This window comes from Lupinus angustifolius, chromosome LG17 (assembly GCF_001865875.1).
Source record: "Lupinus angustifolius cultivar Tanjil chromosome LG17, LupAngTanjil_v1.0, whole genome shotgun sequence".
NCBI lineage: Eukaryota > Viridiplantae > Streptophyta > Magnoliopsida > Fabales > Fabaceae > Lupinus > Lupinus angustifolius.
The window spans coordinates 4832826-4903881 of NC_032025.1; the positions used below are offsets into that span (position 1 = coordinate 4832826).

Below are 71056 nucleotides of genomic sequence, written 5' to 3' on the forward strand. Positions count from 1 at the left end.
AACTAAATGATATAATTATCAATCATTTTTTGGGAGAAGATCATAATTTGTTATCTTTTGATGAGGTTGAAGGAGGCACAAACAACTTATACCAACAAGAGTATTTAAACTCCATTACTTCTGGTGTTTACCACTGCATGTTCTAAAAGTAAAAAAATGTGCACCATTGATGTTGTTGCGAAACATAGACCCGAAAAGTGGCTTATGCAATGGGACCAGATTACTATGTCGTGAGACTTACATGAATTTGTTAGATGTGGAAGTCCTAAGTGGCCAACATGCTGGACATAGAGCTTTTCTGCCTAGGATTAAACTTAAAACGTCAGACAATGTAGGACTCCCTTTTGTTCTTATCAGAAAGCAATTTCCTGTGCGATTAAGTTTTGCACTCACCATAAATAAGGCGCACAAGGACAAAACATTCCCAATATATGCATTTATCTTCCTAAACATGTCTTTGGACACGGACAACTATATGTTGCTCTATCAAGAGGGGTTTCAAAAGCTACCACGAAAATTCTTATTAAAGAAGGAAAAATTCAAGGGGAAGAGAGTGATTTCACAAAGAATATTGTTTTTAAAGATATTTTATTGCATTGACTTAATGTTAATGATGTTACTACATACATCTACATTTATGTGACCGTTATACTTCAGTAACAACCAATTATTATAAGAAATAACTCAACGGTTCTCAACAGTCACACATCTAATGAGATTCACAAGCTCACAATGTCGTCTTTTCTACTCTACATAATAGTCCATATTTCTTCCCTGTTTGTTTCTTAGTTTCAAAGTTATTTCTTCATAAGGTGTACTATTGAGAATGCTGTCATTATTACTTTCATCACACATTATTATTTTCTTCTTTACTTAATCTTACTGCTTTTTTGTAATTCAATTACAAATTATGTAAACATTTCATATTTCTATAAAAATTTGCATTATATCAACCAAATTACCTCTTATTTTTCCTATAAAAAATATATAAATTTTGACTTCTCCAATATAATTCGACATTGTGGCTTCAATATTTCAATAACAATACTCTAAACATAAAAATATTTCTCAATTTCCTCATATCAAAGAAAATTCATTACTCGATTTATCATGTATATTACTTTGTGCAATCATTATTACAAAAATAAGAATGCAATTGACAAACATTTCATGAATACCTTATATATTAGGATTTATTTCAATGATTATGTCTTAATCATACAATTTACCTATAAAAATAAACGTGGTTACTAAACTATTTGAATGTTCAATTTTAAAAAAATGTATTCAATTACAACACTCGAATAAACACAATTGTGAAATACTCTTATTTAATACAAACGTACTATATTTGATAAATATAATATACAGACTACACATTACAAACAATAGTAAAGCGGGTTGACAGACACAAGAGTGTCTGTCAACACGCTAGTTCTAATAAAGACAAAAGAATATAATATAAAGTAAATACAATACAAAAAACATTTTAATTCTACAAAATTAAATGTATAAAAATTATTTACTTCATACTTTAAAATAAGAATGTGACTGACAAACACATCGCACACTAGTAAACATATTACAAAATATAGCAGGGTTTTGAATTTAGACATTCACATCAATTTAACCATCTGAACTGATTTTCCAACATACAAAAATTCCTAAAAGTCTTGTAATATTTTATTACTACTTTATATGATTTATATTATAATTAAATAATCTTACTTATTTATGTTCTCTATGAGTAAGTTGAACTCACCCTATAAGAAACAAAAATGATATTTATTTGACTAAAATATTATTTTATAAAGCCAACAATTATTGTCTAGAATTGTGCAATGACAGGATTCAAAGTTCAAACCCTCAAGAAACTGTCTGTACAGAAGGTAGCCTTAATATTTTAAGTGAAACTTGGTCTTGTATCTGTAAAGAGTGAAGGGAAAACTCATGAGAAGACAGATTAACATAAGAATATTCAAATTGTTACAGGTTTTACTTATTCAGATTTTAGTGCTTACAGTTTTTTGTTTGTATGTAAAAAAAACCAGTCACTTTATTTTGACTAATTTGGTATTGATTTTTATTGTTAAGTTACCGTTGTCTATATTTTTTCATTCGAGTTTTAGGTAGAGGTGTATGTTGACCTAGTCTAATTTTATGCAGGATGTGGATTTGACAAGTGCTGTGTCATGAATTGTTTTTTTCTAATATTTTCGTGTGTTCTTATAACTTAAAAAAATAAAATATATTCTAAAGATTCAGCATAAACTTTCTTTTCAGGGTTGAAGTTTTATTAAAGATTAAATAAAAGAGTTTTCGTAAATATATTTTACGAAAAATTATTTGATATTAATAAAAGGGTTAAGATGCTATATCCCATGTTACCTCAGCTAAGTAGGTAAATTTGCACTTAATCGAGTCAGCTTAAATCAGCTTGAGACCAAAATTTAAATGAATGAATATAAAGTAGGGATAGATATCAAATAAAATATAACATAAGATTCCTCTAAAATAAATCAAATTTATCTATAGTCCTAAACCAAATAAAAAAAGCTGACTAAATACATGAATGAAATGCCTCGTGACATTTGTGAGTGAGAGAGTTTGAGATGATAAATATACGGCATTAAATGTGGAAGAAAGTGATATTGAATATTTGAATATTGTGTGTTTATAAGAGTATATGGTATAAAGAAATCGGAGAGAGAGGAACCCCTAGGAAGCTCGTGACATAAGCAAAGACCATTAAATAACAACATTTGAGAGGGAGGGAAAGAGAGAAGTGTGGGTGCCCGTGACAATAGCTGACCGTCGGGCAGGTTATTGAACCATTTGAGAACTTAAGACAAAAAAGATGCATTCAGTTTTGGCGCCAAGTTTTCAGGGTATTGGGATCACCAATGTTAATGCAGTCTTAAGTTATTTATGCATTCATATTATACAACTCTTATGGAACACAAAATACCTTTACTTTTTTCCTTTTAATACCCCTTGAATAATGTATAGCTTTGAGAATCAAATCAATCATTTTTCAATGAACTTTCCACTATCAAAATGTACTGTAACTTTTGTCTTTTTTCTTTTTTCCCCATATTCACTCACTAGTGATGGATGTTTACATCGTTTATGATTTGTCGCTCATCCTTGGATACCCTCTAAGCATTTCAAACTTTAAAATTAAAGACTCTAGTGTAAGTTTTAGGACAAAACTAAAGATATGTGTTTAGTAATAGTAAGTAGGAGCTTATAAATTAGTTATTTAACTTATATTATAAAAAAATAATTCGCATGTTAGTATTTGGAAAATGTGTTTATTTTAGTGAGTTATGAACTCATAAGCTCGTATTTGAATATAACTTATGAGTTTATAAAGTAGAACATAATTTCATTTTACAAATGATTATTCTATCAATAATCTTATTAAACAGTTATCATTCAATCAACTAATTTATGAAATAGGGAAAGAAAAGTGGATAGATATAGGTAATCAGGTTAAGAGTTTAGACATTAAAAAAAGTTTGGAGAGGTTGACTCCGCCTCATCCAATGTTTTTTTAACTTTCTTTTCTTTTCTCATAATGATAAAAATATATTATATCAATTAAAAAATTAAATATTAATTATATGTTTATTTTTGCTTCAAAGTTATTAGTATAAAACATAGTTTGGGGTGATAATCTCATATTCATAGTTTGGGGGATCCCGTAACATTTATCCATATTTAAGAGAAATTAAAGTATCATATTTAAGAACAGTGTTTGCTCATGCCACAATATGATAAATGTGCAAGGGATAAAGTATGCATGAAAGAGGTGATATATAGAAGAAAATTATCTCCAATGGAGAAGTAGAAACCCTGCATAGAGGAGGTTATGTTTCTTAATGATCTGCTAACAAAGCAGATTAGTACAATGTAACTTTTAAGATGATTTTATTACATCCTTGAATAACCTCTTTGGTCTTCATATTGCTCCATGAACTCATCATTAAACTTTTTGAAACTATCCATGATAGCAGGTATGTCTTCCTCAGCTGGTAAAATAGTTGTCCTCAAATGAAAGACCCTATATGCAAAAGGTTGACATAAAGAAGCATTAGAAAGTAGAAACAGAAAACCAGTGGAATATTTGTTTTCTTCATCATATGTTTTCTTGATCATATATTACAGAAATATATCAAGTACTACCTCCATAGAGTTCTGATGCATAAAGGTTAGTGCCAAAATAACATTGCTGATTATTAATATTCTAATCACATAAATAAAATAAAATAAAATAACTCATGTTATCACTTCGGACTAGATATACATTATGCCGCCCATGACGGAGTTGTTGCATGAATTCTATTTTCTTATTAGTACAAGTTAAATCTTAATCTCATTGTATTACGCGACCACTGGAGTAGGCATGTGGAGGATCACTCAAAAGGAATTGCAGAGAAGAAGGTATAAAAATTCTAAATCAAGTGTAAACAACAGAAAATAAATGAACAATTATGTACCCTTCTTTCTGTCCAAATCCTGAACCAGGAACAGTGGATATGCCAGTGGCTTCCAAAAGTTTGAGACAGTAGAGAACATCTGGAACCTTTCCAGCCTGTTTAGCAGCCTCTATAGCTCTTGGTGGCAATCTTATTTGAGGGAATGAATACATGGCACCTGAACAAAAACTCGAGGAATCACTAATGATTTATGAGACACGAGACATTCGAAGATTGACAAATCAAATTCTTGTGGAATAACTATTGTTTATACCTTCTGTAAAATTACAAACAACATTTCTGCAACTGTTGAATCCATCAGTCATTATCCTTGCTCTCCTCCTTAGTGATTGGAGTATTCCTTGGCTGCATATATAGATAGTTTTCAATTCACTACATAGATAGGCCATCTTTTCTTATGACTTCAGATGATTTGTAAGGTATGGAAGAAATTCTGATTTCTCATTTTCAAATATGACCTGTTTAGACAATCAAAGTTAACGGGAAGAAAATTTTGACATCTAGCAAATTAGTCTTGGCTTGATTACCTTTCCCTAAAATATTGGTCAAAAGAAATATCTCCAGGTTTGGGTGGATTGACCATAAGTCCCATCTGTAGAACAAGATAAGAGATAGCGGGAAAGGATGAGGAAGAGGGGGGATTAGAATGCGAGCAACACCCCATGAAATTATACTTCGAAGAAATATCGAGTCCAAATTAAAATATGTAAAAGAATGATAGGCAGCTCCAACTCACAAATATTTGTGCTGAAACATTTGGACTGAGTGCTATTGATGCAACCTTATAGATCTCATCAACTGTCTGCAAAAGAAAGTAAGAATCAAAGAAAAACATAAGCAGCGTAGCTACATGTACCAACAATAATGGTTAACATATAATAATGTAAAATTTCGGAGCATTACAATAATTGACATCTACACATTGATGTATGTATTTTGTATTCCTGGTTTATGTTCAACAATGTTCTACCACTCTACATTTTAACATGAGTTCCTCAGTGGTTCGAAGAAATCAACAGGAATTAGGTATTATAATGTACTCCAATTTTTACGCATTCTAAACATTGCAAGAAATCTCAGTTTGAAACTCAGTAAGTGCAAATAAAAATCAGTAACACAAGTATAGCAAGACAAACCTCTGGAGGAATGTTTGTCATTTCAAAATATCCACCGCGCTGTCCACATTCACCCCAATACCCTTTGGAGACTGTGTGAAATGAAATAAGTTGGACTTCTTTGCTCAAAGGTGACCCCAAGTCCATCAAAACCTTTGTGTGTAGAAATATATAGTATCAGATGAAGTTAACAACTGAGGCAAAAAATCAAATTAGCAGCACAAGGTATACCTTTTTAGCACTAACAAAGGGTCGTTCATCCTGATATATATTCTGCTGATAAACCTCATCTCCAAGCAAGACCAAATTTTCTTCATAACAAAATCGCAGAACGTCTCTCAGATTAGCTTCACTAAGGCATTGACCAGTAGGGTTTCCAGGATTGATGATCACCATTGCTTTAACCTGACCAAATTTCAGTTTTTAATCAAATTAGTTGTTTCCAGCAACTAAGACATCATATGAATCAATAACAGAAGACTCTGACAAGAAAAGGGATATTAAGTTTTGAAAATCAAATTTTAGTATAATAAAAGCTAACTCATCATTTGATGATTTCTTCATTGGCAGATAAACTGTTCCAAGATACTTCATAATTACATTCGGGAAGATTATTCATCAATCAAACACTATTACTTTGTTTCTTTTCCCTTTGATGCATGAAACAACCAGCCATTTCGGGTTGTCCACTTAAGAAGGAAAAGGAAGAAAAGTATCAATAACAGTTGTATTCAATATGAGAAGGTTCATGTCTTCGCATGGATTCAGTTTTTACAAAACACTTAAGCATTTAGTTGGATAAGTTTAATCTAGAAAAAATTGAAGACAAAACATACATTTATTCCATTATTGCGAGCATGTGAAACTGATCGACGAAGTTCATTAGCATCAAGACCCCAATTTGCTGTTTCTTCGAGGTAATATGGAACAAGAGAACCACCAAGGAGAGCAATTGTTGCTGAGTAGAGTGGGTATTGTGGTACTGGAACCAAAATCTGGCAATAACAGTTGGCAATTCTTTGAAACGACACTGCGAATATAGAGAAATAAAGTACTAATAAGAAAGAGACTTTATTACCCCATCCCGAAGACCTCCTATGATAGTATTTAAGATCTGCATTACACCCTTGCTGGCACCATCAGTCAGATATATGAGCTCTGGATCACTGTAAAAGGAGCAAGAAGCAATTAACCTCTTCACCTAAACACTAAGAAACTGAGCTTTTGAGCCCCTGTAAGAAAATGTGTTTACGATATCGAGGAGGAAAAGGAATGGGACAATAGGTAACCTTGGATAAGCATCACGCCTGTTTATGAACTCTGCTACTTCTTTCCTTATTCCTGGAATGCCTCGAGAGTCACTATAAGCACCTATAATATACCATTAGTTGCAGTTCATTAGTACACTAGAAAGTTATAGTAAGATGTATGTAAAATTTAGATGTTAACAAGAAATATTTCCAACCAAAGAATAGTGCTGCTAGGCCTAAAATCTTTCTAAGCTCTTATTTCTAAGAAATTAATATGGTTTAGACTTTAGACTTTGATGCGAAAGAAACCCCAGAGCTATTAGGTCCTTGACAAGCACTGGGAGAGCTTTTGTTTGTTTTGCTGAAGGTGGTGTTGAATCAGCATTCAGCAATGAAATCTTCAATCCCAGTTTTGTTTCCATGTGATAGATTCAGTGTGGATGACCACTAAATATGTAAAAACTTGCTAAACTAAACTATTCACTCATTTTCTGTTGGTGCAACCATCTATTTGGAGCAATTTTTATTTCGCTTGGTGAAAAAATTATATGAGATCCTTATGCAAGAAAATAAAGGATATAATGGAAAGCTCAGCAAAGAGATAAAGTCTGCCTTAAATTTTACGGTCATATTCTGGTATTGCCTCAAGAACAATAAAATAAAAGTGATAGTCAATCCATGAGGCTCCCAGCCTCAAACCACCTTGAGATTTTCTGAGGTCAGATGTACACATCCTTATCCTAGAATGTGGAAACTGTTACCAGGATTAGGTATTTTGACAGGCTTACAAAACCAACCTTACCATAATGACTCACCCTCTAAGCAACTGATAAATGTGATCTATTATGTACAACGTATAAGTAGAAAATAGATTTTAGCAAATAATGCAGCCTTTTGTTGCCAGATATTGCTTCAATTATCAGTATCAGACCCAATACTTAATATGTAAAACACTACCATGTTAAAAAAACAACGGGGATAGTTGACATATGAATACCTAAACCACCCGAGGTCAATGAGAGATAGTGTTTAGCTCTTGCAATTGCATCAGCAGGGAATAGCACTCCAACATTAGGATCATCAAGTAGGAATGGAGCTTGACACAAAGCAACAACCTGCAACAGAATTTTTTTTGTAGCTTAGTATAATCAGCACAAAATATTGCAACACTCGACAACTTAATTAAATAAAGAGTATGTTTAGCTTTTAACATTATGGAAATTACAAAGGGCATCGAGTATAAGTAGAAATATGATAGTTATGACGAACCTGGCGAGGGAAGCTCAATGGTTTCTGTCCCAAAGCATGTGGATTGCCAACATTAGTGAATATAATCTGCCAACAATTGAAAATGAGTTAGTGTAATACGGCCGGAAGCAGGAGCTCAAATATAGAGCCGTTACCATGAATACAAAAAAAATCTTTTGAGCAACTCAGCTATACGGAAATGTAAGCAGGCTCTCAGGATATGAAAGTTGGCAATAATTCAGATAAAAAAGTTCAATTTCAAGCAACTAAGGAGTTTGACACTGAGAACTCATTTGCCTTATTGAAGATGCTTTCCAACAAAAACAAAACAAAAAACTACTTCCTTCGTCCCATAAAGATAGTAAAACTTTGATAAGTCAAGGGACTAGGGGAACATGCTTTTAATGTGTTGTCTAACAAATCAACCAATCATGTAGAAGTAATTTAATGAATGTCGCATTGATTATCCAATCACAAACCATACGGCAAATCAACCAATCAAAGGAGTTTTAATGATCAGTTCCAATTTAGTCTCCAACTAAGGGTACAAGTACAACTCAAACAAATATAAGTTTCTGCATATAACCTGGAAAGTAAATGACATCTACCTTTTTGCCTTCCTTCTGAAGCTCAGAAGCTCGAAGATATAATTCACCTCGGACAGCATATTGAGCCTTCTTCACATTTTCATTTATTGACTCATAGTCTAAGGGCTTCGGTGGCATGGTGAAGCAAAAGACTTCTTGCAGATGTTACTGAGTAAGAAAAAACCAAAACTATCAAAGGATCAAACCAGTTGCCAATCAGAATAGTTCAACGAGTGAAAAGAAAAAATAGAACTGTCCAGTCCTGACACATGAAATAAAGCAGCATAAAACTTCTGTATTCTACTACAAGTGAAATGTTATGGTTCAGGAACACAGGGATGCCATTGCAGTTTTATTGATTCTTGAATAACAAGATTCAAGCTAACTATTGAAGTAAAGATTGAAATGTGTTAGGCAAGCATGTCTCCATAATTAGACTTCTCTTTCTGAATCATGTCTTTATCAAAGATCCTATGTCCAAGACTAGTAGTATTTTAAGGAACATAGCATACTGCATATGGTGGAACTAGAACAAATGTAACATAAAAACACATTTACAAGACAATAGGTAAAATAGAATTAAATCAGACCAGAGCACAAAATGCAAAAGCATGTGCTATATATTAGAATGACTATACCAAATCCAACCCCAAAAGTTAGCTCATAGGCTGAGGGTTGTCTAAGCCTTATATAAGCATTGATCAGTGATTTAAATGTCGGCCGCAATATTGCGATGCGGTGGCGGTGACTGCCGCAATCGCATCACACCGCAATTGTGGTATAATTCCGAATCACAATGAAGCCGCCGCATCGGGCTGCAACGCAACCGCATCGCGCATTAGACTGCATTAGGACATATCGAATTCAAAAATAGTTTTTTAATCACAAAATAACTCGCACTACAACGGCCGCAATCGCAATAAGTGCAACCGTTACCGCAATTTAAAACATTGGCATTGATTATGGCATATTCTCATCTGATGTAGTAAAACTTATCTTAAGATACACCCCTCCCGTAGGAATGGACACATCTGCAGGTGACCTATGAGGATTAGACTTTGATACCATATTAGAATGATTAAACCAAAGTCAACCCAAAATATAGCTCATAGAATGACGGTTGTCTAACCTTATAAGCAGTGGTTCTGCTTGTTCCCATCCGATGTGGGACTTACCTAAACATGTGCGCCAAATAATCTAGGCTGCCAAGTCAAAAAAATTAAAATGGCTATACAAAGGATAGCCTACAGAAAAATTGCGGGATTGCAAAGAAACTAGAAAGACCAGTGAACAATGATACATATTATACAACCGAGAAAATCACAGTCAAACGGGTAACAGAATTCCCAATCCATTTCATATTCGTGAAAAAACCCTTTAAGCTTGTTACAGAAAGATCATAAACAGAAAAGAAAAAATGGGAAACAAGTAACCCTCAAAGTAACACAAACCCACTTGACAGAAAAGGCAAAAGATTCGATTTTTATCTTTAAATTGCAACTGGGTGATGTGGATCGAGTGGAATTGAGAAATGATTACCTGTGGAATTGGTTTGAAGTTTGAAGCTTTTGGGGAGTGAGCAATGTGTTGTGGACTCTCACTTCACTAGCAATTGAGTCAAGCGACCATGAATGCAGTGATCAATAAGAAAGAATTAGTTCACAATGGTTTACGTGCATGAGATTGAGTTATATATAATGTTTTATTTGTCTCTTTAAGGAAAATAAGTAAATAACTTTATTTATGTGGCAGTCGCAGTTTACTAAACATAAATGGCATCACCAGAGCCACTGAAAAAAAAGGTACAAACGGATTATTGAATATTGGAGTCGTTATATTAAAACCAAAGGGATAAGATAATGCTTGCGCATGAAATTGTGGAGTAGCTTTGGGCTAAAGGGTCTCTAAAGATAACAGGTCTATGGACTATGGCCTTTTCATGAAGCATATGCTTGTGCTTAAAAAATGCCCATGTGTCATTTTGAGTCTTGGTGGCGTGCTTCATGTTTGTTTGTGTTAGATTTTGACCATTCACAACTTTATTTCTCTTTCTCTTGTTTTTACTTGTTACCTATATTCATAGATACTTTGCAGTATGAAGATATTTTACTCTTAAAAGTATATTACAAATGCAAGCATAACTATATAATTGCCTTTATATTTTGCTTTCTTTTTATATTACTTTCCTCTCCATTAGAGCGGAGTTTAACTTATATTAAGAAGGGATCCTTAAATTGAATATATAATATAAAATTGATTGATTTTTAATGATATATGTTTTTTTCCTAATAAGGTAGGAAAGTGGAATTTCTCAAATCATATGTAGAAGGGAATTATGAATTTCTCAAATTTATTCCAAAAGTAAACATCTATTATGAGATCAAATTCCTCAAAGAATAATTACTGTTCGAGAGCAATTTGACATTTTCATTGGTAGTCATTTGTGAAGATAAAAATTAGTAGAGGATGGGTCAAGATGTTGTTGCTCATGGAGATGGACAACCACAACAGGTTTGGAAGAAAAGAGAGGCCTTTAAGTTACCAATCCATGGAGAGTTTGTGGTTTTTTGGTGATATACTCATCCAAAGTTTTTGATAATATTACTCTCAGAAAACAAGAGTTGTCCAATCTAGTTATAAAAATACTATATCTGCATCTATACGGGTGCCTCCTGACATAAGAAAGGTGATTATAGTATCGTTAAACTACTCTTCACCCGCTTCTAGTTTCTTACACTGGACATTAATCATGTAATTGTTTCTAGTTAGACAAATAGGAACAAACATGTGAATCCTTAGCTGAAGAATTTTAGGTCTTTTATCTCATGGTTTTTTATATACAATGGTACACATGATTTTTTATATACACACGCATAAATGGATATTCCAAGTGAGTTGGAGAAATAATAAGCAGAAATTCAAATGAATAATTAACGACTTACTAAATTTAAGGTTTTGATGTGAAAATCTGTTGGTCTTACTAGTACAAGGAGGCTCTCCAAGTTTTTTAAAATGATCAAAAAAAATATTAATTCATTGGAATGACTGAAATTAAGGTTTTGGATAAGTCTTAATAGATGGCAAAATGGGCATTATCTGCATAACCCGTATTTTTTTGCGGGCAGGACATACAAATTTTGCTCATTTATCCGTTTTGCTTAACTCGTTTTGCTCGCCAAGTTTACGGGCATTTCTATTGGGCATGCGGGCGGCTCATAAACATAATTTAAGATAAAAGTAAGAAAATTTTAAATAAGTTACAAAATAATGTGATTTTTAATCCTTAAAAAATTGTAATATAATATGATTTGCTAAATTTTATATAAGATATCAAAAAATTTGTCAATTTTTTATCTTTAATTACTTTACTTAATTTAATTTCATTTATTATATAAATTTTTTATTTTTTTAATTATTCACCAATATCCACGAGCGACCCATGCCAACTTAATTTTTTGCGAGAATTTACGGGCATAGGGTAAACAGGCGGCCCGTTTTTGCCATCTCTAAGCCTTAACAACTCTAGCCCGAAAGACAAAGCCATGTACCATATTGACATAGTTATTCACCAAAAAAACCAGACACTGTTGTACTAAATCCCCCATCTAACTCCAACCAACTATCCCAACGTAACAGATATTTCACTGTCACCACCACGTGACCGCCGTCAATGGCGGCAACGCCACCCGCTCCTTCTTTCTCGCCCCCTTCAAACAAATTTCTTAAACCCAATTCCTCTCACTCTCTCTTTCTTCCCAAACCTGTCAAACCCAAGAACCGCTACTGTTTCAATTTGAATTGCGAGGTCAAAAGCTTCAACAACCATAATATTCGTACCTTTACGATTGAGCACATCTCCAACATGAACAAAGATAATTCCACTCACAACAACAACACCTCTTCTTCGTTGGTATCAGTTTCTGCTGCTACATCTGCTTCTCAATTCCACACCAAAAATGCTAAGAAAGTTGTTCTCTTTTACTGCACTGAGACTAAGTCCCTTGCCGAGAAGATTGCGGCTGAGACCGATGCCATTGAACTTCGCACTATCTCGTGGGGGTGAGGTTCATTTTCATTCACATTACATTTCTAAGTATGCACTTATTGTCCCCTTTTTGTTATGTTGGCTTTTGACCAATGTGATTATCCGTTCTCGTTTTCCATCACAATTCCCCATCAAGGGTGCATTTTTATGCTAGAATTTGTATCATCTTGATTACAACTTGTAAACTTGGGAATACCCATTAATCTAAATTACACTTTAATGCTTGAATTGGTATCATTGTGCTTAAAATTTGCAACTTGGAAATGCCCATTAAGCTAAATTACACTTTTATGCAGGAATTGATATCATTGGGCTTAAAAGTTTGCGTCTTGGAAATATCCATTATGAGAAAATTATCAATTGGATGCTCGTTATTCAAAATGGAGAAATTTCCATGTTCAATACTTTCCTGTGATTTGCAGAGCTGTTTTATTCCCTTAGATTTCTTCTATTGGCTGTTCCTCGGGTTGAGCCAAGCCAAAATTTAAGTTTAGGCTTGACTTGTGGAAAAAAGATAAGATAGTTCAAGTTCCACTTATTTGTTCAAAGGAACCAAGTTTCGAGTTTGACTTGTTTAAAATCACTAATTACTTGTTTAGTTCATTTCCAGCTAATTCTCCTTGAATTGTTTGAAGTTTATTGATTTAATATTTAACAAACATCAAGCCTTGTCTGTTTAGCTAGAAAAACAAGACTGGTCTAGTATTTGAATAGTCGAGCTCAAATTATTCATAAATAGTTCAACTCATTTACACCATTACTGTTGGACTCTTTGTTATGGATAGAATATATGTCAGGCTGCCCCATGATTAATCATGATGTCTGAGGTTAAAACTGTTGCTATTGTGCCTTGTACTAGCTGTTATTTTTCTGGCTTGTTTGCATTTTTAGTGTATTTTATTTTTGACTGAAATGCTGTATTAAACTGAAAACTTCAGGAAGTTTCCTGACGGCTTCCCCAACATTTTCATTCCCAATGCTCAAGGCATTCGTGGGCAGCATGTAGCTTTTCTGGCCTCATTCAGTTCCCCAGCTGTAATTTTTGAGCAAATCCCTGTCATTTATGCATTGCCAAAACTGTTTGTTGCCTCATTTAGCCTTGTCCTTCCATTTTTTCCTACCGGCACCTCAGAGCGTATGGAGGATGAAGGAGATGTTGCCACAGCTTTTACTTTGGCTAGGCTTTTGTCGAACATACCAATTTCAAGGGGAGGACCTACTAGTTTGGTGATATTTGACATCCATGCCTTGCAGGTTCATGTCTCATATTGATAGAATTGCTTTTTACTATTATTGTTGGTTGGTCCATATCATGTCATCCTTGTCTTTCTTTCTCATCTAAAATTACCTGCCGTAATCATTTGATTATTTGTTACAATCCAGGAGAGGTTCTACTTTGGTGACAACATTTTACCATGCTTTGAGAGTGGCATACCATTGCTTAAAAGAAGACTCCAGGATCTCCCTGACTCTGACAATGTGAGGCTTTCACATATTTTTATTTCTGTTTCTTCTGGCTCAATTTATTTTCTTTTTGTTTTTTACATGTTCTGGCTTTTCCCTTTGTGTGTGTGATGGAAATGATTGTTTTTTTGAACTTAACAAGTACCTGTCATTTTAAAGCTTGTTTATCATATTTTACCACCTACTACTACTCTATGACTCTATTCCAAATTAGCTTTCTGTAGTTTTGGTCAAAACTGAAAGAAGTTTATATTCTATAGATCTTGACTGAAAAAGTAATGAGTAATTGCTTTCACAACTCACACCATTTCACATTCAATAACAACTCTAGTTTTCTTCTTTTTTCCAGATATCAATTGCTTTTCCAGATGATGGTGCTTGGAAACGATTTCATATGCAACTTCAGCATTTTCCAACGGTATTGCATATAGTTCATCTAAAAATGTTTATCATACTTAGCAAAAGTCATAAATATCACACTGCTACTAGTGTGAACATATCGATACCTGGCGATGATGCTTCTATTTGTTAGAACTTACACAATAGCACATGCAGATTGTTTGTGCAAAAGTACGGGAAGGAGATCAACGCATAGTTCGCATTAAGGAGGGAGAACCTAAGGGTCGGCATGTTGTGATTGTTGATGATTTGGTTCAGTCCGGTGGAACTCTTATAGAATGCCAGGTATAGACATGTATATATGTGGATTCTTACATGCCCTGCACTGTTTTATTTATTACGATGAAGGTGCTTTTTGTTTTATTTTGTTAACTCATAAATTTGTCTTTTTACAGAAAGTCTTGGCATCTCATGGAGCAGCAAAGATCAGTGCTTACGTGACTCATGGCATTTTTCCAAATAAATCATGGACACGCTTTGGGCATGATAATGGGGGTAATCTTTGCTTTACTTTACTTATCCATGTACTTTGCCTCTCCTTGTTTGTCCTGAAGGAAAATAAATTCATCTGAAACATTTGTAGAATTTTCATACTAATTCATGAACTTATGCTGATCCCTAATATATTGTTCAGCACAAATAGGCTAAACCCGATCACTTTTCTTTTTCATTGACCATATTTCCCCCATTTTTTTGTTACACTACCTTTTAATATCTAGTTTTTGCCATGGTCTAACTCATGTTAGTACCTTCAGATGGCTTATCATTGGTTTTTGACTTTTTGCTTTATTTGGAAGAGATCCAACATTTTGTGAGCAAATCTTCTCACTGCTTTTCTGTAACCATTGTGTTATTGATTCTTTCCTCACGAAATCTATTGTTGCATGCAGTAATTTCTGTTGTAATGTTAGTTCTGCACTCAGTTAAAAAGAATGGAGATAAAGTTTACTTTTTTCATTTTAACAAATAGCATTTGTCTCTTGCATCACAATCCAATATTAATTGAATGGCCTACAATTTAGACTTTCCTTTCTCACCTTCTCCGATTTCTGATTTTTCTACTCCATTCATAGGGCACCCAGAGACTGCATTCACTTACTTCTGGATCACAGATTCATGTCCTTTGACGGTGAAGGAGGTGATGAATAAGCCCCCCTTTGAGGTTCTCAGTCTTGCTAGCTCCATATCAACCAGTCTACAAATTTGAAAGGAACATAGTGTTATTTTCATCTTACCCTCAAAATAAAATGGACAAAAGAACAAACTTGCTGCTTAATATTGATAGTCAAAGTTGAGCTATTTAATGCACGGCTTATAGTAACAGATTACTCGCAAGGGAGTAGAAGATGGGGAAAATGGTTTCTTGTTAATCCTAGTGTTTGATCCTTTGTGTATGAGGTGCAAGTTTATGAACCTTAATCTATCTTTTCATATTAGAATAATGATAATTGCAAATGTGGATCCTTGGTTGCTGAAAAAAGATGACAGTTGAATCATGCTTAAGCGCCGAAACATTTTCCAAGAGCAACCAGCGTGACTTTTCTAAGAGCATGATAGGCATTCAACTATGTAAGCAAATGGTATTCTGTTTCTGACCAGAAAATATAACACTTTTTAAGTAGAGTGTGCAAAACTGGAGCAGATTTCTAGTGTTTGTGCTTGAAATTTTCGAGTTTGTTATGTTGTTCTGATGTAATCCAGGACAAACTGTGTTGATTTGTTATTGGAACTTTAGGAACTCTCAAACTATCGACGGTTGTTGCTTCATGTCAGTTTCTAGAAATAAAATGTTGATTTAGATAACTTGGAATGATCGGTTTTGCTTCCTAGACCAGCTTGGTATCTGGATAGTGGTGATGATGGTGATCCGTATGGAAACCTTTATCTAGTAAACAATCATGTTGAACATGTGAATTTAGGGCGAACTTTTATATAAAAAAAAACCTAATGAAGTGAAAGATAAATAACAAAATTTAAAGAGAGAAAAAATAATCACAAAAGCAATAACAATGATTGATAAGATTGTAGTTAAATATGATACAAACTCGTTATATTTTATTCAGATTCTGAAATGTTACAATACTTTTTTTTATCAGCGAAATGTTACGATACTTGATTCTAAAAAAAAATGAAGTTTGCATAATTGATTCTCGAATGAAGAAAAAAGCACATTTAGAAGCATTTCAAGTGGATGTGTTTTATGTTTTAAGCAATTTTCTGAAGAGTGGATACCCCTATATCTATCTTTTCATTGTTATATTTCTAATATTTAACTATAGACAAAAATCTATCCCCTCTTCCATTTCTTTCAATACAATAGAAGTGTAAAATTATCTATTATCCAATTATGTATTCTAATGTTATTAATGAAGTTTTATATTCATAGTAATTATTAACAAACATCATTATATATGTGATAATCTATATTTATTCTAACTATATAACTCAAAATAACTACTTATATTGGAAGTGAACATTATTCCTAAGCAATTTTTATCTATTGGATATGAGGTTCGAAACCTAGAGCCAGTCATTTTAGGGAGAGCTTTATCCTAATAACCATTAAGACTTCAAAGTTAGTCTCATAGTTATGTTGATGTTGGCCTTGCATGAGTTAAAAGTTCAAAGGATTATTGAAACCATAAAACATAAGCCAGGTCTTTAACATGATTGAGTGGAAAATTTGTTTCATTGTGCAGGTTAGCCAATCATTTAACTAGATTTAGCCAAATTAGATTATGCCATGAGAAATATATATATTAAGGAATGGGTAAAACATAATTATAATTATAGCATTAATAATTCATTTCAGTTAGTAAAAATATAGTCTTACCAATTAGTTGCAATTTAGATCATTATGTCCATACCCACACAATATTCACTTAAATTAGGGTGGATAAGTATATGTGCCTTTTTAAATGGAACATAAAATATCATCATGTATATTCTAAATATGGGTAGGGCAAGAATGCAGGTTGTACTAAATAAAACTAAAAAAATATATACAAATTTATATATACTTAATACAAAATAAATAATATATAATTTGCATACAAATATAACAATCATATAAATGATACAATACATACAAAATATAAATGCATATATATGTAAGACTAAGACTACAACTAAAAGGGATGAATTAGTTGACTAGAAATTATGACCACTTTTTCTGCAAAATGAATAGTTAAAGTGCAGCGATAATATTGCAGAAAATAAACAAGAATAAATCAAAGATGTAAGAGAGAAGAGAGTACACAATGATTTTATATTGGTTCACTTTCTTGTCCACCGAAGGCTACATCCAGTATACTTGCATCACAAGAGATTTTTCACTAAATATTATGAGTTGTAATTACAATATCTCACCCCGATATCGTTATGTACTTTACACACTCACTAATACTTATACCCTTGAAAAAACACATTTCCAAGTAACTCTATCCCCTTTCTATTCACACCCCGTGAAAGAAATTGATTACAATGAATGCATAATTTGAATGATGGCTTTGGATAGCTTTTACAAGTATGAAATGTAATAATATTTACAATCCAATCAACTCTTTTGTATACTTAGTAATAATGTTCTTTAAGTTTATAAAACTTTGAAACACTTTACTTCAAGCAACTCAGAAAAATAGCTTTGAAAGTTTGAGTTGCTTAGAAGTGCAGAAAATTATTTCAAATAAGTGTAGGAAAGTTGTGAGAAAAGAATTAAAGAGTTGTTTAAAATGTTGTTTTGATTGTGAGTTCTAATGCCTTTAAATAGGCTTTTGAATCAATCATTGTGCATTTATGAAAGAGTTTCAAATCTGAAAAACTGATGTAATAGCTCTCAGTAACCGATTGCAGCATTGAGCAATCGATTACTCAAATGTTTTTGTCCAACAGTGAATTAAAATTCACTTAGAGTAATCAGTTACTCAAATTTGAGTAATCGGTTACTCCAATTCAAATATTGTTGGATAACTGATTCTCACTCTGTAACATGTTAGTCAAATTTCACAACATGTTACACAATATTTTGTTTCATTTAAAACTTAAAGTATTTCAATTCCTTTTAAAATATTTTGAGCATTACTACTTTAGTATATTAAAGAATATAAGATAGAAGTACTTATTTAGACTTAAACTAATTTTCTTGAAGCTTTAATCTTATTGGTCTTATTAAGTATTTTTCTTTTTTGCGACCTTGGTGTCTTCATCAAAACCTTACCAAGGTTAGGAGCAAAGATATTCTTCACAATATATAATACATATAATATAATACAAAATATGGAGAGTACATAATTTACACACAAAATATAAAAGGAATAATACTTATGCATGTATATAATATACAAAATACAAATATGCATATACATTATAAGAAAATGATTGTACTTTCTTACATTTGATATACAAATGCATATATAACAAATAAAACATATTTTCTCACATTAGACAAAATATATATACATTTACATATTTGATATTCAATACTTTATCCAATAATACAAGACTTGCTAGTTTTGTCCGCTTAAAATGTACAGGACAAATAAGGCATGTTGAACAATATTTGAAGATGGATGAACACATTTTTTATGTTTTATCCGCCCAATAAATACTCTGGCGGGTTGTTACCCAATTTGCCAATGGTAGTTTCTTGTATGAAGGGACATATACTATTGGATTACTTTTTTCATTTTCTTTCCAAAAAATTATGTGATAGTTAGTAGTTTTTTAAACTAAAATTAGATTTAATATTTCTAAAACATACAAATATTATCTAGTCCAGAGAAAAATATAAAACATATGGTCAAAGAATAACAATAAATTGATTTAATAATTCATAACTTACAAAAAAAGTTGAAAAATAAAAACTATAAATTCATTTAATAATTCAAAACTTCCAAAAAAGTAGAAAGTTAAAAACATTATTTTCTGGTGGCGCAACGTCGTCGTTAGGTGATAGTCCTCCTTCTCTTCCTTCTTTCTTCTCTAGTTCTAACTCGCAACGCTAATCTGATTTAGATTTTTTGGGATCCAAATCGAGCGAGCTATGGCAGGAGCAGCTTCTGCTCTTTTCCTTCTCGATATCAAAGGCCGCATCCTCATCTGGCGCGACTACCGCGGCGATGTCTCCGCCGTCGAAGCCGAACGTTTCTTCACCAAACTCATCGAGAAAGAGGTCAATCATCATAAACACCTTTTATTCATGTTTCTTAAATCAAACTTTACTAATTGTTTTGAATTATTACGATTTTGAACGGTGTAGGCTGATGCACAGTCTCAAGATCCCGTTGTGTACGATAACGGTGTTACCTACATGTTCATACAACATAGCAACGTTTACCTCATGATTGCAGCTAGACAAAATTGCAATGCCGCTAGCCTTCTTTTTTTCCTCCACCGTATAGTTGATGTGAGCAAACTAATCTGAATTTGCTTATCTCGCTCTTGATTCCAATCGTTTAAATTGTGAATTCGTGATTTGTTTTCAATTACTTTATTTATTACTGTTATAGTGATTCATCAGTTCGATCGGTGTCCTTGTTGTAGGTGTTTAAGCATTACTTTGAAGAATTGGAAGAAGAATCGCTTAGGGATAACTTCGTCGTAGTGGTAATTGCTTTGCTAAATTCATTTAATAGCACTTTTGGTTTGATTAATTTTGAGAGATAAACCACTTCTCTTATTATTGTAACTGTAAGGAACTTAAATAAGCTGATCCAAAAATAAACTAAATAAGTACACGTTTGGTTAAACGGATTAATTTAACGCTTATTGAATAAAGGCTTATCTCTGACAAGCTTGTTGAAATAAGCTGAAAATAATTTATAAGACGGTCATAAGTTATTCTCATAAGCCCTTCCGGACACCTTTTTAAGTGTCTATATGATATGATAAAAAAAAGCGGCTCAGTACATGAGGCTCCCACTTAGAACCTGTGATCTCATGGTCACTAAACAACAACCTTATTATTGAACCTGTAACAAGGGAGATGTTGTTTCCATGATTTGAACCCGTGATCTCTTGGTCACTAAGCAGCAACAACCTTACTGTTGCGTCAAGCTCACTCTCTTTATATGATATGATACGCTGAAGTAAATTCTTTATAAGCTCTTCCAAACGCCCCCTAAGTGGCTAAGTCTGTCATTTTCATATTCTGGTTTCTTCTGTCATTGGCAGTATGAATTGCTTGATGAAATTATGGACTTTGGATACCCTCAGTATACTGAGGCAAAGATTCTTAGTGAATTTATCAAAACGGATGCTTATAGAATGGAAGTTACACAGAGACCTCCCATGGCTGTGACTAATGCTGTGTCATGGCGCAGTGAAGGGATAAACTACAAGAAAAATGAGGTGATTACTAGAAAAGTAATGGATATATGTCATTTTTAATTATATTTGATGCTCTAACTAAGCTGATAATTTTACTTCTCTGTTATATGTTTAGGTTTTCTTGGATGTGGTGGAGAGTGTTAACATACTTGTTAATAGCAATGGACAAATAATCAGGTCTGATGTTGTTGGGGCACTAAAGATGAGAACATATTTGAGGTTTGCTTTCTACTTTCCTCGAGATCTATTGAAGTTCAGGCTATTGGTTTGAGATTGGCTGTTAACTAACTTGGATTTCTACCATTGATTGCTCGATCTAAATTTTAATATGTTGGTCTATGGGCTACTCCATGCTGATCTTAGTTTCCTGGTTCAGTTTTGTTATTCTTGTGTCTATTTGTGTGTGTGATTATTGATGAGGAATGAAGAGGCATACATTAGGAAACCAAACATGGATTGAGTATTTTATATCAAATATTTCTTAAAACTTGTTGTATAATGTATATGAGGGTAAGCCTCAACATAATGGTAAGGTTGCTTGTCTTGTGACCTGGAGGTCGTGATTTCAAATCCTGGAAACAACTTATTTCCTTGTGAGTGCAAGGTTACGTACATTTTCCTAGATCCCATTAGGTTGGAGCCTCGTACACTAGTCCATCCTTTTTTTGTTGTATAATGTATAGCTAAAATTTGAGGAATGCAAATGACATTATCAATTTGAAATTGGAGTATGTTATGTGCCCACTGCCTGCACATGCTTACTGATTGATTTATTCATTTGGTATTCTTGAAGCCAAGCTTTTTTTAGGATCTTATGCTAAGCGTACATGTCCCTTGTCACCCGTTAGATAAAATGTAGACAGGTCTAATCATAAAATGCATATTGCTCTCTAATTAACTTCCATGCTGCGTATGTATCCAAAAACTGAAATGTGTCATTCTTGATTTATCTAATGCAGTGGTATGCCTGAGTGTAAACTGGGCTTAAATGATAGAGTATTATTAGAGGCCCAAGGTAGAACAACCAAGGGAAAGGCAATAGACTTGGAAGACATCAAATTTCATCAGTAAGTATGCTTGACTCTCTTGTCTTAAAAAATTGATCCTCTTAAGTCAACATTTTACTTTACACAAGTGTGTTTCTTCTTCTTGATACTACTTCTCAAATTATGTCTGGCATTTGATGAAGGTGTGTGCGTTTGGCTCGATTTGAAAATGATCGAACAATTTCCTTCATACCACCCGATGGAGCATTTGATTTGATGACTTACAGGCTCAGCACACAGGTTCATATTTTTCTCTAGTTATGAAATAAGTTTATGTCTTTAGGGGTCACACAACATAATTGTAAAGATAGATGAGGCTAGTTAAAAACAAAAAGGCGAGACCTATTGTACGAGGCTACCATCTGGTGAGGTCTGGGGAGGGTCGTTGTACCCAGCTTTACCTTGCAAGTGGAGAGGTTGCTTCTAAGATTTGAACTTGTGACCTCCGGGTCACAAAGCAACAAGTTTACCTAGATTTTGAAGGAAAGAAGAAAATAAATTTGGAGCCTGTTGATTCTAACATCTATATTTTCAGGTTAAGCCATTAATCTGGGTGGAAGCACAAGTGGAAAAGCATTCAAAGAGTCGGATCGAGATTATGGTAAAAGCTAGGAGCCAATTTAAGGAACGTAGGTACTGAGATTTCTTCTTTTCATATATCTGTTACTTTTGCTTCTAACATGGGAGAACTGTTTCCCTCAAGTTTATGTGCTGCTGGGTTTTCCCCCTAGATTTTAGGCCACCCTAAATATGTTCACTTCATTGACTAATGGAATTTATTTTACAGCACTGCTACAAGCGTTGAGATTGAGTTGCCTGTGCCTGTTGATGCAACTAATCCAAATGTTCGAACTTCAATGGGATCTGCATCATATGCACCTGAAAAGGATGCATTAGTCTGGAAAATAAGATCCTTCCCTGGAGGCAAGGTATGGGTTCACTTGGAAATAGCATTGTATCCTTGAAAAACACCTATCTTCATACCTCAATTTGATTGTGATTTATTGGATTTGTTTCCCCTCTTTGATACTTGCAGGAGTATATGTTACGAGCAGAGTTTCGCCTTCCCAGTATAACAGATGAGGAAGCAACTCCTGAGAGGAAAGCTCCTATACGCGTCAAATTTGAGATACCATATTTTACTGTTTCTGGAATACAGGTATTGCTCCATAAACATTGTTCTTCTTCATGTATTCAGAATACTCTTAGGCTATCTTCTCAGCATTAGAAATTGTGTTCGCTTCCTTGAATGATCTATATCAGTGATGATTAAGTTTAAGTGAATGTCAGCTCTATTATAATCTTATGTTATTCAACCTTTTGCCTGTCGGTAGGTACTGTTTCAAAATTAGATGCACCTGTCATAGTTCAAATTGTTGTCACAGTCCAAGTGATATTAAAAAAATCACAACAAATTTTTATAAATAGTAATACTAAATTAGCAAAATGTTTGATAGTCGAAAAGAACAGAATTTGACATCAGAAAATATCAAAACTAATGCACGATTTTAAATTTATACTGTTTTCTAGACTAATGGTTGAGTAATAGTTGTTTGAACAATATGATATATGTAAGACTATACCATCTGATTAAAAATTGACAGCATATTGGTGAAATTATTTTTTTTACCACATAATGTGTTGTTCAGTCAGTTGAAGCTTTGATTAATTTTATGAAAGATGCCAACCAACATGTAAATGTTTTGGTTTTATAGGTAAGATATTTGAAGATTATTGAAAAAAGTGGGTATCAGGCTCTACCGTGGGTGAGATACATAACAATGGCTGGAGAGTATGAACTAAGGCTTATTTAAGTTCTTGTATATTCGTTTGATGCTTGAAATCCACCGAATAATTGTGTCATCTACAATGATCAATGGCTTCAAACTGGTGGATGGGAGACGGACTTTTAAGAGAAATTAGTTGAAGTTTATTTGGCCAAACCAACTCTATCTGTGATAGTTTATTGGCAACAAATTGTATGTTGGTCACTGTCTATAAAATTCTGCTCATCTGAAAATCAGGAATTGGCTAAGTTTAACAGAACTTCCTATTAAGTCCTTTTGGTCAAATCTGTGTTGATTTGGAAAATGTTTTGTTCTTGGTTTTTTTATTCACTCTTGCTTTTTATTTACAATTTGTCTATCTTTTTCATAATTTTAAAATAGTAATTTGACTTACATATGTAAGAGAATGTCGGCTTTTGTATTACTGAGATTCAATATGGGCCTCGTTATTTGTATTCTTGATCTGTCCATTTTCTTGTATTAATATGGAAGTAGAAACGTGATTTTAACCACTCATCTAAAAAGATGGTTGTAGGTCAATGAGTGAAAATCATAATTTGTCTGTGTTTTTTTTTCCTGATAAGAAAATTGTATTAAAATATAGCACAAGGGGTGTCTGTCCAATATATGGAAGATCAAGAAGTGATCTTTTTACAATCTAATTTAATACAGTACATTGGATCAATATACCAATTTGCAAAAGTAAAAAAGGTAGAGTTACAAAAGAAGATAATCAGATCCAAGATTTAGTTTGAATCTTATCTATTAAATAAACATAACTCACTTCTTTGTCCATAAAGATAACTTTGTTCTTCATAGTCCAGATTGACCATATCACAGCAAACCATAACATCCTCCACACTTTGGCAACTTGAGAGCCAACAAGAGAATTATGGAGATTAAAAAACTCAACCTTAGTCGGGGGAGCCTGAACTTGAATATGTAACCAGGAGTAAAAACCTTTTCAGACATTTGATAAAAATCACAAGAACTGAATAAATGATCAATTGACTCCACATGAAGGTTGCAAAGAATACAAGTCATATCATCTACCCTTACAATTATGTTCCTTTAAATAACTCATACTTAGTCGCAAGTAGTTTTCTAATCAGCTTCCAAACAAGCAAAATATATTTGAAGGCACAAAGTTTATCCAACATTTATATAAAGTGTTACCTAGAGATGAAGAAATTTGATTCACTTGAGCCAAATAGGACGATTTGACAACATAGCCACCTGAGGCGTCTAAGCCCGACCTCCAATTATCCAATGTGTCTTTCTTGCATTTATGATTATGAATCAATTTGTACAGATTCCTAACCAAAGTCACTTCTCTACCAAACAGATTCATTCTCCACTAAATCCCCCAAGACTACACATCATCAGTCCAGAAGCCACAGTCTCCTACAATTGCCTCCTTGTTTGAAGCTAAAGAGAATAACCTGGGGTATACCTCCTTGAGACTCTGTCGACCCACCCAAGTGTCTAGCTAGAAAAGTGTATTAGACCCATCACCAATTTCCTTCAAGATATTTTCATCAAACCAACTATCGCTATCACCCATAGAGGACCCCACTTTTGTAAGATCATTCCACCACAATGAGGCCACATTACCCGAAATCGAGGACCAAATGTTCCCATATCTAGAATTTAAGACCTTCACCCAAAATGCATCCTGATTGTAAATTCTACGCCATCTCCATTTCCCAAGCAAAACATTGTTGAACAAAAGAAGATCTCTCACACCCAAATCATCCAGCTCCTTAGGTTTGCAAACATCATACCAAGGTATCCAAGGAATACCTTTACTACCTCTCTTATTACCCTAGAGGAAAGATCTTTGGACACTTGCAATCTTAGCTAGAACCTTCTTTGGAGCTTTATAAATAGACAACATATAAGTAGGAATATTAGATAGAACAGAATTCAAATGAATTAATCTACCTTCAAAAGAATTAATTTACCTTCAAAAGAATTAATCTACCTTCAAAAGAAATATGCTTGTATTTTCACAATGCAAACCTTTTCGACACCATTTCAACCATTCCCTGCCAAGTGGAAATTCTTCTTGGGTTTGCCCTGACCGGAATTCCCAAGTAAAGAAAAGGAATATTACCAAGTTTACAAGTTAAGAAGTTTGTCGCAACTGACAGGAAGGGCTCCTCCACGTTGATACCAAACAAGAAACTCTTATGCAGATTTACCTTTTAAGCCTCTGTGTTTTTATTAGGTTGTGTGTGTGTAAACTGTAAAGTGAGTAAAAGAGTATTGAAATTTTGAACAGGTGTCTTGCGAGTTGGGATTCACTTGTAAAAGACTACTTGAAATTTGAAAGGTAGAAGATGTAGAATCTGTCAGTTGAAAGCATTGCTATATCCAATGACGCCTAATAGAAAAAATCATTTTAACCCGAACAAGGCTATGCTATTAACATAAAACAAGACTATGTTTGGTAAATTAAGTCTTAAATCAATAACAATAAAAAAAACAGAAAAAATATTAAATATATAATTTTTTAATTAATATTTTCATTAGTATAATACAGATTTTGGGCATACTTTGAGATAACAAGTCCTTATTTATTTACAAATAAGCAACGTTTATCCTCTTAGGGCATCAACAAGCATACAATAGTTAAGACTTACCCAACCACATGACTTTAATAATCAGATTTATATCATTATTTTACTTTTAAAATTAAAATTCATATTCTTATTTTATTACTTGGACCCACTTTCTTTCTTCTTTATAGTTGAGATCAAGAAAATAAATTGAAAATCTCTTTTGGAACAAAATTGTTAATTAATTTTGGGCTACAAGGAAAAGGAAGCAAGCAGGGAGGAACACTTCAAAAATATACCACAGAAATCATATTTCGAATAAATATTTTAAAACATAAATCACTGCTGAAATTTATCTATAACATATCCTATGATATTTTTATATTTTACAAGAGGGGTCTTAAGCCCAAAATATAAAAGTAGAAAAGTACAGACTACAGAGAGAACTCGTTGGTATGGAAATCTCATCATACTCCTCATGGACACCCCATGAAATTCATAGTTTTATTTATATAAAATGTGACACTTAACACCTTAATTGACATACTAATATTTTATCACATCTTATCATATATACTACATATGTATTATGTAATAAGTCGGTGCTAGAACTAACATAATTTACTTCAATACTATATATCTCTCTTAGCATTTGAAAGCCTAACTAAGAATTCATTGAACACTTTATCCGAAGCTAGCATGCTAAGCCTAACATAATTTGGACCAACACCGAATCGTTCCCCTCCTCTTGAAAGGATCTTCAATTTTCTCAGATAACCCTCAGCATCATCTATGCCTTCCTCACACTTTAACCATGCAAAACCTTTTGGGATTAAAAAGCAGACATGCATATTAGTACCCTCTACATAAGTTATATTGCTATAATATAAAAGTAAAAGGGATAAAAGAAAAGGACTAATTTTTTTACCTGGGTATGTTTCAGATGACTCATTAGTGAAGTTACAGTATGCTTTTGGGAACTTGGCCACAGTGAAGATCTTACTTTGTCCAATAGCTGCCCTTAATTTCTCCCACCTTTCCCTCATTTTGCTTTTGCTATATTCAAAGAAGAGCTCAGATTCAACGGATCCATAATTCTGGTAACTATCACAAATCACTTTAATGATCTTAGCAACTCGAGTTTGTGATTCTTTTGCCACCCCAATGGAGCTCATCTGCACAAATCTAGTCATCTTCCTAGCAACTTCAATGTCCTTCACAATAGCCCACCTTCACAACAAAATAAAAAAATTACCATATACATAAATGTTTTACATCGTACAAAATATTTCAAATAAATGATGAATGATTATATAAATTTTGATATTGACAATGCATAAATATTATACTTATATGAATAACAACATATACAAGAAATCTTTTTTGATGAAAGAGGGGTGTCATTGACTGACTCACCCAATACGGGAACCAGCATGTCCAGTGCATTTGGAGAAAGTGAAGAGCATAACATCATGATCAGGTTGGTGAGTAATGGGAGTGTATTGTGGCCAGTAATAGGCTAGATCATGAATCAACTTCCCTTCAGCTTCAGACCTCACCACAGGTATCTGAAGAGTCCCATCAGGGTTGTTTGGGGAGCACACTACCTCTATGTAAGGTTCATTTTTATCATAAACTGCAGCATCACCACCCCACTGATACATCCTTGAACGTACAACCTCAACTTCTTCTTGGTATTCCTGCAAGTAGAGTATTTACATAAACCATTCATTGTTCAATTCCAATCAAAAGAAAACTAAAAAATGTTTTATTTCTTTTTAGTCTTAGTTAGTATATTGGTCATTTATTTGTAAATATAAAAATGCTACTTTTTAAGTTTTGTGAAGCATACGATCAAGACAAATAGACAATAAAGTCTTATTTTCAAGATAAAATTTTAAAATCATATTGTCAACAGTAAAAATAAGATAATATATTTGAATTTAAAAAATAAATCAAACAGCAAATAATTTGGGGAGGTTGACCAAATAGAAATTATAAAAGTATAATAGACACCGGAAAGACATGGCCATGTTACATGTTACATGTTTGCATACAGAATCTAGAACTTCACGTGTCTCTCTGAATATGTCTATTGCATGTTCCATAGGTGCCTAGTGTTTCCAAATGACATGTCTGTCACTCACTTCTTGGTCTCTCAAAAAACGCAAAGATTAGTGATGTTCACATAATATATAAATTTTATATCAATACTTCCTTTTTAGGTAATATAAGATAAGTAAACCATACAAATATGTAAGATGTGAGAAATAATGTAATTAAGCTTTTTTAAAAGAATAAATTAAGGTTTTCTTAAAATAATTACATATTTATTCTAATATAAAGATACCATTATTCAATAATATAACTGTTCACAAGACAAACAATATTCCTATTTCCCATAATGTTAAGGTTTCAAAGCTATTTGAATTAGTATTTAGATAATGAGGCATATGATATGAGATTTATTCATATTATGCACCTCCCTCCATAGAAATCTATTAGATCATATTATAGATTATCTTTGACCCCAATACAAAATAATATATTTTGACTTATAACAATCATTAGACTAAAGATTTGATACATATAAGGTTTTATTTAAAAATTAACTAAAAATAAGATGAGTAGTTCAATATAATCATTCCGGATTCAATGAGACTAATGTACTAACCTATTCTTGACACAGCTCAATTACGTTACTTAGAATAAGCAATAGATGGTAGCCAACTCATTATTAAGTTGGAACTTTGGCAATTAATGAAGACCCGTTATTGTTGGCCCGTAAACAGAGCAAAATGGGCCTTTGTCCATGAGACACGTTTTTCAGTGTGCATACGAAACGCCGACTCATCACACACTGACACACCCCACATGACAACACATACATTAACATTTTAAATTAGTTGACTTAATTGCATCACCACACTCCTAATTTTGACTCAGTAAATAATACATGATATCTACATAAATTTTGTCCACAGCATAACTTAGGTACCATTAAATGAAAAAAAAATTGGGTACAATTTTACTACTAATGTTATTTTTTAAAATATCAATTCGTTTTCAGTAATATATAATGGTTCTGTTAACTACAGTTAAGAAAAATATTCATCACAAAGTAGTATATTTAATATATTGAAAGGTATTAAAAAATTACACTCTTTTACTGAATAGTTAATCATTGAAGAAGACAACAAAATATATTAACCACACTGGTGTCATGAAATCAGACAGTACTAATTGGTTGAACTGAAAAACTGGTTTCTATATCAATAGTTGGTTTCAAATTAAACTTGTGGGGATCATATCGACATGTTTTCTTCTAAAATTAATTTTTTTTAGTGAATCATAATAATCATATTGACTAATATGCAATTTAATTAGTAAATCATAACTAGTAACTTAACACTCTAACGGACTTGATGATGTATTAACAAAATTGAACCAAATTATTCAAAAAAAAAATTAAATTGAAAATTTCAAACCTACAAACAAATAGAGTAAAAGTTAATGCTATGCAAACTATCCTAAAACAAATTTAATTATGAACTTATAATAATAATAATAATAATACATCTTCCTATGCCAAATAAACAAAGTATAAGTGATATATTCTATTTTAATTTTCATATATCACCATATTTTTTTCACAATAGAGTAGTGGGGTAATAATACATAACTAAGTAACTAATGTAAAATGCTAAACATAATTTAATCGAAAGTAACAAATTTATCTATTATGGTTCCTCAGCAAATAGTGGTGATGATAGGAAAGAATAAAACTAGTTACCGAGTAATAAGGAGCAGAAGCCACAACATTGATGGGTTGAGAAGAATGAGAATGAGAGAGAGCAAATAAAGCAGCCTGAAATAGTTGTGTGGATCCATTTCCCACCACAATGTGTTTATCTTCAGTTACTGCGTTTCCTATCACACTGTGTAGCCTTTTAATTGCATCACTCATTTCTGGTAACATGAACCAACATACATTGCTAGTGTCACTAATATAACTCATCAAATCACTTCCTTTAATCACCACTGTACACTCTTCACTCATCTTCTTCCAATATGTTCCCAACACCACTGGGTCACCCCTTTTGGTTATAATCACAATAAGCCATTAAGAGAAGTATTAGTTAATAATAATAAATATATATATGTTTATATATGATGAAAATTTGACAGAAAGTGAAAGAGTGATGTTATTACTGGTCAAGATTGATGATGGAGTTGGTGAGAGGCAATGTGGTTCCATTGGAACAAGGGAAGGAATTCTTGTTGGTAGGAACAGTGGGAGAAGAATTTGCTTTCACGACCACCATAGTTGTAACCTTGTAATGCTGCTTTTTTTTTGTTGGTATTTGTGACAAAATTAACTATCACTATTTGATATCTTTCTTTGGCTGAAGTATTGAGATATGGATATGATATATATAGATATAGGAGGTATGGGGTGTGCATAGAAGATATATACCAGAGTGGATTGAGATGGGTAAGACTTATTAATTGTTCTTTTAATGATCGAATTAATTAGATTAAAAAAATTGGATAAGAATATATTTACTTAAATCTGTTTAATTTTTTTAGTTTTCTTTCTTAATTTATCAGCTTTTCAGTTTTCTATGTTACAATTATTTAATCAACCACTCTTGGTCTCACAATTTTTCTTATTTTTTATTTAAATTATTCTCTTTTAAGTTATGCCATTTGCCATGTTCTTAAAAAATAGACAAAAATGATTAAATTCAGTTGATTGTTAATAATTGCCGTATCTAAATTCAGTTGTTTAGTTCAAAAGTATTAATAATTATCTTATTTCAAATTTAAAAATCAACCACTCTTATGTGAGACTTTCCTTGGTCTCACAAAGTGTCACGTTCTTTTAAAAAGGAGAAGAAAGTGGATAAAAAAGAATCAAATTCAGTTGATTGCTAATAATTGTCATATCTAATTCAGTTCAAAAGTGTTAATGGTCATCTTATTTCAAATTAATTACAATGATATAATCCATAAGCTAAAATAGGTACATTAGGATTATCCGACATTTTAGGATTGTGCGGGATTTAAATTAATACATTCATTTTATTAAATCCATTTAATTTGAATAAAGATAATATTTAAAAAATATATCAAATGTTTGGTTGTTAGTATCGTGTGAAAAAAATTAAACACAAGTTGTTTTCATTATTTGTTCTAACTGAATAAGTTAATAAGATCCACAACGATTTAACACTTTTATTTATTGTGCTTTAATATGATAGATTGTTGTATAGTTTATATAGTTCAATTTTTTTTGAGTTTAAAATCTATATAATATTTTATATTGTTCGATATATAATCTATTACTAATTTGTATTATTTTTGTTTGAAAGTCAATCATAATTAACATATGAATAGTAGATGATTTGCTAATTATGTAAAATATACTTACACTATCAGTGTATACATATTAATGTAAGAAATTTTGGGTCATACATGTGATGTTTAAATGTGCTTAGAGTCATTACTTAAGTAGCCAAATTAAAGTGATTTAATTCAAGTAAGATATATGGTTATAAACATAATTGTTATGAAAATTATTGTATAGATACCTCAAATCTTATTTCTATTTTATGATGAGCAAAATTGGAATAAAAAATCAAGTAGCATCAACCTTCATGAAAGGGTAGTGACGATTCAAAGATCTAGATATAGGGTGTGCAACATAGGTTAAAATTAAAATAATAAATATCATCAATTAAAAAATGAAAATATTGATATCAAAATTACAAAATTTAAATATATTTAATCAAATAAAATATATATTTCATAATTAATCTCTATGTGATTTCACATTTTGAAATTGTTGAAAGATATTTACTTTGTTGTTAATGTTGTTGAACACTTCTCACAAATTATAAGTCACTAGATAGTTATTCATTCATGTATCTTCCATTCAATTACACAATTTATCTTTTACAATTTTCATAGTTGAAAAACTCTTTCTAAAATTGTATTGTAAACTTCAAAAGAAGATAAATTAATAGGAAACATTGTGTCTTTCACCTCCAACCAACTTATCTTAAGATTATTTATTCATTTCAAAGAAGCAAATTCCACAGTATTATGAATGTCAATGATGTAAGTCTCAAGTTGATTATCGAACATCATAAAATCAGTTGAACAAAAAATTACGTGGATAAAATTTTACAAATTCGATCAGTTTTGTCATATTAAATTTAGAGAAGGAACCAGCTAGATTCAAACAAGACATACAAAGAAGCAGCTGAGCATTTATCTTGGATATTCGATTATGAAGTTCCTTGAGTTGCATATCTATAATACTATAAAATAATTCAATATAATAATGATTATTTATTTTTCACGAAGCATGCCATGTCATTTACAAAAGAATAAATTTTGGGCTTGTAGAATTATAAGTAAGAGTGTAATATATATGCAATGCTGAAATATTTATATACAATTAGTAGATAATCTACCATTTATTTTGATTAATTTTATTTTAAGAGTGAATTAAATATAGATAATGGATGATGCGATAACAATGTACAAAACTCTTACACTCTTAATATTTTATTTTTTTAAATATAGATTTTTTCCAAAAAGTTCCAAGGTGTGCATTTGCGCACCCTCAACACCACATAGCATCGTCACTGTGGAAGGGTATGGACTTCTTATAAGTAAGAGGTTACGGTCCCCAAGTCATATGCACCAACTAATCAATCAATGGATTTCCTACTTTAATATCTCATCATTAGAAAGGAGAGATTTAAGTCTTAAAGAAGATTATATATAATGACTTAGAAGGCCAAAGAACCTACATGTTCTATATGAACATGCATTTAGATATAATGATAAAGGAGAACATTTAGATACAAGGACAACAAGCATGAAATTGATAGATGCATAATGAATTATAGTATAAAGTTCATTCACCATATTTGTTATAAATATATTAAGGTAAGCTTCCGCTCTTTATATATGTTCTTCTCGATAATTTGACATGAAAGATCTTGACTATATATGTGATGATAATATTTATCATCTTTAGTATGTATTATGTATATTAAGTATAAAGTCTCCCACCATAATTTATGTTCTACTATTAAAGATTTATTTCAACAATTAAATCATTTTTTATTTGCCATCTTTTAATGCCAAATTGTTTTTAATGTTTATATTAAATGAAAAAATAATTACTATCCATTTAAATTAATGGGATCACTATTTGATGTAAACCAATGGTGCCTATAATTTATGGAGAACAATCTTAAAATTAGGAGAATCACTTGAAGTTCATATTTTTGGAAGTAAATTATGATAGTTATAAGTTTATTTATTTATTTTCTTTAATTCAAATAAATGAGACTGCATTCTCATATAGTCTTAGGTTTAATTTTGTTCAAGTAATTTCAATTCAATAAATTATGGGAGAGTTGAGAAATTTTTTTTCTTTTATATCATGGCCCAATTCTGTTGGGAATGCTTGAAATATGTTATTATGTTAGTCTCACATTATATAGTATTGAAATAGGGTAAAGTAACCAATGTTATATATTGAACTCAAGTTCCTTGTTATAATGTGCACGAGATATAAGTATCAAATAGAAATACCTCATGGGCATGTGGGCCCATGAGTGTGTTAGAGTTTGTAATCTTTATTCTCTAATGATATCTTGGTAGCCGCTCAGTGCTCCCGGGGACGTAGGCATAATTGGCGAACCCCGTTAAAAAATTCTCTTGTTTCTTCTATTCTATTTATTCTATGCCTTAATTTGATTGCTTGTGGCCAACGTTGCGCAACAATCGCTTCCAATGCACCAACAATTGGTATCAAAGCCAATTGGTAGATGACTCTTAATCCAGACAACAGGTAATGGCTAAAGAGGTTTAGTGAAGGCGTGATGACTAGACAAGGTGTGTCAAAGGTAGTGGTGGAGATATGGACTCATGTGTTGAGTTTGACCCAGAGATAGATGCTGACAATATCCCTCTAGATGTTGATAGAATGTTCTCATTTGAGATAAGAAGTGAAATATCCTAATGGTGTGTCTGAGACGTTATAGTGAATGATGTTAATTGTTAGTAGATCCACAAAAACATAGAGGCACTGACTGACTTTGATGTCGGGTGTAACATGGGCATTGGCTTTGATGCAAGTTGTAATACGAGCATTGGTAGAGATGCAATGGTGTGACATGGGCATTGGCTTGGATGCAAGGATGTAACACATACATTAGTTAGCATTAATGCAAGGTGTGTGTTGTGGATATACTCCTTATGGTAGAGTATGATAGTTCTTTTGAACTAGGATTGTCGGAGTAGAGAATGTTGGTAGCGGTTGAGACTTTCCAAGGAAGCTCCAAGGTTCAGTTTGACCGAGTATTGAAGATGACGGTTGTTGGTGAACTTTTGTATAGATGTTCCCATATATCGAAAGACTTCCTAGCAATAGGTGACTAGGCGGCATGTTCCATTTGATGGCGATACGGGAAGCTGCACTATAAGTTTGGAGAACTAAGCTCTTGGTAACATCGTCAAGGATACTCAGAAGGTTTATGTTGTAGGGGCGTAGTTAAAGAGAATTGGACATTGAACAAGGTGGAGTCATATATTCGCTAAGGTGGATATTCTTGTGTAGATTTTCTAATGAGCGAGATATTCGTCTATTTCAATTAAGGTGGAGATTGTTGGGGATGCTTGAAATATGTTATTATGTTAGTCTCACATTGTCTAGTTTGGAATAGATTAGAATAACCAATGTTATATATTGGACTCAAGTCCCTTGTTATTGTGTGCACTAGATATACGTACCAAATAGAAACACCCCATGGGCAGGTGGGACAATGGGTGTGCTAGGGTTTGTAATCCTTATTCACTACTGATATCTTTGTAGCCGTTCAGCGCTCTCGGGAACGTAAGCACAATTAGCCGAACCCCGTTAACAAATTCTCTTGTTTCTCCTCCTCTATTTATTCTTATGTCCTTTATTTGATTATTTGTGGCCAACACTGTGCAATGATCGCTTCCGCTGCACCTACACATTCGTGGCCAAGTAGTTTGATTAGGACAATTGGAATCAAGGCATGATGCAACTCTTGAACAAGGCCAAGGACAAGACATGACACGACTCAAGCTAGGAAGGACAAAAGGGTTCAGCTAGGACTCTATCTCTAAGGATAATCTCAATTCAACAAGGAGATAAGGCAAGAAATAAATTGATTAAATCAAAGGAGATAAAGTTAAGAGGTTGAGCAGCTCCAATCAAGGATTCAAGTAAAGATAGATTTGTTTTGACCAACAACTTGGTCAAACATTATCTTTTCAACAAACCAACTAGGTTGGATTAAATCTTATCTATTTAATAATTTTGGATTTTAAATTTCATTATCTTCACATTATCTTAGGATTTGTTAGGATTTTTTTTGCATTTCAGATTTAATTAAATAGGATATATCTTTTAGTATTCAAAGATAATTAGGATTTTATCTTTACTCTATTTCAGCCAAGGCAAATTGCTTATTTATAACTTTGGCTTACTCATTAATAAAACAAGTTTAATTTTGAGAAAACCTTGTCTATATTTTAGTTGAGAGAATTCTCCTAAAAACCTCCATTGTTGGTTGTGGTCACCATTGATGAATTCTTATCAAGCTTCCTAGCTTGTGGCGAATAACACTAGCTTATCAAGCATTATTAATGAATAAACCAACAATGGAGGTTTTTAGGAGAATTCTCTCAACTAAAATATACACAAGGTTTTCTCAAAATTAAACTTGTTTTATTAATGAATAAGCCAAAGCTATAAATATGCAATCTGCTTTGGCTGAAATAAACTAAAGATAAGTATAAGATAAAATCCTAATTATCTTTGAATACTAAAAGATAATATCTTATTTAATTAAATTTGAAATGCAAACAAAAGTGCTAACTAATCCTAAGATGATGTGAAGATACTGAAATTTAAAATCCAAAAAAAAAAATCAAATAGATAAGATCTAATCCAATCTGGTTGGTTTGTTGAAAAGATAATGCTTGGCTAAGTTGTTGGTCAAAACAAATCTATATTTATTTGAATCTTTGATTGTAGCCGTCCAACATCTTAACTTTATCTCCTTTGATTTAATTAATTTATTCATTGCCTGATCTCCTTGTTGAATTGAGATTATCCTTAGAGATAGAGTCCTAGCCCAACCCTCTTGTCCTTCCTAGCTTGAATCGTGTCATGTCTTGTCCTTGGCCTTGTTCAAGAGTTGCATCATGCCTTGATTCCAATTGTCCTAATCAAACTACTTGGCCACGAATGGCCATGATATAAAAGAATAAATAAATTCCCAACCCTCCCATGATTTATTGAGTTGAAATTACTTGAACAAAATTAAACATAAGCCTATATGATAATGTAGTCTCATTTATTTAAATTAAAGCAAATAAATAAATAAACTAAAAACTATCATAATTTTCTTCCAAGAATATGAACTCTAAGTGACTCTCCTAATTTTAAGATTGTCCTCGATAAATTATGGCTTGCCACCATTGGTTTACATCACTATTAAAACTTATAAGTGAATAGAATAATAATTAAAAGAGTGACCCGAGTCCGAATCAGAATTTGAAATTTTATGTTCATGACACTCAATTGTCATTTGAATGAGAGAGAGAGAGGTGGGTAATAGTACCCAATATCTTAATTCTCCTTACTTTCTTTCTACATGTTGCTTTAATCCTATGTGTATACTTTAAATATTTTCATTCATTTTACTAATCTAATCGTCTCTATTTTGTTTTTTCAACTTTCTAATAAACATTTTTATATTAGATGCTTTAGGGGTTTTCAGAATTAAAGCATTAGTGCAGTGCACTGGCTTACTAGTTTATACTAACATTAACTCAGAAGTTATATTTAAAACAAAATATTATGATCTGTGATTTGGGTTTTGATTGAGGGCAACTCATAAGGATTAAGATAGGTTTTATGAAATTTATATATTACATATCAAAAGAGATTCCCATTCCAAATCAAGATTCAAACCCACATTTTTACAATTTGATGTTAGGAATTTTACATTAACTAGCATAAAAAATTTAATAAGATATTTTAATCATGAAACTCCCTCACCTAATAGAAACTATTGATTCTATTATAATACCATTTTTCATAAGACTAGTTCCCATAGTTATTTTCTTTTAAGTTAAAAGAGAAAATTCTGATTTATTCTTCTCATAATCTTGTTCTATTTTATACTAGTGCTTCTGCAGATGCCCATTTTAAGTGGCACAAAATAGGAAAAATCTATTTTACGCAACATTATTAACTATATTAGGATCATTGATTGCTATTATGAGTTTAAACTCATCACATAGTGTATGTACAGGAATTTGTTTCTAATTTAAAAGTTAAAACTGTCAAAGAGACAAATCAGACAGCTACCACTTCAGGAAAACATTGTCTAGAGAATATTTAGTTCTAATCTCGTTGAATTGGATGATTCAATAGAGTGATTTCTCATATATACTTGATGCTTAAGTAAATTTCTAACTAACTATATGAAATACAAATGTACATGAAACTGAAACTTAAATAAAATGTATCTACATGCCTCAATTAACACTAACACAACGAATCATTTTTTGGGTTTTCATGGGTGTACATCTAGAAACTACAATTTTGATTCTTGGAGATATAAAACATAATAAAAGGTGTCCCTGGTTTTGTAACTTATTTTGTTTTGTTTTGAGAAACAAGTATGGTTCGGAACACATGACTTGTGTTACACCAAGAGGACAAAACAAGCATACGCAATGCTTTGACTCTTCGTTCAACTCAGTCTCATGTGCTAATAATCATGATGCATATGCACTTGATGGAAGAGCATGTGGCATTGATGATTATTTTCCCTTTCAGTTTTAATATATTAAAAGTCAATTTAAATAATTTACGTAGATTCGTATTTAAGGTTTTTTTTGTGTGATTGAAGGTACTGCTAGTTTTATAATGCTTAGAAAGTATTTGATAGAGTAACAAGCTGTAGCATATACATATACAATAATAATGAATAAGGTCCGTGGAATTGAGTTTTTTAATATATAATTTTTTCTTTTGTATAAGGTGATAGACAAGTAGAGGCTATCATGCGCCGAGTTGGATTGGGTAAGATTTAACCAAGGATGGTAATAGGTTTGGATGAGTCTGAGTGATGCATTACTTGGACCCGTCCCGTTACTTCATTTTTAAACGCAAATCCACCCCAAACCTGTGTTGATACTCGTCGGGTTTGCTACCCACGTGTCCTTACGTATTTAGCAGATCTGCGGGTACCCACAAATAAAAAAATATTATAAATAATTGTGTGTAATTTATGTAATTGTTTATTTGCTTCATAAAATATTATATGATATTCAGGTAATCAAGAAGAGAAAAAATATAAAAAATATTTGAAGTTTTAAACACATTTTAAATTTACTATTTCAATATTATGATGTACAATTCATTTAGTAAGGCTCAATCAACAAAATATTGGATTATAGATATAAATTAATAACATAACATCGCATCACTACTTAACAATATAACATCACTAACATCATTGTTTAACATTTTTTAACAACATAACAATCACATTTATAAATTAACAATATAACAATATAATTAACAATATATATGAAGGAATAGCGGGTCTGGATACACACGGGTCTCACTACCTCATTACTCGGACCCAGACCCATCCAACAATGGGTCTTAAAACTCGAGTCTCAATTATCTGTGAGTCCGAAAACATGGACCCAAACCCAACCCGTTGCGGGTATCATTGACATCCCTAGGTTTATCAAATGGGACAACCATTGAATCCAAAATCGACCTTAGACCCGATTAAGTATAATACATACATCTTTTATAAAGTTTTCTCATTATGTTAATACTTTCGACTAAAAAATGGCATTACTCTTTACACAATTGAATAGAGACACATACAAACATGATAAGTGAGTAATCATGTGACGGGTCATGTTCATCTTCTATCCAACCCTAAATATTATTTGGATCTAATTTTTGAACTCTAACATTACCATAAACCCGATGAGACTTAATCCAATTTAGACTCGATCATGATCGAGCAAAACTGTGTGAGCGGATGAGACCGGATCCTGCTCAACCTAAAAAAGAGAGTACACCCTCTTGAATATAAATGGAGATATTTCAACTTTTTGTCCCACACATTTATCAAATGAGCTAATTTTTTGGGATTGTATCTTCATATATAAAAATTATGTGTCATCATGAGCCTACAAAAGTCATAGGAAAACAAAACAAAAATTAATATTTATTTATTCTTAGCGTAAAGTTTTTATTTGATTACTATGTCATCTACTATTTATCATTTTTATTTAAAAAATACAAATAATTAATTCATAAATGGTGAATGATGCTTTAATAATGTAAAAACATTGCACTATTAACGTATATATTTTTTCTCAAACAAAATATGCATCTCAAAAATGATAAATTCATAGTTTTCTACTAAAGGATTGTTTTTCTTCCAACATGTTTCTACAGGCATACATTAAAAAACTATTAGAGAATAATGGGCTTGTGCCAAAATTAGCGTTCAAGAATGAAGTATGGGCCATCCGAAATTGGCACTGCCGAACTGAGTAACACCCAAAGCATCAAGTTTGGTTGGCACTGAGAAGAGGAAATAAATAAATTTGAGCCTCCAGAAATAGAGGCCATAGGAAAACTAAACTAACCAGACATTACAATATGAGTTAATGATTTATGTAAAAACTAAGTTTAACTAACTCTGTGCATTAGTTCAATTATTGTTAGTTGATACTTTCGTATTATTATGCAGCACATAATTATTTAATGATAGGAGAGTTGTGTGTACAAACTATTGTGAAGCCCAATCTACTAAGGCCTCTGATAAAACTGTTCCTAAGGTAGTGATGAATAGGAGTGTTCGCGTTCATTTGAATCGGTTTTTAGGCAAAAAGTGATCTGACAAACATGTAATTAACATACAGCCTAGTCCGATCTGGTCTATTTATATTAAGATGTCCGATCAAATCCGGTCCAAATATTATATGCAGTTCGGTTCGGTTTGGATCGTTTTTTTTATAAAATATTGAAATTGCACTTATATTCAAAACTCATAAAAATGACTAAATATTAAGCATAAAAAACAATAAAAATATTGTTCAACAATATTAAAATAACATTAAAATGTGTGCAGCAATAATATAAGTAAACAACATCATAAAATAATAATAAAGAGTAAGACAATAATAATAAAAGCAAAAATGACAACAACAACAAAACATTAATAATAACAAGATAACAAAACAACAAGATATCAATAACAAAAATATGAGCACTTGTAACATAATTTTAACTGTTAGAGTGTTTCAATGATGATTAATAACAATAATACTTTTACAACAATAAAATTGATAATAAATCACCTAATCATAATCAACACTTGAATCTTTTTCATTTGGTTGTGAGATTGGTTTAAGTTCTAAACAAGTGTATCAATATGATTTAAAACATAGCAATATATATATATATGTTATAGAATATAACAAATAAAATATAGGTATAATTTTGGAGTTGAGACTTAAGATTAATTTGGAAGACACTTAAAAGTATTACACACTTAAACTTTACATACTAATTCGATCCAGTCTGAATCCAAAAGGTGAAACCAAAATACGGACCGGACCAATCAGTCTTTAAAAAATAAGTCCAACACAATCCAAACTTATTCGGTTTTTGCAGTTTCGGTCTATTTTGGATACGTTTTCTGTTTTATTTTTTAACACCCCTAGTGATCAACATTATTAGCCTCTATGGAAAGGACAAGCCCAAATGTAAGTGGAACATGCCAAAACCTGAACGCCCTTATGGAGAATTTAATAATATGGACAGGCATATAATATGTTGCAATTAGCAACCCCAGAATTACATGAATTAGTTGTATAAAAATTGAAGGCAAATGTAAAAAATATACATTTACAAAGTTGAAGATACATATAATGAAAGTAAATGGCCTAATTCTTTTTTATATTTCTATATGAATTGTTTGTATATAAGGGAATAATACATGGTGCTAGTGATGGATTTCATTAGGCAATGTTGGGAGCTTCTTCCTAAATGCATGCTTCCTGCAACGCTGGAAAATACTGTCATAGATTAAATCAAATTCCAATCCTGCTCTTTCCCGATTAATAATGAAGAGTATGTGATCACCTTCCACAATCTTGTAATACCTGTATTTCATCAAATAATTAGTACACCAAATAAATAGTTTGCAGACCATATAATACCAGACATAAGCAAATAATGGTGATAGTGCTGTTTTACACACCAGATTCCAGGTTGTAAGGGTTGACAATCTGCATCCTTTTCAACCAGGTGGCTAGGGTGTTCGATCGGGAGGCGAGGATGAGTCATGGATATCGTGTTCAGCGCTCCATCATTGTCCAACCAGTCCTCATCCCTGCACAGGCAATAACATTATGGTTGATTGATAAAACTTGAAATAGATTATAGTTAAGTTGCGCCTAAGGAAGGCGAAAATAATATCTGATGCAATTAAGCACCAACCTGTAGCCTTTATAAGGGGGAGAAACATCTGGAGGATGATGCCATTGGCTCATCTGCAAGACTCTTATGAAAAGTAGTGGATGGATTTTAAGTATGCTTGAAGGAACCGTGATGCCCATGATCTTCCTAGTACGCTTCGTAGCGTAGCTGAAGTAGTATGTGTTTGGAAATGTATGAAGATGATAGTTAGTTCTTAGAGACCCTTGAATTGTAAGATCAGGGAGGATCCAATCTCCTGATGCAAATGGACCTGCGTTCCCTAAGAGGCACTCAACAAGACCCCATAAACCCATCTTTTTCCAAGACATGTTGTAGTGATCAAAGCCAAAATTGTAGTAGTTCTTCAGCCAGGGAATATCAAGCCAATCATAAATTATCACCCCGATACGGCAAAGTTGTAGCAGACAAATTGGTTTCAACGTTCTCCCATCTTCTGGCCTGAAAGAAAGCTCAAATTGCAGAGACTAGCTTAGCATTCACACTTTGTTAAGTGTAGTCAAATCTTTGATAATTTGCAAATTGTTGACTATGAACAATGGAGACTTTTGGCCTTAACTATCATACATTTTATTGAAAGGCTCATAAAATTCAGTTGCAGAAAACAACTATATAATCTGAAAACAAGAAAGGCCAGATACCCTTACAAATATATCATACAAGTTATTTGTCGCTTTTACATTTCATTTTTTTTCTAAGACCTGTTACATGCTCTCCCAAACATCCCTTCTTAATCTAATGAGGTGAAATTAATAAGACAGCTAACTAAAGTCAATAACTATAACTATGAACCAGTTCTGTAAGTGCAACTACAATCATAAGCATAAGTTAATAAGAACTCACTGCATGCCATCTAAGTAGGCTCTTGTAGTCCCATTAAATGCTCCTGATAAAGCTGTTATGCTTAATACCCAGTTTTCGGAAGTGTTTTCATATCCCTTGAATGCCTGAAGAGTGAAGATAATGATCAATATCAAATTATCGAAAATTTGAAAACAAAAATAAATAAATAAAGTATGTCATGATATGAGGAGATACTTTATTTGACAGGACAGAACAAACCTTATCGGCAAGCATTTGTTGCAAGACACGAACAACCTGTGCTCCTGCTGAGTGTCCAACAAAGTGAATAGGGTGATCCTCATCCCATTCAGTGTAGTGCCCTGCATCCCAATAACACAAACAAAAACATTCTCATTAAATATCGGAAAATCACAAAGGTAAAAGTGAAAGGAATTATAGTTAAAACATGTCAACAACAAACAGAACATGAAGAACTTCAAACCTTGTTCATAGATTCGTCCAAATTGCGAGTGTCCGCAAACCTTACTATGCTCTTCACCATAATCAACTTGGCCACCTTTCAAATAATAGAACAATTCTCGGGCCCTGAAACAAAACAAAAAGCCATTCTCAGAAATATTCAATAAAATAAAATCCAATGACAAACACACAATCAATCAAGAGAAAAAACCCATGATTCCATGAAAAATGACGTGTCATAACACTCTTTCATGAATCATGCCCATTGATAAACCATTGATTCCATGAATGAACTTCAAAACAAAAAAGCAAACGTTTCGACCGAAGAACTCACCTATCATAGATACTGGTTAAAGACCCCAAATCAGGGACTAGAACCCTTTCATCTTTCTTCTCTGCCCCACCAAAGTATGACAAACCACCCAATCTCTAGGAAAACAAATATTAAAAAAATAACAGATGAGAAATGCTGAAATTGAATGATGTTCATTATAGGGTAGAACAAATTTGCAAACTTTAACTCAGAATCAAAAACAGAAAACCATTATGCATTACCCCTTTGCCAAATCCAAAAATCCCATGAACCAACACAATAGGAGGAAGATCATTAGCATTGGTTTCTTTCTCTTCAACACCCTTGACCAATTTCCCATCCTTGACCTCAACATTGTTCAATTTAGGCTTTTGAAAATATTCATTAAGGGCCTGTGATAAATCTCCAGCAACGGCTGAACTGAATATGTAAAACCCATAAAGCAAATGGACCAAGGAATTCACAAATAGTTCCACCAATTGCAAATACGTAATCCAAAACCTTACCATTTTTTCCACAATTCAATAACAACAACAACACCAAAGATGAAAAACCAAAGGAACCTATGCAAGAGCCTTCTTTTTAGCCTCAGAATAATCAAAAGCCACAAAAGAAGGCTCTTTGAAGCGCTTGGTTTAAAGGGTTAAAAAAACTGTCCCAACCCTTGAAGCAGAGAAAGATAACCCAAAATTTTCGATATATGCTTAAACCATATATAAGGTAATGTAATAATGAAGCTTCAGAAAGATTGAAAGCTCTCTTCTTTATATTATTTTGTTTGCTTTAGAATTTGAATATGGTCTCTCTCACACATTTTCTTCGTTTCCTACCACACAAATGCCAATGACCAATCACAATGTACCTCCTATCTTTATTTGCCCAAAAAACCAGAACAGCAATTAATATTTCAAAAACAGTCTCAAAAAACGTTCCTATAGGATTATGACACTTGGCGTTATAAAAGTCTGTTACCAATACCAATTGTGTATTATTAGTGTGGGTACCACTAAAATTGGACAAAATCTATACCAAAAAAATAAAAAACATTCCCTTAATTAGTGGGGAAATACAAATAACAACTAAATATAAATAATATATTACAGTTGGTAAGTTTTACTAAATATAAAAATAGGTTACCTTTCCAAATTTAATAAAAAAATAATATAAAAAATAGATTCTAGGTGTTTCTTTACAGGTCTAGTGTGCTGTAATGGAGCTGGAAGGTTCACAACTTCCTCTGATATTAGAACTGTCACTACTGTGTTGACCCTGGAAAAATATGTTGTTTCTAACGGGATTAATTTAGAGGTATATTTAATTTAAAATTTTAATAATTAAATATTTTTTTAATTAACTATAATAAATAATATATTAAGTGGTAAAATCAATAATGCATTAATTTAATAATGTAAGGTTTCATTTGATCTCTAAAATTAATAGTTTAATTTCTGATAATGACACTTGTTGAAATATATAATCATAAATTCTAAAAAGAATTAATTCATTACTTAAAAATGTGAGAAGATATGTTTAATAGTAAGGAAAGAAATATTGAGTGATTCTATGGACACGACATACACACCCAGGTTGACCTTATCCATTCAATATTTGTAAAGGTTTCTTTAATATTCCACCACCAATAATAAAATTAAATCCAACATTAACGTTCGTTTGTTGTTAGTTGAGATTTAACGCGCTTGGGTGACTGTGGATGACACAGGTTCATGAGAACTACGAGTTTTACTACGGTTTGAACTTGAAGGATACATTGAATGGAGTTTCTTAAGTTAAGAGTCAGGATACATAAATGGTCCAATTTTTGTTTCTGGGTAATAATTTTTGGTGGGTGACTGGTGGCAATATTACGTGTAACTTGATTGATGTTATCTTCTTCTCTTTCGTGTTATATTGTTCATTTATGTATTGTTACCAACAACTCATTAATAAATTTAGACATAACTGTTGTAAATGGGCTGTTTTTTTATTCGCGTCATGGTATGGGGTCCCCAGAACATATAGTTGAAATTTAATACAAACAGATTATCAAAATGAACTTCATAAAAATTGAATTTCTTATTATTATTTTGGCTAGCAATAAATTATCATTGCAGTTTAATTATTTATTATGGGGTTTGATGTTTCTTACATTTTTTGTGAATTTAATTTCCTGAGTGCTATTTTTTATTGTTAAGTAAGTATTTGCGTGAAAAATATTAACAAGAGATTCTACACTTAGTAAGTCATATTATATAAAGAACATAATATTTTATTGTAAACAAGAATTCTGAGTATATTATATAAAGAACATAATATTTTTCCCCAGGCTGAAAAAAAATAATCGAATTTAAAGTTGAATTATAGATATATCTGCAAATAATTAGAGCGTAGCTTGCACGGCTTTTCAACACACAAGTTGGGTTGAATGGTTGATCAAATTTCAGTGCATTTCCAAAGGCATGTGATGATTGTTAGGCACATGCAAAATCCGCATTATTTGTATATGCAAATAATAAACATTCCTTTTTTTAGAAGAAAACAAAGTTTGCAAATTGGAGTGTGGGGCTGCACATATCTTATATTTATTTATTTACATAAATTGTTTGGTGAATCTTTCTATCATTTGGTGCGCCCATATTGCATTGCCCTTTGTAGTTCAGCTAAATCAAGCACTCCATTTATTCGAAAATTTGGAACTTTAGTATGTCTTATTTTTTGAGCATGAGTTTAAAATTTATGAATTCACAGTATAAAGATTGTTACATTATCCGATATATCATCTATTATTAATTTGTAATATTTTTATTTAAAAGTCAATATTAACTAACATATTAATGTGAGGATTTACTGGCAGTACAAAAAACACTTATTAGTGAACAAAGTTGTTTAGCATCTTAAACACCGCAAGTATCGTTGCATTGGATTAACTATATGTATGTCTCATTCTTTTGGTTATTATTTTATTGGCAACTATTGTTTCATGGATTTAATATTATATAATGATAGTACAAATATTTTTTACATTATCAATAAATCATTCAACATTCATATGTTAATCACTATTAGCTTTCAAACAAATGTAATACAAATCAATTATCAATATTGTGTTGACAAGTTTAAACCCTAATTTTATAAGCTTTTGACTGCTAAAATTCAATACATTTAACTTTTCTAGTTTTAGGTCACCAATTTTGAAATGTCAGTGAGTCCATGATTGGTCGTCAATTACACAACGGGGCAATATTATTAAAATGAGGCTCAAAATTTCTATTTTTGATGACTTTAGTACGTCCAATTTCTAATTTGGATAACATTGTTTAAAATTTTGAAAGTCTTGAATTATTTCCTTCCTTTTTATTTGCCTTTCTATAAGAAAAATTATTCCTCTTAATGCCTTCATGAAAAAACAAATTAGAATAATTTTTATTTTTGTTTACAATTATATTTTAGAAATGTATATATATTAGTTAATAATAACTAATACAATTATCATGTTGGTAGATGACAAAATAGAAATATAGAATTGGATGTTGGCAGCGGATAATTGGATGAGTCAGCTCTTGCGTGTTTAAAATCTAGAACCTTCCCCAACCCCACGTGAGTCCAATCAATCCCTCGTGTGCTGGCATAACTGCGGATGCCATATATTTTTTCTTTATAAAATACGTTTTGTTTTTCTAAGTTTATATAAGGCTTGATTTTTTTTATTTGCACATACATAAGGCTTGATTTGCTCACTACGTATATTTATTTTGTATTTTAGTTTTATTTATCACTATCAATTACATCAGTTTTGTTCCGGGTCCCATTCATAAATTTCAAGTGTATCTACACTACTCCATTTCATGAATTTTAAGTGTATCTACACTACTCCAACCTAAAAAGACCAGAAAATTATAAAAGTTTAATTTATGTGAACTTTGATTCATAAGAGATAGTTATGCAACCAAAATGAACTAATTCATTTGCTAATACAAGAAAAACACATATCTACTCCTTTTATACCAAAAGCTGCTATATCCACGGTTTATTTCTAAATACATGATTTCCTTATTCTGCACACAGATTCAAAAAAATCCTTCATTCCCTGATTCTTCCATTTTATCCTTTTCCTTTGCGTGCATCATTAGGGTGAACATTTTGTCACATAAAAGTATATCACTTCATGTATCATTATTTATGATTACTTAAAAAATTATTTAATCATTAGTTTTTTATATTTTTTAACTAATCACAGACAATACCACATGGAATGACACACTATGTGATACAATAGATGTGCTCCCATATCATTACTAATATTTGATTTGCCTCTCTTTTTTCCCTCTTCCATTTTATATTTTTCTGCAACAAGACGCCTCTCTTGTTCTATGTTTTGTCTCCACAAATTACAATATCTGTCACTTTGCCTGCAAAACAATTCATCTTCTATTTGCTCAATGCTGATCGATAAGGGTTTCATGGCAGTGGCTATACATCTCAAGAAGTGAGAAACTTCATCTCTTTCTATAAATTTATCTACATGTGATTTGTGACTATTACTGTTATATGTCATTATTATGAATCTGCTTACTTATTTATGAATCTTCTAGGGTTTTTTATGACTTAATTAGAAATTTACATTTACACGTGAAAAAACTATACAATTTTATCATTATTTTGTTTAGTGGCTGCAACAATAACTGCCCTTAGACTTTTAGAGTGTTGCTAAATGTATAGATAATGATTTCAACTTTCAAGATGTTGCTCTTGAATAATCACAGAGAAACAACATGAGACCAGGATCTGTTAAAGGGTCTGATCTCGCCCAAACCATGAGAAACAACATAAACATCATCAATGGCAATGGGGAAAGTCCCATGTTGTGCCTTTATCATTACAATTAAGTTTTGTCTGGCAGGCTAAATTTGAAGATATAACATATATCTACTTATGTGCCTCCTAACATCTTAGAATGGCAACGAAACAGATCGTGGGTCGGACTGAGTTTGTATATATCCAACCGTGATCCCGAGGTTTAGAACCCAAACCTAAACTTGGTTAGGTTGAAATTAATTATATTATCTCTAAAACCATTAAGTTTCGTATAACTCAAACCCGACAGAAAACAAATCAAAAAAACAATAAGGAATAACATTATTTGGATACTTCATTAGGTGAGAATTTAATATTAAGAGCCAGGTGTAAATAAGGTCTATTAGATAAAGAAAATAAAATATGTAACTTTACATATATTAATTAAGTTCGGGCGGATGCGAGATATGATATTACTCATACCAAACTCAAATTTAAAAATTAAATTCGTGTAAAACTCAAACTTAATCAAATCAAATTTTCCCTTTCAAATTTGCATTAGGTTTAGACAGATACCTATAAGTTTGGTTTCTGATGTCTTCGATTAACAACTAACTCAAGTTAAAATCCTAATTTAAAATTAATTTTGGTTTATGGTGAATGTCCATATTCATCGGCACAAAGGAAAGCACTAATTAACTCTGCCTACATTATAATTTTAGAAGGAAAAAAAAATTCATATCCCTTTTAAACTCCACATTTTTTCTCAAATTTTAAAAAATAACCTTATTTTATTCATATTTTCCCATCAGTTCACCCCAAGTACCAAACTCTGTTGTCTTGTCTTCTTCTCCAACTAAACCCCTCTCTTCGATTAACTCATCCTAAAACCTTCATTTTCGTATATTATCCTCCAACCTTTAACACACGCATCATCATTTTACTTCTCTGTGGTCATACTCATGTACAACAGTTGTGTGATCGTTAAGGTGTGTCGTTTTCTCATAAATGCAGGCCCCTCGTCTATGATTCTTAAGTTAATTAGTTGTGAAATTGTGATATATGACAATTCACTCTCGACTAATTATTCTTCCACTATACACTCACAAATACGATTCTTCATCTATATGTAATGTAATCAAATACCGTCTTCCTCCCATAATAATTCATTTTAGAGCGATACATCTATTTATATTTTATTTATTTTTGTGGGGACATTGTAGTAATTAACACCGACTCATAGTGTGCATTTTTATGTGTGTCACTTACTCACTATATCACTGTCAACGATCATCATATGAGATGGGTAATTGTCAATGGTTTAATTATTTTCGTTAACAAGTCAACCATTTCTTTACTCGTTTGCACTTAATTAATTGCTGATTTCATTTCTTCTCATTTCATTCATTATTATATACACCTTATTACATTTAATTTTTTTATACGTACCAAACTAATAGGATACATAGTTGTCAATCAACTACTGCTAGTATTATACTTGTAAGTAATTAAAGGGGTCAGTTTTATTTATTTATATTGCGTATTTTGTGCCGAAATATGTATGATTGCGCAAGTATGGAGCATTAAAAGAGTCATTATTAGTAAAATCCTAGTTGTGTCAAAGCATGCAATGTATGGAATACATATCACCCACTTAAAACTTAGTTAGGTCAATAGTATTGTACAACAATTATACTGTAAAAACAATTTTAAGACGTTTCACTTGCAATAATATTCGTAGACAATATTATTGGACCGAACAGTTTTGATCTGAATAAACCATTTCGATTTGATGAGACAAATTTCAAATGGTGGAACATAAAATGAAAATTTTTCTCACTATGAGAAAAATTGCTCACATTATGATAACCGACATCCCATTGTTGTCGGAAAAAGCTGAAAAGATTTTCATTCTGAATGAGTTGTTTGATGATCTCTATTGTTATTATAGTCCATACAAGTCTGCCAAATTAAGTTGGTATGCACTTGGAAAAAAATATGGTACTAAGAAAGTTGAGACTAAAAAATATGTTGTTAGTCGTTACCTCAATTATCATATGACTGATGATAAATCAGTAGAGTCTCAGTAGATACATAGAATTGCTCGTGAAATCATCTTTAATGATATGTCCCTAAAGAGTTAAACTCACAGAGCCTATAAATGTGTATTTGTTAGGTATGTTGTAAACAGCAAGGAGTACATGTTTTATGACCTTAACGCAAAAGTGATCATTGAGACTATGGGAGAAAGCCTATATTTATAATATAAGATTTTTTTTCCATGTTTCTCATCTCTCCAATGTGGGACTTAGAGTTGTTTTTTTAAACTCTTCCATGTTCCTACTAATGGTTTTCAACAAACCAATTCTAATAATTCCCTACTTGAAATTAAAAACGATTTCCGAGAATTTATGTAGTCTCAATAAGATTGTGCATAAACAAATGTGTCATGCGACTTGAACCTTTGCATAGTGAGTAAGATCCAGATTTTACTAGAGTGATTCGTAGTCTTGAACTCTATCACCAACATCAAACCACACATAATCATTTCAAAGGTGTATTATGTAAAGCTTGTGCATTAAAGGTCATGCACGTCTATCCTATTATAGTGAATGCTCTAGAGATTTATGCCCCAAAATTTCATAGGAAGCGGTCTGACTTCCACATTCACATGGGTGAACCCATCAAGAGTACTTCTGTAGCTTAGGTACTCCATTCCAATTGGAGTATAGATGTCATTAAGAGTTTAACTCATCCTTATATATGCTGCAAGAATCATGCTTCTCATAATTTTATAGCATGTTTATTCTCATATCACTTCACAAGTTGTTATGACCTATTGAACCCATTTCTTGGGATCATCAGTCAGCTAGGTCGGGTTACCATTATGAGTGATCCTCGTTCCAAGGGCAATAATCCTATACTCTTAAAAGTATTGTGGACTTTCTCTCTAGCCAGTCCTTTCGTCAAAGGACCTGCTAAGTTATTGTCATTACGTACATGATTCACTCTAATGGTGTTGTGCTTACGACATATTTGTCGTTTCTTACCATTATAAAAGCAGTTCTTAGTTTTTTCAATAGTCGCGGTACTGTCACAATGGATCAACACAACTGGTATTTGTTTTTCTCATATAGGGAATCTCTGCAAGCAAGCTTTTCAGCCAACTTGCTTCTTCACTAGTTGTTGTTAGTGCTATCATCTCAACTTCCATAGTGGATCAAGTTAAAATAGTCTGTTTTTTTATTTATTAAACTCTATATAGTCTATCTCATCATTTATGCCTTCTTGCCATAAATCGGCATCTAAAGAAGTCACAACTTCTTGGAAAATTGATGAATTCTCCTCCAATATATAGACAATATAATCAGGTCTTTACTCTCTAGGAGTTGTTGCTCTTTTACTTCTTCTATGTTCTATTTCAAACATTTCATTTTTTATCATTATCTCATGTGATTAGTTGATGTGCCCCCATTATTCCTCAATTTAAAAGGGAATTTCTTTTTCATTGAAATCAACATCGTTTAGATGATTGTTGAAACTTAGTTTGTTGAAAGCCATTAGGGGGAACTTTTGGGTGTAAAATTTAAAAAACTCACAAGTCCCACATAGAAGAATTTTGAAAAAAAACTCCCAAGTCCCACATTGGAGAGAGGAACATGGAAAAAATCTCATGTTATAAATAAAAGTTTTCACCCCTCATTATAATTCGCCCCTAGTTGAATGCGTTTTCATTCAACTTTTTTTTCCTCCCTCATATTTTTCACTGATGCATTTCTGTCGCGGCCCGATTTTTGGTCGGAAGACCGACCCTACGACTTGGGTGGAGACGAACTCAATTTCTACCTCTCTCGATTGATTTGGAGTCGCCACTACATTTTTTGCGGTTAAAACGTAGAAAACTCTATGGTAAGCCCAATTAGGATAATATGGTCTTTAAGCAGAGATTCTGAGCTCGGGAGTCGATTACAGATCGGGGAAGGTATTAGCATCCCGTCCGCCCGTATTAAAACGGTACCCTAGCTAATAACACAGACTTTTATACCCTTAACAATTATTTATTTAGAATTATTTATTTTTACTATTGAGCCTGACAATATTGACTTTGGTCCTACGTACCCCTATTAAGGGGATCAAGGCTTACGTAGTTCTAGTTCGAAAATTATTTAGCTACTTTGGTTGATTGTTAGAAAACATTGGTAGGTTTTAGAAGTATTAGTTTATTGAATTGGTTAATATATAATTGTTTTGGTTCAATGAGACTAATAGTTCAGGAACGGTGTTGGTCGTAGACCTTCTCCTCATTTCCGGGGAGTTAGAGACGACTCGAACCATAACCTCCCCATAAAAATCCCAATTTAGTCGGTAGAATAATATTGGGTTATTTTTAGAATTAGGTAGCAAAATAGGTTGGAGAATTATTTTCTATATATAGGATTAATAGCTTAGAGACAACATTGGTTGTAGACCTCCTTCTCGTTTCGGAGAAGTTAGAGACAACTCGAACCATAACCTTACTAAAAAAATTCCTTAATTAATTTGATAATATAGTTTTCAATTATTTATGCATATAGAATTTGGTGATAAAATAATTTATTAATTATATATATATATATGGGATTGATAGTTTAGAGACGGTGTTGGTTGTAGACGTTCTTCTCATTTTCGGAGAAGTTAGAAACAACTCGAACCATAACCTCACTATGTAAATTTCATATTTAAGTTACCCGTAATATAGTGTTGCTCTATTTTATAATTAATTTAGAATCATTTACTTTATATGGAGTTAAATGAAAGAATGGTTTTGAAATTTTTTACAGCTTTACCGTATAACCTAATGCATTATCATTTATCCAAGACTTTGGTTATGCATTGAATTGGTTTGTTGGAGATTAATTATATATGGATTTAGGCATGAAAAAGGTTATTCAAATAATAAACAAAAATCAAAAGGCAAGAATAACAAAACAACAAGAACAGACTGTGGGATACGGGTTTTAGAACTTCAAAATCCCCAAAGGGATTCCAAATCCCTAATTCCTCTCCTTTCTTCTTGCGACTTCCACGAACGATGGTCCAGGTTACTAGTGTCGATCTCATCTGTTCTTCCGGTGACCATGGCAGCGAGAGACGGCAACTATGGCAAGGCGCGGTGATGACAAGGGTGGCGCTTCGGTGGGTCACGTCCAGATAGTGGTTCCAGATTCGGGCTCTTACTCTCGACGGTGGTTCCCACCTATCATCGCGGTGGCTCTACAAAAAGAGGTAACCATGGCCTTCGTTCTTGTTTCCATTATCTTCCTTCCTTATCTTCTTTCGTCCTCCTTTACAGATGGGTGTCGTTTCCGGCGAGCCCGAGGAAACTCTTTCCTTGCGTTGACAGCCCCTAAGGTTGTGAGGGAACTTGCCCCTTTCACGGCATTGGGGCCATTCGACCCCGGGTTTCACTAAGGTTACCTAAGGTTAAGAAACTTAATCCCCCTTTAGCGTCAGGACGGGTTCAGTGGCTCAACGATTTCCATTTCTATCTTGTTTTAAGGTTACAGCAATGCACTATTAGCTTTCATTTTTTATTAAGTTGATATATATTTCTGTTGAGACTGGTCTATATTTTAGCATGATCACTTAAAAAAAAACATTTACGAACTAAGCATATAAATCTAGTACATAAACCATATAAAGCAGAATATGTTTATTGAAGATGCGTATTTGATTTGGGGCTCAGGGCACACATAAAATGTTGTTTTTTATGGTTTTAATGCTTACCTGAGTGTATGTCCTTCTGAGTGTTGATTCTTTATCTATCGATGTTCTGCTTCGGTGTTGTACTTTCTGCCCTTGTTTAGCACTGTTATAATGTCCTCTGTTTTTTACGGTTGAAATGCTCTCTGCGTTTACTGAGTGTATGTGTGTCGCTTTACGCTGCTCGTGAAATGTGAGCCTATTTTTAGTTTGATTTTTGTTGGATGTATGGAAGTAGTGCTCTGATTATAGTTGTGTATAATGTATGACTTTTCTCTCTGTTCTCTGAACGTATGTGTCTTTTGCTTTATCTCTGGAATGCTCTCTCTGATTTTTCTTCTCTCTATTGATAGTTGTACGCCCTTTGTAGCTGTGTGTTTATGTTGTACTGCCCTTTTGTTTTCTGGTTATCCATTCTGAAACTGCTCAATAATTATTTCCATTCATGCTGATTATGATTATATGTAACTGCTGAGATATTTCTGAATTCTCACCTAAGAGATAGGAACATATACCCTGACTCTTGCTCTTTTCTGATTATTCCTTTCAGTTTTGAATAATGCTCAATGATTACTAATAATCATTTTACCACTAATTACTCCATTTAAATTGATTGCTGCCTAATCCTGCTGTTTTGGAATCCTTTTCTGAATATTTGCCATTTATGCCTACTGGAATACATAACTGAAAAAGGAATATGCCAACTGGTGATGACTTCTGGTTTGCATTTTTGAAATTCTTATATTGTCCCAGTTATTGCTGATTTATGTGCATACGTAACTGTTGGAGAAGATTTTTATTTGCCAATGATGACCATAATTGGAGTAGAATGGTAACTGGCCTTTATCATGTAACTCATGGCTGATTAGCGTGATTGCTTTGGAATAATTATTATTTACTTAAGTGTATGTGTATGATTTGCATGTGTTACTAAAACCATCTCTTCAAGTTTCTCTGTTGCGTTATCTGTTCTGTTATAATTTCGTCTCTTGCAAATGTATGTAAATTTGTGTTGTGTTGCATTCTGCTTGTTCCATAAATTTCATTGCCTTTTCCTCAAATGTAACATGTATAATCAATTTTGTGTTATTGGTGTTGGTCTTCTGCATTTTGTTGGTGCGTTGCTCCATGTGGTATCCATTATGCATATAATCGCTACAGGCCCTTATCATCAATATCAAATCAACCTACTCCATCACAGCAAGGAAATTAGATTTAGATGCTGCATTTTCTTGGCAATTCTAACCCATTCTCCAATTTTGGATCTTTTTGTTTCATATTTCTAGATTTGTTTGGTCTGGTAAGATATGGTGGGGTAGTGGTGGATGACTTGTGGATTGTTGAGATTTTTTTGGGTGATTTTGAGTGATACGATGTTTGAGGTTTTGAATGGCCAATGCTATTAACAATGGTTGTTGCACACCATTTTGCTTTAACCCAGTTAAGGATGATTGAATTATTTGGTTTAATCATGTTTTGATTGTTTTAGCTTTCTGGGTGAAACTAAAAGCAAATATATATTTCCTTTGATTTGCAGTGATCTTTGCATCGTGGCATCCCAGGTCCAGGTGTATACCCACGAAGAGGTGAAGAATGCCACACTTGGGACGATAATTGATGATGCCAATAGCTGTTTAGATCAGGCACCGGTGATCACGGAGGCATCTAAGTCTTCCTTAGCAATATATTTTTGTTATAATCTCATTGTATCCTATTTCGTTCTTCCATTTTTGATTTCTTCTTGATGCTCATGTAATATTGTTTGTATTAGGGGCGAAACCAGTGCCCGGTTCATGTAATTTCCATATTGATTATGATAATATTTGTAACATCAACGACAAAAAATGCCCTCAAGAATAACTTTGTTTTCACAAATAATTAGAAATAACCCGAAAGACGTGAAAGACGCCATGATGTTTACGGACCAATCCGTTAAATATTAGTTTAGTGATGCAGTGGGTTCTTTGATATCATATGCATGTGACTCATACCCAACAATATTAATCCATAAATTCCTGAAAAAGATGCTTTATTATGCACAAGAAAAAAAAAGGTTGGACAAAATTGAGTGTTCACAATTTTCGACAAACTTCTCCCCATCTCTTTTCGTGGTACTGAGAATTGGTACAAACAGCCATATTGTGGTCGGTGTATTCGAGACTCGTTCTTACAGTGCATTAAGAATTCGATAAAAGAGATCTGAGTTGTTTTATCCTAGGGACGGCGTGGTCGATAGTCTGTTTGCATATTTTGAGCAGTGTCATGAAACGTTTTAAAATTGTTGTTACCGTAGCTTGCAACAATTATAAATGTCACAAAATAATACTTACTAGCTAAGTCGAGAGAGCGACCTGGTCTATTTCGTGTCATTTAAAATTGTTGTAAGCCACGGTAACAATAACTTTTGGAAAATTAAAATAGAATGAAGTATCATTTTTTTATTTGTTCGTAAATTCACACAAAAAAATGAACACAAACATAAGATATAGTATCTTAGATCCAATATATAAGCCCCTTTTCAAATTCAACCCATTGTAGAGAAGATTGGATGAATGATAACATATTAAGTTTTTGGGTTAGTTTGAGAGTTGAATTTTGAAGGGGAATGAAGAGAAATGGAAGATTTAGGAGCCATAAAATATATTTGTGAGATGACTCTCAAGTCTTTCCTTTATCTTCTTTCCCCTCCAAAATCCAAGTCTCAAACTAACCGTTAAGGAAAAGATAATGGGTAATTTGAGTTGTTTAAACATTGTTAATTATAAGCACGATCTCTTTCTTCTCATATAATCATGCACTCAAGAGAGAGATATACAAAAAAAATTAAAATCAAAATTGAATACCCTATAAATCCACAAATAATTAGATATATGTGAATGCATTAAAAATGAGTCAGCTACTTTAGATGGATTTAAGTTCTTTTCTTTCTTACATTGATTTAGTTATAATTATATTTAATGTTGGAATAATACTAAATTGAACCAATGCGTTGGTCTAATGGTGTAAGGTCTCGCTAAATTTCTAGAATAACCAAAAAGTCAAAAGTTCGACTCCTGAGAACAAAACTTGTTGGGAAAGATCAGACAATCGTACCTCCTAAAAAAAATTAGTTCTTTAATTATAAGGTTTATACTCTTGGTAATACAAAAAAATGCAAGGAAACCTTCTTTGCAAGTACCATCAATTATAAGAACATGTTTAACGAAAGGGAAAGGGTAAAAATCACCCAACTTTTGGGAACCATATTGCAAGGCATACCAAGAACAGTAGTATATTTACTATTTATTTTATGAAGATTTACATAAGAGTCCAGGTGGTAATGGTATAATCATGGATGACCTGTTAGTCAAAATCCAAGTTTAAGAAAAATTCCGATGAACAAAGAAATATAATTTAACTATAAGAATAAATGACCCAAGCTCCTTAAATGACCTTAGGAAAACCAATATCACCTAAACCCCCCAAAAATGATAAAAAAAACAAAAAAGGAAGAAGACATGTTCCCTTCTATACCATTCATTTAATTCCCTTAGGGACATCTCACATTTCTCCCTGGTCCACCATAATAAAAGTAATTTCCCCAAACATTGTTGATCCCTCCTTGTATATCATAGCAATTAGAGTGATCTGCTAGAACCTTAAGATTTGATAAGGGAACTAAATTATTATCCCAATCCACAACTTGCATATTCCTAAAGTAAGAAGCTTTTCCAAAACCTTCTCTAGCAAAATGGCCACTACCCATTTGGGTGGAAGTGTGAGACCCTGTTTGTCTTGAATTCACAATTTCACCACCAAATTGAACCATGCTTGCATGATCCCTTAAGTGTGTGAACAAGAATGATGGCCAATACCCAACTAGTATTCCAGATCCAAATTCAAGCCACCAATTCCCATGCTTTGGATCCTACACAAAAAAAGAAACATAGGTCCAAATATTCAATGACACCTTTTATTATTTTTAAGTTTTGTAATAAGGCAGAACTACTCATAGATATAGACATAATTATGAAGAGCAACATGTTAGCCTGGTTGGTAAGTGAAATGGGTCAAAAAGAAGAGAAATAAAGGTGGTGAATGAAATTCTCAAAATATTGGGATCTTGTTAATATAATACTAGTAAAATGATAAGAAGAAATAAAGGTCTTTAGCTATGAATTAGAAGCTCTTTTTGTGGGAAAAGGAAGAGAATCTTAAAAAGAAGAAAAGCATAAGGGGTTTACAGTTCATTATTCGAATGCATAAGTGCATGCGTGTAATATCCCAAAGTATTAAAGTAAAGGGGTGCATCTAACGAAGAAGGGTGGGTCACTGTACAAAAAATTTTATTTAAAAATTTGATAATAATAAAAAATAGTAGCATATGCTATATCATGATATGATAAACTTAAGCGTGCACAGACACATATATTAAGGAATTAAAATAATATTTATTCTTTATTTAAAGTTACAAAATTATTATACGCTTGTAATTAAAGATATTATTATTTGCTTTGAAAATTTTAAACCATTAAATGTAAAGTTTCACTTTGATAAAATTCAAAGTGAAAATAACCTTCTAAGTCACGAAATTCAATGGCAATGCGAGACTTCCAAAATAGTGGAGAGCCCACCATTGACCATCTTATTTTTTTCTTCATTTCATTGTTTTTGGCATTCTTTGACTAAGAATATTGAAGACTTTTATGAACCACAAAACGTAATCAGATCAAACGGTAGGCATCAGTCACTCATTACTAGAGCATAAAATAGTTTATACATTAAGTGGGTCCCTTTAGGTGAACCTGTATTGGATTTTGGATTTCAACTCAACATGCATACCTAGAAAATGTACACATTTATTCTTCCACACTTTGTGTCACTCTATGTTTCACGGGCTATGTGATTGGTTAGAAAAAATATTTATAAATTAAAATTTAATTATTAAATGTTTTTCTAACTGATCATAAACTTATGGAATGACAGAAAGTATATGACAACATATATGCTCCTCTCAAAAGTAATCTAAATTCTAAACCAATAAATAAAATAACCGTTAATCCGTTTTATGTGAATTGTTTGACAAAGTTTAACTTTTTCAATCAACTGTGAAAACTGCCCATTACATAAAATATTAATAAAAAGACAAATGAAGCCCAAAAACTATGAGTTTTATATATATTTTTAGTACTGTTAAGATATCCTTTCATCTTTTGGGCACGTAATTAATCCTTTTAGGATGTGTGGTTGTTCTTCCTAATAATTGAATATTTGATATTTTGGTCATTCTATGAAGTGATTTAATACGATCTTACACCACTAAATCAACAAGTAAAAATACAGTTTTATTATATAATATATTGTCAATAATTTTCTAGAGTCAATTTCGTAACGGAGCAGAAAATTACCTTCCAAATGAGCAAGCTAATATCAAATTGTCCACCAGCATAAGAAGATTTGGGAGATATTGCAGCTCCAATTGCAATTCTATTGTTAGTTTGAACAAAGCCTGAGCAAAGTAAGTTGTAGCACCCAGTTGCTTGATATGCATCACTCTGCAAATAATAATCAATTAGAATTGTTATTCTTTTTCTTTGAAAGTCTTATAGTTATCTTACTCTTCAAGCAAAGAGCATAATATATAATAGTTACATTAGTACGCTATTATTATCACCCCTTTTCTTCAAAGAGTTTATACTTACCGTCCAATAAGTAAAGAATCTAGGGTAATTGTCCCCATAGAGCTCCGGACTGACCTGCATAAAAAGTAAATGAAAATAGTTTAAATGTCTACCATAAAAGTTAAGGACTAAAATCCAATTATTTTTTTGTACTACTAAATGATATTCCACCATTCTATTGGTAAAGAATTAATCTTTTTTTGGATGTATGAGTGTTCCTCCCAATAATTGTATTTCCCATGAATCGCACCCTTTAATTTTTTTGTTTTTTTAAAGATGTAGCGGACCTTACACTACTAGGCCAACATCTTGTTTGGTTATTTATTTTTTATAATGATACCAAATGTGATTTATATTTAGTTATCATGCATCTCAGTTATACTTTGTTATATTTTAATATAGCTATATACTTACAAAATTTAACATTTCAATAAATGTTTTCCAATTCATGTTGGGTATCAAGATATCATGGTACCATAGCATAAACTCTAAAATTAAATACGTGGAAGCAAGTGAGTAGTAGGTAGTTGGGGATTCTAGTTGCATTCTTTAATGCTAACCAAATATAATGAATTCAAGAAATGTTATGAAAGATGTAAAAATAAAAACAAGGAGTATGGTTCTTCTGTAAATGAAAAATTAATTAAGATGCAGTAATGGCTGAACTAATACATACCTGCCAACCAGCTTCAATGGTGTTAAGATCATCACCAAATGAACCAGATATGACCCACATTTGGGACAAGCTGAATTCATATTGATTTGCCACCTTGGGTGCCCACACATTTATGCTAGCTTTTGCTCCATAATATTGTTGTCCACTCACATACCCAACTGCATGCTGTGCAGGAATTAAATCTTTTCTTAGGCCATTTTGAAAATTGAAGATTGTTCATAGAGGAAACTCAATTTTAAGTTGGATTGTGTTGTTAAAATTTTATGCACAAGCTAATGATAGTTTTTAAATCTCAAGTTGAGTTTGTTTTGTTATAATGATAGTTGCAGTGCAGCATATACATAAATGAATGACAAGACCACTTGCATTGGAGTAAGTGAAACATTAGTAAGCTTAGGAACCATGGAATTCAGTGATTACACTATAAATAGGAAAAAGGTTGAAGTTTCACAATTGAAAGAAATGAATATAAATGCAGATACTTAATTTTCTTGTTAATGTTTTTATCACTAGAGTAACTCTCTTCATCACTATCCTTATTTTCATATAAAGAAGAAAAATGCACATTAAAGTGATTTTGTTGCTCTTTTTTCTTTTTTCCTGGGATAGTTATGAGTGCATACCTCATGTCCATTGCTATTTGTGTCTCTTCTAACACCTCTTCTTTTTTTCCTTCCAAATCTGCTAACAGAACTAGCCCTTAACATGTCTTGTACTGTTGTTCTTCTAATTGGAATTGTTCCTTCAGGGCATGATTCCCCAGACAAGCTCCAAAGCTGAAATTTCTCACCCAATTCTTCAATTTGGCTGTGATCTTTGGGCCTTTCAGGAGGATCCTGCACATGCATGAAAATTAATACTTTTTAATACTTCAAAATAAACAAATAAACTTGAAAATGTATGCATGTAATGAAGTATTCTGATACAACAATTAACAATTACCAATGGTCTATGTCCTTTCAATTGAGGATGGTCAAAAGCTGGTTGTAAATGAGACACAACACAATCTATTATATCACCATCAGGACTCTACAAAAAGAAGAAACAAAAACTAACCATGTTATGTTCCAAAACAGAGGAAGTGCAAAAAAAAAGAAAAAAAAGATTGAAGCTTTGACATGCCTGAATTGTTTTAATAGCAGGCTTATTGATCTGTTGCAAATGATTTATGATGACGTTCAACTTGTGAACCTCTTCCTTTGGCCTAAAAGTTTCATTGGCAAGTGGGTAGTTGAAAATTTCTGTGGAACAAACAGGACAAACCAAAGAAACAAGAAGAAGGAAATGTACAAGGGTTGAAATGATTGAAGAGCTTAAACACAAGCTAAAATCCATGCTTGAGAAATTTTGGTTCCTTGTTTCTTCTATTGTTGTCAAATATGTGTGCACTTGTTTACATTGGCCTTGTCTTCTTCTTCTTCCACGAACAAAACAAAACTGTGCATTCCTATAATTTTTTGATTCTGTCAAGGAAAATGAATCCATCCAACAAAAAAATGATATTCAAAGGAAACTTAAATACTACTTCTCCATTTTCAATGCCTTGGAAGCATTGAATAACATTATAGTCCTTCTATTCTGTTTCTCTCTCTTTTGATTATTGTGCTTAAAACTTCTAAAACTTGGGTTTTATTACTGACAACTTGAAGTCCCAGGCGCTAGGTGAATAAAATAACATGTCTCGGTGGGGTTTTCTTGAAGTTTTGCCCATGTGGGTTGGAGGAGTACTTATAAATGCTAGGATAGTTATGAGATCAAGACACATTATAAAATTTAGATGAAATCAAGCCACATTTTAAAATGCTTGGAGGAGTACTTAATGCAATTATATAGTACTTGTCAAATACAAGGAGTATATTTCAATAAAGGTTATATTTTGTTAAAAAATACAAAATAGATTAACAATGAATTGCCTATGGATCTATTTTTGGGGTGAATTGTGGAGGGGAATGAAGAAAAATATAAAATTTCATAGTCATAATAAAAATGTATTTCATGAATCTCAAGTTTTCATTTTTTATTCTTTCTTCTCTAAAATTTAACTCTCAAACAAAATAGAAATAAAGCGATACAAAGTTAAAATTCTTCATAAACTTATGTAATGAAAAGAAACTTCCAAATACAAATAAGAAACATAAAAGAACTTTTTAAGTAGGAGTATAGTTTGCCAAATTTGTAGATAACCATTAACATCATAATAAATTTGATTGCAATATTATATAGTATAGTTTCAGGAAAATAAAATGAGAAAAAATGTATGCACCTTTGTAAGAGTATTTTACATTATCATTGCATCATTCATCATTTATATTTAATCATCATATACTATGAAATATAAGTAATAAAAGTGTATCAAAATGTGTATAAATCTTTACAATGACAAAACTCAAATAAAATACAAACTTCAGCCAAATCTAACCGAAACATTAATTGTCATAGAGGGTAGATTAGCAAATGCTACTGTCATTTTGTGATTGTTTCTCTTGATAAAAAATTTTAATGCAAAATTATGTTCTTGGTGTTTTTCCATTCCAATTTTTTATACCTATAACTATTCCAATGAAGAGTTAAAAATTATACATTTTAGACGCAGTGTACTTGGAACCATCCAAAATTTGTGCAAAGGCATTTGGGGGAGAGAAAAGTGAAGCATCAAAGAGAGAGAAATGAAAAAGGATATGTTTCCAGTCTCCTATACAAGATCTGAAACTTTAGCTTTTGTGCTGTTAGTTTAATAAGGCAAAATGTGGGACTCATGATTTCTGTTATTCTTTACTTTGATTATGAGGACAAATTGGAATTACTATTGGATTTCTAAAGTTCTCTATTTGCTTTAAGGGTCTCCCTTTCTCACTTCCCAAGATGTTCTATTTTGAGTCAGCAACCCCATTTTTATTTATTTATGTATTTTGTATAGTATATATCATTACACTAACATAATCTCACTTCTTTAGAAATAATAAAGCTAACCCACTTTTATTACTTAAAAATCTAATTTCCTTTACTTTTTTATACTTAATCTATATCCTATGTTTTTTGGGAGGTTTGGATAAGTTGTAATTTGCAAAGATATATGTGCAGAGAAATTAATTAATTCATTCTTTGAAGTTTGAAGTTATTGTAGTAGTAATATTTGTTGAGTTTAAAATCTGTGCACTGACAGTGTAAAGTTTTTTACACTGTCAACACATCATTCACCATTGATTTGTATTAATTTTGTTTAAGAGTCAATGATGGTTAACAAATTAATAGTGAATAATTTACTGACAGTATAAAAAACACTTTATACATATCAAATCCATATCGGTTACGACTTAAGAGTAATTATATTATTCTTCTATAAAATTTGATTTAATTACATCTAAGTATCCAACAACATTTTTGTTTTAGAAATTACATCAATATCATATAAGGTTGATATTATTATCACACTTACCCTTGAAGAGTAACAATTAGAATTACAATGACATTGTATTTTAGAGCATCTACAATGCTACAAAACTTTTTTCCTTCTTAAATGATTTTACTGATTATTTTATATTTGTTTATATTTTTGAACAATTTAAGCAACTCAAGTCAAAACCTACCACACATTTATATTTATCTCTTGTATTAATTTTTTTCCACTTTTAATGTTGATTTATAACTTTAAGAATAATGCTTATTTAGTTTATCATTGTGAAATAAGAACAAAAACGACTCCTCTTCAGTAATAAACTTAGATGAAAAACATGTTTATTTTTATATGAACGGTTTTTTTGTTAGTATTTTGGTCGCTCTTACGCATCACTATTGCATTGACTATATATGACACTCCATTTCGTAAGGTAAGGATGGACCCCAACCTAGTTGGCACGCGCACCTGGCTCTGTGGACTGCATGCTCATGTACCCTTCATGCATATAATGGTTTGTCTAAGGTTTTGGGGGCTCAATCTTTTCTTTTGTCGTCGCTGATGTGAACCACATTGAGAGCAAGAACCATAAACAATAATGTTTACCTACTTAACTACCTTAATGGCACAAATTTTACTCTATCGTGCACACATTCTTTTTATTTTTAAAATGATGTTTATTCTTTTTTGTTCCTATAGACTATAATTACGGTCTCTTAGTGTTACTACTATGCAGCCATTGTAATCGAGTTGTTGGTCAAAATGCTAACAATCTCATTTGTAATATGTTAGGTAAGAGATGTAAATATTGGGAGTAATAAAAAATTAAGGACAACTAATGATATAAAAAACATGATTTGACTAGCTCATTGTATGCTTAATATATAAGGGAGTGTATTAGTATTATGCAATTATTCCAGTTGATAAAGACTTAGCTTCATGAGTTTGATTATTTTGCAGTTTAAGGATAGAACTAGAATATTTGAGAGTTAATTGAATAACAGTGTAAGAGTTAATCCATTAACACTGCAGTTAATGGATTAATTGTGCAATAATCGATTAATACTATAGTTAATCGATTAACTGGATAGTTTTTCAATTTGTTTCAGTTAGTTAGTTTGTGTACATAATCAATTAATCAAGAGTTAATCGATTATCTGGTTAACAAATTCTGTTTTTAGTTGTTATATATAGAGGTGTATTCCTCTAATCTTTGTATCCCAATTCATTCAATTTTATAATAAGAATTTAATTATTTAATGAGAATATTATCAATCTTTGTTTATTATTTTATCAAGATTTATACATAACTCTACCATTTTAAGAGATAGGAAAGTGTGGATTTGGGATAGTTGGATTCAATTAAGACGTCACTGTAGGGTCAGATGGCGTCATTGATAGTCAAGGCTTACTATCGTTGAAAAAAATGTGTTGCCTGTCAATCTAGCTTTCGAAAAGAAACGAATCTTCCGGCTATTTTTTATAATTGTCATACATATATAATTTTCATTCTTGTTAAAACTCTTTTTTTTGAAAGAGCAAAATTGTATTAAAATAGCACAAGATGTGCACACCTAAATTTGTCAAAACTAACTTCAGTAATCGTGAATGTAGGAGTATTCTCTCGTGTAAACGAGTTATTAAATTAACTGAAATTTGTGAAATGATTAAAAAGAGCATACACTATTTATTTTTTTATTTACTATTTATTAGTTTTTATTAATCGGATTATAATTCGAAATAATTAAATATGTAGATAAGTAAATAAATATTAGTAATTTGATAAAATTATTATTAATTTTATAATTATTTATATACTTAGTGTAATGTAATTAATGTAATTTGGTAAATTCTAAAAGGGTAGAATTCACCAATAAATTATTCAAAGTTCTTAATTCTTATGGTTTTTGAAAACCTATTTTAAGTAGCTTTCTAAAAATTAATTTTCCAACATTATATCTCTTTTTAAGAGTTACAAACTCCTTTTATTTTTTATTTATTAAATGGTTTTAAGAACTTATGGTTGAGTAAAAAAACTATAGACAAAAAGCTAGAAGCTCGAGTTTTCAAACAATGCAAGATAACATAACTTAATCTTCTTCAATATACACTTATCCTTATTATTGTGGATATAGAACAAAAAATTGAGGAGAGAAGAATTGGAATATTATAATAGGAAAGAATTTTTTTTTGTTAAAAACAAAAATATTCAATAATATCATTGGTCTCTGCTTAAAACATCATAGGATACCAATTAGTAAAAACTATTTGGCAAGTCTTTTTTGTTTCCTAGTTGCTGCTACATAGTTTTTGTGGACACTTTATCATACATCTTCTTCAAATTGACAAAAAAACTGTGTATAAACACTTTTTGTTCATCATTTAGTAATACATATTTGTTGTCATGATCTTTGCTCAATTACTTTTTCTCCTAACTTTTTAGTAAACTCAAGAACTTAATTCTTTTATAATTTGTATGATTTTGTATACATCCTTTATATTTATAAATATGGATTAATTAAATTGTTTTTCCTCTATCCGCCACTTAACATTTTTAAATCTTATAATCACATTCCTCAACGTTAACTTTGACTCCAGTTAATCTCATTCCTTATGAGACCCATCCAAACCTCCAAAATTATATTATCTTATCCAAATTCTTTATCATTATCCGGCCATCATTTTCAATGATGCATGTTTTACCTCAAACTGAAGTTTTACTATAAAGGGTATTACTTGATTTTGCGATGAAAGATTTTATATCTTTCACTGTTCTCTGGTTTTATGTGTTTGTTGCCTATAGGTGTTATTTTGTTATAGTTATTTTGTTTGTTGCACACAAGGAAGAGGTTGTGCATGTGAGCATTTATCACCTTTTTTCTCTCTTAGCACTTAGCTGCATATATAATTTTTTATCAACAATAATATTCATTAAAATAGAAAATGAGGATATTTAGGAGAACAAGTGATACTTTCATCCACATATTGAGACATTATTTCTAAGAAGACAAAGGGGTTAAACAACTAATCTACAAAGGAGAATTTGAAACTAAGAAAATAAGCATTAGGAACATTCAAAGAATACAGTAAATTTGATCTGTTTTAATGTCCCCTAGGAACTTGGGTAACAGGGAGGGAAAGATGTTAGAAATGCTACTTAATCAGTGAATAGAAGTAAACTATATAAGTTGTTTCATCTAAATTAATTAGTAGTTCAATACTGTTTTTGATGTCTATGAGATCGACGTATTCCTGAGAGAAATTGATCTAAGTAATATACAAGTATCTGGAAAAAAGCACTGAAAAAGTAAAGCACAAAAGAGATTTCAGAGAATTCTTTGTCACAAGGCCCCTGACCCTTGTGACCACTCTCTCAATTAATGAATATAGATTTATTGTCTCAACTCTCAAGTCTTATCTTACAATAACGATAATGAATTAGAAAAACCAATATAAGTTTAATTTTTTAATATATATGATATGTTTTTATTAATATGGAATAAAAAATTTGAGATAATATGAGACAATATTATCCTTATTCCTACCTAATGACTCCAGTGACTTGACATATACTAGCAAATATTAAGGGTCATAAAGATTCTAACATCATACAGTTAATACTAAAAAATTCAGGTCATCAAACACCCATAACCCTCTCTAGCCGGTTGACCAAAATTATAGCTTTAGAGGCAACATTGACTACGACCCATTCCCTTTGTTCTTATGGCATGGGCCAACAACTTCAAAAACAACAATTAAGAAATGAGCTTTTCATGGCTCAATTTCTAGAAACCTCGAAAAGGGAGTGTTGAATTATTTATCGGATGATGTATGATATAGGGAACTATAAGTTTGGGTTAGGTTTTAACTTACTTCGCTAATAAGTTGTAAAATTATGATAAATTAAATTGATAAATTCTTGATCAGACTAATTTAGCTTTGTATTCAGTAGTTTATTTTTTAGTCTAGCACTTTGTTTAATTTTCTATTTGGTTTTTTACATCCTCTAAAAGTTAGGGTAGTTAGATGTATATGTTGAGAAAAATGTAATTCTTCCTGCTAGACTCGTTAATCATTTAACCATATTCGATAATTTATTAAACAAACTGTTTGTATAGTTAGTTGTCTTCTAGCTATAAATAACAAGTGTATTGTTTCAATGTAATATAATATCTTTTTCCTCTTCAAGCAAAGTATATACACATATTTCTTTCTCCTACATCTATCTTCATTCACTCTTTCTCGTAAGTTCAACAGTGGTATCTAGAGCTCTTGTTTCGATCTTGGATCTATGAAAAGAAGGAAGAAAGCAAGAACAACCTCCTCATGGCAAATAGCAGTGGATTCACAATGACACTACCAACGCTTGATGGAAAGAACTACGAAAGATGGCATGTTCAAATGAAGGTCATCTTTTGTTATCAAGAGGTTCTTGAAGTAATGCAAGATGAGTATCAAACAATGGAAGAAGATGTTGTTGAAGCCCACAGATCCATATTCAAAGAATGCAAGAAGAAAGACTGCAATGCTTTGTTCATGATTCACCAATGCATGGATGAATCAAATTTTGAAAAGATTGTCAATGCCAAAAATTCAAAGGAGGCTTGGGACAATCTTGGTAAATGCTATGAAGGAGCTGAGAAGGTCAAGTAGGTGAAGTTGCAAACCTTGAGAATGGAGTATGAACTTTTGCAAATAAAGGATGGTGACACAATCTCATATTACTTCACCAAGATTAGATCACTAACAAATTTGATGAAGGGATGTGGTGAAGTAATGACAGATCAATTGGTAGTGGAGAAGGTGTTAAGAATTTTAACTCAATTACTATATTTTTTATTTGTTGTTATTACTATTAAATAAAGGAACGCCTCTTTTTTAATCAAATTAATTAGTTAATGATTAATTACTTAAATGAAAAAAAATTATTTTTTTAGTTGTGCCTGACAATATTGACTTTGGTCCTACGTATCCCTATTAAGGGAATCAAGGCCTACGTAGTTCTGTAAGTAGAGAAAGGTTTGTTCGTTGGATTGATTTTAGAAAATATAAGTGTTAGATCTCGACTAACAATCCTACTAATACAAGTGAAGTACAACTCATACGTCCGATACCGCATTTTGTATTAAGGGTTAGTTAAGATCTTAACATGTTTCTGAATAAAAGATTTTCGGTTCGTTAGTGAATTAGTCATGGTGATCATTAAGTTGTGAAGTGCAGCCCATATGGCCGACACTGCATCATATCTTAAAATTAGAGTGGGCCTTCGATGGCCCAAACAACATTTTTTTGAAAATTTGTTTTTTAGGGCTTAGACTTTATTTGTATTTTCTTGAAATGGAAAATTTATTATTTTGGAAACGAATTGGGCTTTTTCTTGGGCCGGACAAAAATGGATGTTCACAGCTGCCCCTCTTTACTTGTTGCTTACCTGATATCAAATAAACCTGGGTTTGAGGGGTATCATGGTAAGTAACCAGTAAAGAAATGAACGCTATTTTGTCAAGGCTCAGAAAAAGTCCTTTTGAAAAGGTGCCGAATTTGGGGTCAGGGATTTGTTGAGGCACCCATATTGCCATAAGGAGTTAGGGATTTGTTGAGGCACCCATGCTGCCATAGAAAATTTAGGGATTTGTTTAGGCACCCGTATTGCCATAAGGAGTCAGGGATTTGTTGAGGCACCCATGTTGTCATAGAAAATTTAGGGATTTGTTGAGGCACCTGTATTGCCATAAGGAGTCAGGGATTTGTTGAGGCACCCATGCTGCCATAGAAAATTTAGGGATTTGTTGAGGCACCCGTATTGCCATAAGGAGTCAGGGATTTGTTGAGGCACCCATGCTGCCGTAGAAAAGTTTATGTTCATGCGGTCGCTAGAGGAATCTTTAGATAGCTTTAGAGCACTTTGTCTAAGCAAATAGGATGTAGCAATGCTTTGTTTAAATGCATGGTTTGCAATGAATAGCGGTAGGACTTATGAGATTAGTGTCAATGTTTGTGCATGAATATGATTATGCTTTGAAAAGTATGAGTATGTTGTCATGTAGGTATGTTTGTTTATGCTTATTGAAGGACAAAGTTACGCCTCCGCAACACCCTTTAATGCTAGATATGTTGAAACTTGCTAAGACATTCGGGCATCTCTTTTGTCAAGGTTCGTGCTTGTGACCTCCCTTTTCATTGTTTTAGTCTCAATGCATCAGGACGGACTCAAAAATTTGACCAATCTTTTCGTAAAAATATTTTGTTTATTAGAAAATAATTTGCATGCTGAAAGACATTGTGATATATCAAAACCAAATTTATTTGCTTTCCGTTAACTTTCTAAAAAATGAGAGTCATACAAGCTTGCCGTAGCAAGGAGCCCCGACCCAGATCCTACAACTAATTCCAATGATTGCCCCAGTTTTTATCGACTCTCCAACTTCCGAGTTTCTTGTTTCTGGGAGGACCCTTTATGAATAATATTTCTTCACTGCATCCGAATTTATGGTGAGACGTAGATCTTCTCCATCCATGTTAGTTAGGATTAGGGCTCCACCGGAAAAAGCTTTCTTGACTACATATGGGCCTTCGTGGTTTGGAGTCCATTTTCCTCGGCTGTCTTTTTGGATTGGTAAGATCTTCTTCAGCACCAGGTCTCCTTCCCTGAACTGGCGGGGCCGAACCTTCTTTGAATATGCCTTCATCATTCTCTTCTGATACAACTGTCCGTGGCAAATTGCAGTTAGTCTTCGACCATCTATCAGATTCAATTGATCTTGTCGAGCTTGAACCCATTCTGACTCATTCAGGCCTGCTTCTGCCAAAACCCTTAGAGATGGGATCTCTACCTCCAGTGGAAGAACAGCTTCCATACCATAAACCAGGGAGTACGAAGTAACCCTCGTGGAAGTGCGGACTGAAGTACGATAACCGTGTAACGCGAATGACAGCATCTCATGCCAATCTTTGTAAGTTACCACCATCTTCTGGACTATCTTCTTGATGTTCTTATTGGCTGCTTCGACGGCTCCATTCATCTTGGGTCGGTATGGTGAGGATGTGTGATGTTTTATTTTGAATTTTTCGCACATTTCAGTCATCATCTTGTTGTTCAGATTGGTTGCATTGTCGATGATGATCTGATCGGGTAACCCATATCGACATATTAACTCTCTTTTTATGAACCTGAGGACTACCTTCCGGGTCACGCTAGCATAGGAGTTTGCTTCCACCCACTTAGTGAAGTAATCTATGGCAACCAGGATGAACCGATGTCCATTAGAGGCCTTCGGCT

General features: G+C 32.3%; 6 protein-coding genes and 2 long non-coding RNA genes across 14 annotated transcripts; 3 read left to right on the top strand and 5 right to left on the bottom strand.

The window, feature by feature from the left end:
• LOC109331713 lies at positions 1845–9191 on the top strand. Its single transcript, XR_002105837.1, has 3 exons — positions 1845–1856; positions 2394–2401; positions 9084–9191. It is a non-coding gene; the product is annotated as an uncharacterized LOC109331713 (long non-coding RNA).
• On the bottom strand, positions 3708–10390 carry LOC109331712 (glutamate--glyoxylate aminotransferase 2-like). Of its 4 annotated transcripts, XM_019566385.1 has the most exons (15): positions 10242–10390; positions 8724–8870; positions 8137–8202; positions 7865–7982; positions 6907–6988; positions 6696–6783; positions 6454–6612; positions 5849–6022; positions 5639–5770; positions 5239–5304; positions 5030–5094; positions 4756–4847; positions 4503–4659; positions 3921–4066; positions 3708–3880 (listed from the first exon to the last, which is right to left on the bottom strand). In XM_019566385.1, exons 2-14 carry the CDS (start codon positions 8838–8840, stop codon positions 3937–3939), a joined length of 1446 nt encoding a protein of 481 aa, XP_019421930.1. In that variant the 5' UTR covers positions 8841–8870; positions 10242–10390; the 3' UTR covers positions 3708–3880; positions 3921–3936. The 4 variants fall into 4 exon arrangements, with proteins under 4 accessions (XP_019421930.1, XP_019421931.1, XP_019421928.1 ...); XM_019566386.1 differs by having other exon boundaries at positions 3709–4066; positions 8724–8884; XM_019566383.1 differs by having other exon boundaries at positions 3709–4066; positions 10242–10389.
• Positions 12256–16375, top strand: LOC109331846 (ribose-phosphate pyrophosphokinase 4-like). 4 transcript variants are annotated; one of them, XM_019566604.1, is made up of 7 exons: positions 12260–12761; positions 13686–14001; positions 14131–14226; positions 14561–14629; positions 14767–14895; positions 15006–15105; positions 15501–15595. In XM_019566604.1, exons 1-7 carry the CDS (start codon positions 12373–12375, stop codon positions 15578–15580), a joined length of 1179 nt encoding a protein of 392 aa, XP_019422149.1. In that variant the 5' UTR covers positions 12260–12372; the 3' UTR covers positions 15581–15595. The 4 variants fall into 4 exon arrangements, with proteins under 4 accessions (XP_019422151.1, XP_019422149.1, XP_019422150.1 ...); XM_019566605.1 differs by lacking the exon at positions 15501–15595 and adding an exon at positions 15689–16240 and having other exon boundaries at positions 12261–12761; XM_019566603.1 differs by lacking the exon at positions 15501–15595 and adding an exon at positions 15684–16240 and having other exon boundaries at positions 12262–12761.
• Positions 19507–24207, top strand: LOC109331832 (AP-1 complex subunit mu-2). Its single transcript, XM_019566575.1, has 11 exons — positions 19507–19780; positions 19868–20014; positions 20152–20214; positions 20782–20958; positions 21053–21156; positions 21897–22004; positions 22127–22223; positions 22519–22616; positions 22771–22912; positions 23020–23142; positions 23699–24207. Exons 1-11 carry the CDS (start codon positions 19652–19654, stop codon positions 23795–23797), a joined length of 1287 nt encoding a protein of 428 aa, XP_019422120.1. The 5' UTR covers positions 19507–19651; the 3' UTR covers positions 23798–24207.
• On the bottom strand, positions 26802–30661 carry LOC109330662 (L-tryptophan--pyruvate aminotransferase 1-like). Its single transcript, XM_019564922.1, has 5 exons — positions 30544–30661; positions 30125–30428; positions 27748–28031; positions 27260–27561; positions 26802–27154 (listed from the first exon to the last, which is right to left on the bottom strand). Exons 1-5 carry the CDS (start codon positions 30654–30656, stop codon positions 26964–26966), a joined length of 1194 nt encoding a protein of 397 aa, XP_019420467.1. The 5' UTR covers positions 30657–30661; the 3' UTR covers positions 26802–26963.
• LOC109331877 (lipase-like) lies at positions 41300–44023 on the bottom strand. Its single transcript, XM_019566645.1, has 8 exons — positions 43757–44023; positions 43536–43630; positions 43224–43327; positions 43001–43101; positions 42782–42885; positions 41942–42379; positions 41703–41834; positions 41300–41604 (listed from the first exon to the last, which is right to left on the bottom strand). Exons 1-8 carry the CDS (start codon positions 44021–44023, stop codon positions 41445–41447), a joined length of 1401 nt encoding a protein of 466 aa, XP_019422190.1. The 3' UTR covers positions 41300–41444.
• LOC109332033 lies at positions 57291–62150 on the bottom strand. The gene is made up of 7 exons (XM_019566878.1): positions 61506–62150; positions 61326–61412; positions 61007–61219; positions 60384–60548; positions 59729–59782; positions 59435–59581; positions 57291–57954 (listed from the first exon to the last, which is right to left on the bottom strand). The coding sequence occupies exons 1-7, from the start codon at positions 61866–61868 to the stop codon at positions 57577–57579; spliced, it is 1407 nt and encodes a 468-aa protein (XP_019422423.1). The 5' UTR covers positions 61869–62150; the 3' UTR covers positions 57291–57576.
• LOC109332034 lies at positions 58220–58870 on the bottom strand. Its single transcript, XR_002105871.1, has 2 exons — positions 58762–58870; positions 58220–58727 (listed from the first exon to the last, which is right to left on the bottom strand). It is a non-coding gene; the product is annotated as an uncharacterized LOC109332034 (long non-coding RNA).

Bases quoted from the DNA above. Each gene is read 5' to 3' on its own strand.
- LOC109331712 (XM_019566385.1), bottom strand. From the start codon at position 8,840: ATGCCACCGAAGCCCTTAGACTATGAGTCAATAAATGAAAATGTGAAG. The intron at 6,989-7,864 runs GTATTCATATGT...GGTATATTATAG, and splicing joins ATTGACCTCGGGTGGTTTAG to GTGCTTATAGTGACTCTCGA. The intron at 4,848-5,029 runs GTAATCAAGCCA...CTATATATGCAG, and splicing joins GACCAATATTTTAGGGAAAG to CCAAGGAATACTCCAATCAC.
- LOC109331846 (XM_019566603.1), top strand. From the start codon at position 12,373: ATGGCGGCAACGCCACCCGCTCCTTCTTTCTCGCCCCCTTCAAACAAA. The intron at 12,762-13,685 runs GTGAGGTTCATT...TGAAAACTTCAG, and splicing joins CTTCGCACTATCTCGTGGGG to GAAGTTTCCTGACGGCTTCC. The intron at 14,630-14,766 runs GTATTGCATATA...TAGCACATGCAG, and splicing joins AACTTCAGCATTTTCCAACG to ATTGTTTGTGCAAAAGTACG.
- LOC109331832 (XM_019566575.1), top strand. From the start codon at position 19,652: ATGGCAGGAGCAGCTTCTGCTCTTTTCCTTCTCGATATCAAAGGCCGC. The intron at 22,617-22,770 runs GTACTGAGATTT...TTTATTTTACAG, and splicing joins AGCCAATTTAAGGAACGTAG to CACTGCTACAAGCGTTGAGA. The intron at 22,913-23,019 runs GTATGGGTTCAC...TGATACTTGCAG, and splicing joins GATCCTTCCCTGGAGGCAAG to GAGTATATGTTACGAGCAGA.
- LOC109330662 (XM_019564922.1), bottom strand. From the start codon at position 30,656: ATGGTGGTCGTGAAAGCAAATTCTTCTCCCACTGTTCCTACCAACAAG. The intron at 30,429-30,543 runs GTAATAACATCA...TATAACCAAAAG, and splicing joins TCCATCATCAATCTTGACCA to GGGTGACCCAGTGGTGTTGG. The intron at 27,562-27,747 runs GTGAGTCAGTCA...TTTGTTGTGAAG, and splicing joins CATGCTGGTTCCCGTATTGG to GTGGGCTATTGTGAAGGACA.
- LOC109331877 (XM_019566645.1), bottom strand. From the start codon at position 44,023: ATGGTAAGGTTTTGGATTACGTATTTGCAATTGGTGGAACTATTTGTG. The intron at 43,328-43,535 runs GTGAGTTCTTCG...GTTTTGTTTCAG, and splicing joins TTAACCAGTATCTATGATAG to GGCCCGAGAATTGTTCTATT. The intron at 41,835-41,941 runs GTTGGTGCTTAA...TTGCCTGTGCAG, and splicing joins CCCCCTTATAAAGGCTACAG to GGATGAGGACTGGTTGGACA.
- LOC109332033 (XM_019566878.1), bottom strand. From the start codon at position 61,868: ATGGATTCATTTTCCTTGACAGAATCAAAAAATTATAGGAATGCACAG. The intron at 60,549-61,006 runs GTATGCACTCAT...ATTCCTGCACAG, and splicing joins CAAATAGCAATGGACATGAG to CATGCAGTTGGGTATGTGAG. The intron at 59,783-60,383 runs GTATGTATTAGT...CTTTTTATGCAG, and splicing joins CCATTGAAGCTGGTTGGCAG to GTCAGTCCGGAGCTCTATGG.